This window comes from Dreissena polymorpha, chromosome 5 (assembly GCF_020536995.1).
Source record: "Dreissena polymorpha isolate Duluth1 chromosome 5, UMN_Dpol_1.0, whole genome shotgun sequence".
In the NCBI taxonomy this organism is placed as follows: Eukaryota; Metazoa; Mollusca; class Bivalvia; order Myida; family Dreissenidae; genus Dreissena; species Dreissena polymorpha.
The window spans coordinates 77,828,723-77,900,811 of NC_068359.1; the positions used below are offsets into that span (position 1 = coordinate 77,828,723).

The window sequence follows — 72,089 nt, forward strand, 5'->3', positions numbered from 1 at the left end:
TTATTGGCATTAATGTTAATTCCTTATAGTTTGTGTGTGGTTTTTGTGCTCTCCGCCCCAAGAGATGTTAGTGGGGGTTCGAGCGGGATACAGAGGGCGCCCCGATTCCAGAGGCGCCCCTGGTTCTTTTAAGTGCCCGGTGTACAGCACCGATACACTGCACCCCCGTTTAACGTCCCTCACGGAGGACTTGTTAGTACATAAACATAGATTAGTACAGATATTACTCTATTGCCCTCTGTCTTGGTGTAAATTCACATGGGCTCTCTCTGTTGTGCTGTTGGATATTGTCAGGTGTTTAATGGTGTTGCAAGGGTCAGAATAGTTTTGAAGTTTAATATAGTAGAAAAGGGGCTGCGTTTGTGTGGTTGGACCGAGATGACTGGTTGGTTGTTGGTGGTACAGGGAGGACAATATCTGGTTCTACACTTTCTTTCTTTGGGAGACAATTTTCACGCGCCTTTATTTGTTTTTGAGAGAGAGAGAGAGAGAGAGAGCGCACGTTCTTCTTCCTGTTTATATTGCTAGTGGTTACACAGATGGTAATTATATGTATTAGTGCATTTTGTTCAGGAGGGAATAGATCTGGGATGTTAATGCTGACCATCCCTCTAATTCGATCTGATCCTCATAGTGACAATGGTAATTCGTGCAGGTTAGCAATACAAGGTTTACAATTCAACGTCAAACGTAACAAGGCACAGGCATGCAAGGAAAAAACTTACACTACTCTACAAGAAAACATCACCTACGCTACAGTAGGGGAAACAACAACAACAAATACCGTCACCATTCTCTTTTTATTTTTGTCATGTTGGGTATGTCATGTCAACGGGGCCAGAGTGCACGGATGTCATGTCAACGGAGCCAGAGTGCACGGGCGAGAGATATCTCTTCAGGCGCGCCCTCTGGCCCAGCCGACACGCTCTACTCAACATGTTTAAGTCTTGTACATATGGGAAAAAATGTTAACTAATCACATTAAATTACAACAATATTTACACCTATAGGGGTTGCACTGTGGGTAAATTTGCCCACGTGCGCACTTACTGCGTCTTCCGATCCTGCGTGGAAGTATGTTGTCTGTGTGCTTTTCCCCTACCTTCGTCGTTGTTGCTGATTACAGCTTAAGAGAAGGAAAGCGAGGGTCTCGCGGAACCCTGGGTTTTGTTACCTAGAGCGCTATTTGGTTGTAAAAGAAGGCTTAGAGCTTATCCATAGTGGTCGAAAGGGGCCAAGTGACATATGTATTGGGGGGGGGGGGGGGGGGGACGTACCCTTCCGTCGTTTTAGTATTATTAGTCTATTTATTTATTGGTGTAATTTTCCTATATATCATAAAGCGCAGACGAGGAAACCGCGAACGTTCGTTATAGACAGCTCCCTCATCTTTACCTTGTTTATAGTATTGTTTATTTATGTATTGACGTCAACAAGGTGTTATTGGACACTGCATTGTAATGTACTACCAATCCAAAGTACATTTGGACCCCAAATACAAATATAGGTTCTCGGCGTGCACATTACATGCAGTGTTTCTATATCTATTTATTTGTTGATGCAATTTTCCTCTTGTCATAAGTACATAAGATAGTCATTATTAATTGGAATCTTTAAAATTACATATATCATGGATTGTTTTACGGTACAGTTTTAGAACCAAATTAATTATTAATAGTATATAAGTTCGAGCCGGGCCCAGACGAGTGGCCATATGGACAACACCGGAGTGACCATCGTCCGAGACCCACCCGTCATTAGTACATAAAGTTGCCATTATTGATCTGAGTTTTTATTTATTTATTTATTTATTTATTTTAATTTTCCTATAGGGCCGGGATAATATGGTTAGGTTCAGTTCGGGCCCAGACGAGTGGCCATATGGTGCACACCGAAGTGACCATCGTCCGAGTCCCGCCCGTCATTAGTACATAAGATTGCTATTATTAATTTGAATAAATGAAGCAGTATATAACTGACGGTATGTGTTGTTATTTCTATCTACCGCTAATAGTCCAACGGAATATTATATTTTATCTAAGTAGCCCGTGTCGCGCAAAAATTTAAACACGTGCAGTCGCACAACAGGAGCGATTCCGCTTGGAGGCATCAACAGTGAGTCGCGATTAATGATAAGTGGGTTTTTGTAGGCCGCTATTACCCCTGCACTTAGTTCTAGTCTCTGTTCAGCGTGTTTAGGGCATATAAAGAAAAGATATTCAAACGTGTTATGAATGTTGCACTGGGGGGCAGAGGACAGTTTTGTAATAGTCGCCGTGCAATCTAGTCACCCTTAGGCGCATGCGCGAGTAAGCCCTGTCCTCGCTTTTAATGGGACTATAGATGTTAATCTTATGGCTAGGGTTGGTTAATATCGGTAAATTATGATCGGCGCAGTAAATTGACCATTTGTGATCCTGTTCATTATACCCTTTTTGGTTAATGATTGCAATTAGTTCGCGCGCGCTAGGCTTTAAATCAGAGGGTAGACCTTCATGGGAACCTGTTCTGGCAAGTTGGTCAGCGTGTTCGTTACCCGGAATGCCTACGTGACTCGGGATCCATACGAATTGGAGAGTGATATTGTTGTTTGCTAGTTTTGTGATTCCCTTTAATGTTGCACATATAAGGTCGGGACGCGTTTTCGATGATCCTGCATAAAGTGCTTGTAAGGCGCTGAGAGAATCGGTTAATATCGCGTAGTTTGAGCGTTCGTGGGTTTCAAGTTCATTAAGCCACTTTATGGCGCTGTTTATTATAGCTAGTTTGCAAGCAAATATAGACAGTTCTTTATTGTATTTTACCTTGCACTGATGTATAATGACATTTTTGGGTTGATACACTATAAAAGCCGCGCCTGCTATTTCAAGTTCCTCATTTTTGCTACCGTCAGTGAAAATCTGGGTGTAATCCCCATATTTATCTGTTACATAGTTTTGAGCTATAGAGCCACTGTTTGGGTCGTTGTCGGATTTTTTAATTAATGTTGTTAGATGTAAGTCAATATTTGGTTTTGATAGATTTCTTAAGCTAAAGTATGTAGGTTCCTGAGTTTTAATGTCAATAGTCTCATAATAATTGCCTAGCTCGAGCACGTTCTGCGCGTACGGGAGACCACTCTTCTTTTTCCTTTTTTGTAGGCCGGGTCTTCAGTAACACTAAGGTTAATTGGGAGGTGTGGTCCCATAGATAGCGTGCGCGCGCGGTATTTTAGTTGGTTAATTTGCCTTTGTTGACCCAGTTCTATCATTCCACATTCAGCGTGCAGCAGAAAGGTGCTTGTAGATTTACGTGTACCAGTTATAATTTTAAGTGCCGTATTTTGGATTACTTGTAATTTATTGAGTTATGTTTCACTGGCTGAATTGTACGCAATGCTTCCGTAGTTTATTTTTGCCCAGATAGTGGCTTTATAGATACGCATAAGGGCTTTTTTATCCGTACCCCAGTTGTTTCTTTGGATGCATTTAAGAATGTTGAGGTCCTTTTGGCAGCGTACAACTAGTTTAAGTATGCAGGGGTGGCGAAATCTCATAAAACTATACTTGTCCACGGACAACCATTTAGGAAATTTAACTTGTCCGTTGCTATACTACACTTGTCCCTTAATGTTTATATAAATTATAAACGCATTTATTGATTAATGTAAAACAATGTGGAATATACCAAAATGAGTATGATTTGCTAGTTTTGTTTATAATTGTATTTTAATAGTACATTCATTATAGCAGTATATTATAAACAATATAAAGACTTTCTAAAACTTTTAATTTTGCCAGCTAGTGTTATTAAAACATGTGTTGAACATAAGTACATCGTAATCTTAACAAATTAAACTAGTCCAATATGTCGACCTCATCAGACTGAGGCTCTGCGCCGCTACTGGTAGCAATTCGATTATCATCAACTGGTAACCATTGAAAATCTGTGAGCCAAGTTTCTTGAAAAGTTCTGGTGCGTTTACTTAGATCATATTTTTTATCATAATCTTTCTTAGTTTTTTTGGGAGGTGGACTGCTCAAAGCTTCGGGTTTCTGCTCCGTTTTTGAAGATAAAAAAAATAAAATATGTTCCATTTTTACCATTAAAGTCGTCTTAAATAACAAGGTAGACCGTGTTTTGATAATCTTACTTTGATACTTTTTATTTCCGTCTGATTGACAAAAATAAAGAAACCAGTCTGAACACTGTCTAACAGTCGGGCCGAATGTTTAAAATGCGGCATGCTCCTGGTCTCTTATAGAATAAGGGAGATCACTGCGCATGAGAGTGCCCATATTTTAGCTTGATTGCTCCGCAAATAGCGTTGACAATAATTGCATGTTAACATCCGGTTTTGTAAAACTTAATTACGGCTTTAATACAATGTATTTTTTTGTATACCTGGACCCGACTTTTAAAAAACTTTTTGTCCACGGACAACTTAATTGAAAAAAATCAGTTGCCCAGACAAGCAAATGTACGACTCGGGCAACTCGGACATTTGATTTCGCCACCCCTGGTATGTGGTCTTTCCATGTTAAATATTTGTCAAATGTCATACCCAAAAAAGTAATGTTGTCAAGAAGCGGAAGAGGAGCACCACATAGAGTAAGTTGTGGGGGGTTAGGGGTTTTCTTAGATCGAGTTGCTTTACGTGCATTGGCCGCTACTTTTTGTGCACTGGCAGGGAATAAGATTGCTTGGGTTTTTGTGGGATTTATTTGGAAGCCATACGATGCGCTCCAGTTTTCTATTGCAGTTAGGGCTTTTTGGATTTTAGTAATTGCTAGATTCGGTGATTTAGATGTGGTCCATATTGCACAATCGTCTACAAAAAGTGATAAATTGATTAGATCAGTGTTATTTTGTGAATTATGTGCCTTAATTTCTCTGTCTAGGGTGTACATAGTCACGGAAAATAATATTGGAGATAGGACACTACCTTGGGGACAGCCGTTTATAGTCTCTACTGATTCTGATGTCGCGTCATGCAGTCTCACTTTTATTTTACGCGTTGTAAGAAAAGCTGCAAGCCAGTTGAGCATTTTACCCTCTATTCCTAACGTATTAAGTGTTTAAATGGCGTTTTCGTGCCATAGTTTATCGAATGCGGCTGTGAGGTCTAAAAATACGGCTGCTACGGTTTGACCGAGATTTTGGGCTCTTTAAATATCAGCTTCAAGGCGTACTAAATGATCTTCGCAAGAGTGGTTAGATCTACAGCCCGATTGGACTTCTGAGATTTTGTTATGTTTTTCTAGATACGCGCAGAGTCTCGGTTTAATCATTTTGTGCATTAGTTTGGTGAACGTAGAGGTTAAAGAGATCAGCCGATATGAGGCTGGAGAGTCTTTAGGCTTATTGATTTTAAGGATCGGAATTATTGTGGCCTCGTGCCATTCATCAGGAAGAGTACCTTCAGACCATGATTTATTATAAAGGGCAAGTAATTCTTGTTTCCCCGAGAGTGGAAGTTGTTTAAGTATCTTATAATGGATGTAATCGTCGCCCGGCGCGCCGTTTTTGCATGTAAGGAGAGCTGACTCGAGCTCGAACAGGCTAAAAGGAGCATTGTACTTGTGAGTTTTTTCCTCGGTAAAAGATTGTAACCAGACAGGAAATTCATTTTTTGTTTTTATTTTCTTTGCAATAAACGTTTCAGAGTATCCTTCGTCACTGCTTACTTTTTGATAATGTTGTACCAGGGCAGAAGCTTTATCAGCGTTAGATACAAGAACTTCGTTGTTAACCCGAAAGATAGGTGTATTAGTAGGGGGTCTGCCTTGCATGCGCTTAACTTGATCCCATAGTTCTTTGCTAGTTGTTTTATGTGAGAGATTATTACAGAATTCGTTCCAGCTTTCTAATTTTGCCTTTTTTAATACTTGTTTAGCACTTTTGCGGGCTTCCCTATATTTGTCATACTTAGGTCCGGTTCTGATTCGGATACATTTTCTCCTACATTTTTCACGATATTTAATGGCGTCTGTGCATTCTTGATTCCACCATGGTACAGACCGTTTGAGTTTTTTAGGTGTTTTGCTTACAGGGATTGAGTTATCAAGCGCAGTTTTAAGTTCTGTTATATAGGATTTAAAGTAAGAGTTGGTGTCAGTATTATCTACATTAGGAAGGAACTCATTATTACACTGAGTTTTAAAGTTGTTCCATTGTTCAGGTGTGGCTTTGTGTATTTTCCATTTGTGTTGTGTGGACGGAAGGGTATTCTCTATTCTTGTCTTAATGTTTATTATGATTTGAAGATGGTCACTTCCAAACGAGTCGTCAATGACATTGAAATCGCTTATAGCTTGAAGATGGGCTGAGGTAAGAGCTAGATCGATCGCGCTGTCGGGTTGATCTTCGCGATCAGACAATCTCGTTATTTGACCATCGTTAAGGAAGTTTATGCTGTTATTGTTAATTAATTTTAGGAGATTTTCAGAGTTATCGTCGCATCGTGGATCACCCTCGGGGTTCCAGCAGGGGTGTTTTAGATTGAAATCGCCAACAATAATATTATTCTTTCTATGTTCAACTGAATGGAAAATTTTTGCATAATTTTTACACGTATTATCTTTAGTTTGAGCATATACGCATTGAATGCGGAATGATTGGTGCTTAGTCAAGTACAGTGTGAGGGCACACGATTCAATAGGGCAATCTTGATCAATGTTTATTTTAGTAAATGAAATGCCCGATTTTACATATATTGCTACCCCAGTGCCTATAAGTTTTTCTCTTTGTTCACCTCTCACAGGTTCTTGATATCATTTTAAATGAACTTGTCTGTGATTACTTTTGTAGTTCGTTTCCTGGAGACATACTACATGCACTTCGTTGTTATTAACATAATTTTGAAGCTCGTACATTTTTGCATTTGAGTTATGAGTAACCCCTCGGGCGTTCCACGACATAATTGTAAGACTGTTTATATTATGAGTATAAAATGTCGCAGACATTTGGGGTTTGGTGTGTTAAATTGACCTAACGTACGGGCTTAAGGCTACTGGATTAACTGTATGCATAAGCCAATTGACATGACGCCTTATCTATGATCGCTCCGCGCACTAGAATTGAACCACCAATCAGCGATCGATTAATCGGGCGCACTCGTTAGCAACGACCTGTACGTCATTTTCTAGACAAGCTACATGTTTAGGTTCACTTTTATTCCAACGAGTTTCTTTTGTTTTCCTCTTTAAAAAAACGATTAAAAATGGTTAAACGGTGTCAATGGGGATTATGTAACTCGGACAATCGATATTCTGACAGATTAGTTGGTGACATTGAATTTATTTCGTTTCCAAAGCCGAAAAAAGATCTTGAGAAGTGTAAGAGATGGATATATTACTCTGATAGTAATGCACTTAATTGACATCATACATGTTATTTGAAGGTTACATGTGATATATTATCTTATTAATGGTATCTACACATTTGCAGTCATGTGGTGTCACCAATAAACGCTTTTAATCCACACTAGGAGCTCGAATGCCTAGATCTCATTTTTAAACGAGTTTCGTTTATTTTGTTCGGATTAAAAAACGGAAATGAAATATGGCAAAACGGTGTAAAAAGTGTTAATGCAACTCTGACATTTGGTATCCAGAAAGATAAATTAGATAAATTAAATTTATACCATTTCCAACGCGGCAATGCGGTCTTGACAAGAGCGAATGGAAGCTTCAAGAATTACCAAGATCCCCTTTATAGAACATTAATTTATTTCACAAACTTGAAATGTCATATAAGCAATAACTAAGCATTATTAAGTATGTATTATGTCACGTGTGCATGTAAAATAATTGAGAATTTTGGTACCCAATTCGTGTAACTTAACGAAATCCCCGTTAAAAATCGCGTTTCAGAAACAAGTGAAAACCATTTTGTTATTATTTTAATAAAGACGTATCGATAAATGCTATTGTAAAAGAGTTATTATTACTGATATTAGTAAACCAATAAATGCGGTAACTTCGGGGAAGTCGGTACCTGTGCGAGCGTCTGATATTGGTAGCCTTATTAATTTATAATAGAATTTTAAAAACTGCTTAAAATCATGGCATCACCGTAAACTTACACTTATCGGAAAAAACACAGTATTGAAAACGTTTGCACTTCCTAAATTAATTTATGTATTAACAGTCCTCCCAAATCCACCAAATGATATTATTAACGATATAAAATCAGCAATATTTAATTTCATATGGGACGGTAAGCCTGATAAAATAAAACGAACTCAGTTAATTCAATCTGTAGAAAATGGAGGTATCCAATTAACGAACATTGACTCATTCTTGAATGCAATCAAATGCAGCTGGGTTAAAAGATACCTAGATAATGCCAATACGAGTAAATGGAAATTATTCTATCAGAAAATCCTAAAAAAATATGGTGACTCCTTACTCTTTGAATGCAACATCAGCAATACTATCTTACATGAAATTGCAAACGAAAACATATTTCTGTCTGATGTTCTATCAGCATGGAGTGATGTCACTCATAACCTAGAAACCCAAAGCAGCAGTAAAACTATTCTATGGAACAATAAAGACATAACTTCAAACAATAAGACGTTTTTCTATAAAGATTGGTTTGAACGAAGCATTAAATATGTCGACCAATTATATGACTACATAATGAAGGATTTCTACTCTTTTAATGATATATGCTACATATACGGAATACCTTCAAATAATTTTCTGAAGTACTACACATTAATCAAAAGCATACCCATACATATTAAATCTGAAATCAATACAAATAATACAGCATGTACTCAAACAACATTCGTAGAAAATATACTTGGAAGAAAAAACAAAACAAATAAAATATTTTACACACTACAAATTAAAAACCCTACAGAAAACTCAAAACCCAAAATAAATGGCAAGTCCTTTTCGGAGTACATGAACTTAATTGGAAACACATATTTACCATGCCATATAAAGCAACTATTGAAAGCACTCTGAGAAATGTTCAATATAAATACATCCATAGAATTATAGCTACAAATAAATATCTCTTTAAATGCAAATTATCTAACTCAAATCTGTGTGACTTCTGCAGTGAAAACATCGAAACTATAGAACACCTGTTTTGGGAGTGCAAACACATCCAGCCTATTTGGAATCAATTAACATCTTTTCTTGAACAACAGCAACTAAACGTTAAACTATCTTTCTTAAATGTAAGTTTCGGAATTTACTCAATAAAATCAAAAGACTGTAATAATATTGTGAATTTTATTCTTATAATGATGAAATTGTTCATCTTTAACATGAAGTTCAAAAAACAAGTACCAAATTTTAATTGTTTTATCCATAGTCTTAAACTAAAAATCCAGATTGAGAAAGAAATAGCCCTCAGTAATGACACATTACAAAACTTTGAACAAAAATGGAATCGGATTAAATTCTCATGATGTTTGTCCACTTATATACATTTCACTCTAATGTAAGTTTATCTTTCTAAAATATTTTTGTATGTTTTTTTTCAATCTTATAAGATCATTGTGAATATACAACAAAACACACAAGTCCAGTATGCTTTCTTCCGACTTTATACAACTCATCATTTTTCATAACTATTCTTCTGTTATTCTTTTCTTTTCTCTTTAAAAAAAATACATATTAGCATATCTTGTATAACATGTCTGAACTTTATTGCTTTGTACAATCACTATGTTGTATATATACATGTATACGTTGTATGTATTATATTGAATAAAAAAAATTAATTTATAATAGCCTGACCGTATTACATTTCGTACAACGCTAATTTATATCAGACAATGTCCAAACTTACTGTGTTGTTTTTGCGCTTTAAATTATAGTGATTGATAAATGTCCCATAAGCAATGTTTAATATGATTAATATCACTTTTATACACAATAACATGTGGGATTGAGGTACCCACCCGGCGTCAGAAAGCGCGTAAAACTTCACCGAATTCCCAGTTATAAAGCGCTATTTTGTGTCAAATACACGGGTAGGGGAGAATGTTTCGGTAATCATTTTGTTAATAACACTGGTAAATACCGGTGAAGTGTTAATTTATTGCAAATACCACAATTACACGTAATAACGGGTTCGATTTCGGTAAGCGCGCAAGCGTTTGAGAGCGTGTTTAATGTACCGATTTACCCGTTATAAATAGCTGATGTTCTCTTTAATCGTATATTGTTTTGCATTTGCAGAATAACTAAATGGCATCAATCCCTTTACAAGTGTAATATGGTGTTAAACAAGTCCATAAAATCATTCGGAATATCGCGTAAATCTATATGCAGTCTATAGGCAAAGAAGCCATTTTGGTGTTAGCTTGTCTAGGTTTTCTTCCCGCTGAGCCACGTGATTAAGTGGGCGGAGCGATCACTGATAAGGCGTCATGTCAATTGAACAGCAACAGCAAAAACAACAACGAAAACGGTTAAACGGTTGTTTACCTACAAGACAAAAGAACACTATAATTAGCATAATTATGTTGGTGAACTAGCAGTGCAGAATGTAGTAATAACAAGCAAAACCTTAATTCAGTTACAAACACGTAAGGATACACATTTATGAAGCTTGTTTAATTTATTTGAAATTGTTCATGTTTTTGTGCATAATATTCAGTATGTATATAATTGGTGGATTTAAAGCGAGTATATACGATTTTGTCAAATATTCGTGAATTTATATAAAATGTGTAAAAAAACTTATTAAATATATATTTCAATATAAAAAATAAAAGGTCAGAAGAACATGTGTCGAAAAATGCGAAATAAGCCAGATATTTTATTCTCAAATCGAAAACGGCTGTACATTCGAATTCGCCAGCATGTATATCATGCATGTACGATGTGAATCTAAACTTAGATTAACGGTTCATTCTCAATTGCTGGAACGATATATATTAATACGACACACGAACACTAACTCTGGTCCTAATAAAAAGACGAATGCTTCGGTTATTGCAGGAAAATATGTTCGTCACAATCGACTCGGGGCGCTAATTTGTCTTTGCTGCATTTTATGAAATTCGTATAATTTTTCTTGCCTATTTTGTGTTATTGTAATATATTTTATCAATTTATTACAATTTAACACATATAAAAAATCGTATAATCCCGCTTTAACAAACAGTTATAAACAACTAATAACACTTGAAGCAAAAAACAAACCGGTTAAACTGTCATGTTTTTTTATATTATATATTATGTAAATAATTGGTTGATTTAAGAAACAGTTATTCACAACTAATAGTAACAAAGGTAAAAAACAAGCCAGTTACGGTTATACACCTTTAAGACAAGAGAGCACTATAATTATTATAAATATGTTAATGAGCTAATAATGCAGAACCATAACCATACATATACACCCGTTCTCAGATAATGTACGCACACGCCCACAGACGCATGCATTCGCATATATACATTTATACATAATTTTTATAAAGCTATACATGTGTAGATTTAAATTTCCATATATGATGAGTTATATATTATTATCAGTTATCTTACTTAACAAGATATCTGGCCTCGATTTAAACCTGCATTTGACTCTGATCAAGTGTAGTTTACAGTGTACAGTGGTAATTATTACGTGAATTGTCAACAATATTTAAATGTAGTCACCAACCTAAGGAATGTTTGGCTACTGATCATTTGCCTGATATTTTTGGTTTTGTTTTCTTTGTTTTGTGTATGTGAAATGTGTTGTGTTTTACATTGGGATTTGTATATGAATGGATTTTATTTTAATTATCCAGCTTATCCGTTGTAGGGCAAACAGTTGAATAACGATTGCATCATGGTGGATAAAGGCCGATGTGATACCTCAGGTGATTAACAGTCTCACATAAATAAAGGATGCAGTGAACATCAAAATTAAAGAGGTTGCACTACGGAATCCGGATAGTTCCATCTATAATCTTGCCCTTCTTTCATCAAGGGCGACACACGACACGCGAAGCGATACATGATATTTTGCGCGACAGTCGCGAAGTGACTCGCGAGAATGTACCACAAAATATCGCCCTTGTGTAGGTAGCCTAAAAGGCGATATATTGTGTTAAATATATCGTGCGTCGCCGCGACTGTCGCGCAAAATTTCGTGCATAGCCGCGACTGGCGCGCAAAATATCGTGCGTCTCACGTTCAAAGGGCGACGCATGAAACACGAAGCGACGAACGATATTTTGCGCGACACACGAAGCGATACACGATTTTTTATTTTTCAAATATCGCCCAAATTACCCGAATCTCGTGTATCGCGGTCTATTTTCAGACCGCGACACACGACACACGAAGCGATACTCGATATTTTGCGCGACAGTCGCGGCGTTGCACGATGTTTGTATTGTGCAAATATCGCTGTAATAATATCGCATGTCGACTGTCGCTTTTTATGAACGGTGTTACAGTAATTGTTAACCATTTATTATCAATATGGCTGTCCTCGACACACTTATAAAAGATTATTCTAGCATTAGTAAACCAAGTACAAATTAAACAATTTGCATAATAATTTTAATATATATTGACAAGGATATAATTATGTTTAAAACTATTCGGAAATTTGAACAATGGAGTCAAATTTCTATCAATTTTAAGATAATATATCATTTTAATCTGTATAACATCCAATAGGATTGCAGATTTGTAGATAGCGTTTATCTTCCAGTAAGACATCAATATGAAACCAGAAGATTTCTTTTCAGCACATGTGTTATCATCATTTATAGGTTATCCAGATAATTGACGAGCAGCATTAATGTCCTATCTATTGATACATTAATTAGAAGGTATGTTTGTTGCTGGTATTGCTTTACCTTTAAATACCTTTTATTATGCTTTATCATATAAAATATCGGCATAAATAAAACTGCATACAGTGCAAGCAACACATTTATGATATCTATATCGGCAAAAACGCGTTTGAAGGGCGCAAAACGTTTGTTTCATATTGCTTAACACGGTTCCAGATATAATATAAATGACTACATGCATTATATAATTATATTCAGATTGTGCATGTCTAATAAACAGTAAGCACGTAATGCACGTTGATCCTTTGATTAGACAACTGACAATGCCCTAGGGAACTCAATGTTATATTCAAAATCGTTATTCCAAGCGATTTTCCTATCATAAAAAATACGTTGACATAAAATATCTATTTAATATTAAATATTTATTTATGGCCAGATATGAAGCATAAGAAGCGAATCGCTTGCTATATCAATAATATACATTTTTATTGCTGATCAGACATAAATATTATTATAAAATAATACTATATCAAAAGATATATATATATATATATATATATATATATATATATATATATATATATATATATATATATATATATATATATATATATATATATATATATACGACATGATGCACCTGCTTGATGACGTAAAAATATCCTATTTTTGTCTCCCCTGATTTTTGAAAATGCGACAGTCGACAGGCGATATTATTACAGCGATATTTGAACAGTACAATTATCGCGTCAAAATATCGAGTATCGCTTCGAGTGTCGTGTGTCGCGGTCTGAACTTAGACCGCAATACACGAGATTCGGATAATATGGGCAATATTTGAATAATAAAATATCGTGTATCGCTTCGTGTGTCCTGCAAAATATCGTGCATCGCTTCGTGTTTTGTTCATCGCCCTTTGAACGCGAGACACGCCACACGAATATTTTGCGCGACGGTCGCATCGGCGCACGATATTTTGCGCGACAGTCGCGGCGATGCACGATATTTTGCGCGACAGTCGTGGCGACGCACGATTTATTTAACTCGATAGATCGCCTATTTGGCTACTTACACAAGGGAGATATGTCGTGGTACATTCTCGCGCGTCGCTTCGTGTATTGCGCGTCGCCGCGACTGTCGCGCAAAATATCGTGCGTCGCCGCGACGGTCGCGCAAAATATCGTGTATCGCTTCGTGTGTCGTATGTCACCCTTGATGAAAGAAAGGCGAGATTATAGATGGCACTATCGGGACTCTGTAGTGCACAGAAATAAAGTGTAACTATTCACTATTAGGTTGTTTTGAACCAGTTGCCTTGTTTTATGAAATAAGAGACTGCACACCCGACAGTAGTTAGCTGTTTTGATGTAGCAGTAGTTATGGATATTAGTGTAACTGTACATTTTTAGATCTTTGTTGACTGTCTGCCCAGAATATACAGTTTGATGAACAATTAGTGATGGCGTCTAACGGCAATGCTGAGACGAGTCGCCTGGTGAATGTAGAGAGTGCAGAGGTGTATGGTTGCGAGGAGCGGCTGTCTGACCTAAGTGGGAGTCTCGCTAATGCAAGTGAGAGCCAAGGGACTGGGGACAGTGTTCCCCTAATCCAATCCCCCATGGTGTGGAGACTGCCTCGGGGCATGAGCTATAACCCCAAACACACAAGCTCGGGGGACATGATTCGCACCCTGGGAACGTTTGCTGGGGTCTTCTGTCCGGTGGCCCTGGCCCAGTTTAGCACCATGCTCTTCCTGCGAACAGGTTAGTATACACAAGTCATGTTTATTATGTATATTGCACTTGACTTAACTGCGCATGTAGCTGAATTATTGAATCAATTAATTAAATCTTAGGTTTGTAATTGTTGTAAAAATCTATGTAATACTCATACATGCTATAGCATGCATTAAACAGTGAAGATACTATGTACAGTGTTCTGCTGAAGCCGAAAAATAGTGATATTATTGCGTAATATTGCAAATAAATGGTCTAGTTGCAAATTTATTTTGCATACACAATTTGTGAAACAAATGGTCAAAAATAAAGAACATAATCTGGACAAATATCAAATAAGTTTCCAGAGTACTAATCAAAATTGGTTTTAAAGTCTGCTTATTGAAGGTATTCACTCTGTTTTCTAAGATGGCGTTATCCGCTGCAGGAAAGCTTCAAAACAGTTTGGATCACAAATTTATGGTTATACCTCGAAAACAAACAAAATTTGAAAAAGTCCACTGGGGATTTTTATTTAAAAATGGTTACAAAATGGCTCTTAATTTATTTTAGGGATGATTGTGGGTCAGTCTGGTATCCTGCTCACCACGGTGATGATGGTGCTGGCCTACCTGATCCTGCTGCTCACAGTGTTCAGTATCTGTGCCATCTCAACCAACGGGGCTGTTGAGGGAGGCGGAGCATATTGTATCCTTTCATGTGCATGTAGGACACTCGAACATCACTTTCAAGTTGTCAGCAGAAATGACATTCTCAAATTTTAAGAGTAGTGCAAATTTTAGAGGAACATCTTTTTAAGCTCAACTTAGCGAAATGGGCTCATGGTGATCTTTGTGATCCCCTTTTGTATGTTGTGTGTCTTTGTAATCCGTTATGCATCGTCAACATTTACCTTGTTAATACTTTAAGAAGCCACATTTGTTGTCCAATTTTCATGACAATTGGTCAAAACATGTACACTAATGATATCTTTAACATGTTTAAACAATTGTTCTGGTTGGTTTAGTTGCCGGGGGCGTGGTAGTTTTCCTTATATGGCTATAGTAAAACCTTGCAAACACTCTGCCTGAAATCACTTTTATTGTCTGATCTGCATATGAAACTTATAAAATTAGTTCTAATGTTATTTTTGATGAGTTTTAAAATGGTTCCAGGCTGTTGGAAAACATGACCCCCCCCATTTGGCAGGGCATTTTACCTATTATTGCTGTAGGAAAATCTTGTTAACACTTTAGATGTCAAATTTTATGTTCAGCTTCATGAAACTTTGTCAGCAAATATGTCCCAATTATATCTTGGACGAGTTAAAAAATGGTTCTGGTTGGTTGAAAAACATGGCAGCCAGCAGGCTGTGAAGTTTTCCCATATTGTCCGATTTTCATGTAACTTAAAACATTTGTTCTAATGATTTCGTTAAGGTTTCCGTGGCGTAACGGATATGGTGCTTGCCTAGAAGCACCATAGAAGCACCGGGAGGTCACGAGTTCAAGCACTGTGGTAGCGTTCTTTACAACTCCACATATACACCAAGTAATGGTTCTATGCCCAGGAAACATAATCGAGAGCTTTTCAATAAGCCTGAAATATTTTGTGCAGCTAGAATGTACTTTTCAAAGTTAAATGTAAACATGATTTTGTGCAGCAAGAATGTACTTTTAAAATAATTCCTTGACTTGTTTAAGATATGATCAGTCGAGCCCTGGGCCCAGAGTTTGGGGGCAGCATAGGGCTCCTAATCTATGTTGCCAACATTTTTTCCTGTGCCCTGTATGTGGCTGGCTTCACTGAGGCCATTCTGGACAATTTCTCTACTGGAGGTAAGACGATATAAACAATATGTATGGGCATTCAAATTGTTTGGATTTCTGTAGTAAGATCACGTTTTTTGGTTCTCTAATGTAAACTTTCTTACTTGTTGATTGACTTGTTTCTTTGTTTATTTTGACTTTCTGGCACCATCACCAATATTTCAGTAATATCATGGCAATCAGTTCACTTACTGACACCTTCGCTGGTGAGCTGGTTTACTGAATCTAAGTGCATTAACTAAGGCCAAAGAAAAATTATTGCAAGGCCAATTCTTATATGGCGCTACAAACTATACAAAATGTGTCCCAGCCAAACACACTTGAATTTTTAATGGGTCTTCATTGTGTAATTTGCTTGTTATTCTAGGCTTAGGGACCACAAGGAAAGGTCAAAATTGCTTGTTACTAGATATTCAAGGCTTAGAGACCACATGAAAAGGTCTAGATTGCTTGTAAGTTGTTACAATATATTCCAGGCTTAAGGACAACATGGAAAGGTCTAGATTGCTTGTTACTAGATATTCTAAGCTTAATTACCTATATGCAGGTCTACATTGTGTATGTTACTTGTTAGTCACCTAACGGTGAAACCGGAGGGGACTAATGGTTTGCGCTCTGTCTGTCAGTCTATCAGTCAGCCTGTCATACTTTTCTGGGTCCTGCGATAACTTTAAAAGTTCATCATATTTTTTCATGAAACTTGAAACATAGACAGATGGCTATATCAAGATTATGAGCGTCATTTCATTTTGTTCTTACGTCAAGAATTATGTTTCTATGTCAACAAATAGACAAGAAATTTTGCTGCAAATGGTGGATTCTGCGATAACTTTTAAAGTTCTTCATACATTGGCCTAAATTAAAATTAAGTTTGTTTGCCCTTTACCGACGGTCCCACTTTCTACCCCCCGACCTAAAACTTGTTATTGCGATTTCTGAAAACGTATTTTTTTATTTTCGTTTTTTCGCCGATCATAAAAGAGCCGACTGCAATATTTATTCGTGCGCGTGTTTATATCCCTGTCCATTATTATCGCCCCTGACCGATCTAGGTCGCTCCGATGGTTGGAATTTCATATGCCCCAGAACAGACAGTAATGCAAGCGTCTATAACCAGCATCGCGATCGGCGGTGTTCCGTGAAAATGGCCGAACGACATCATACTTAACTATTGGTTCGCGAAAGTAGTCGGACATATACAAGTTTACGTTCGTTGCACACATGTTGTTAACGTGATCCAAGATGACGGACAATTAAAAGAAATAACGATGCTCAGCGAGGACAAATGACTATCGAATTAACGACGGACATCATATAATTAGTATGGATTAATGAAAATGTCACAGAACAAGTGTTTGAAAATTGGATTGCAGTCTACTTGCAAAGAAAAATACATCTAACAGTTACAGGATTATCGTTCGAAAATGCAAAATAAAAAAAATATGATTTGATTTATATGCAAGTGGATCTGTGTTTAATCATATTCATGTGCATATTCTGCTTTATTATGTTTGCCACTCTAAACAGTTTACTGTAACGGCATGTTAGTGAAATGGATATGTGAAGGTAAACTTATTTAATATATTGATGTCTCTTAGCTAATTACATCGACAACACTCAAGTATATATGTTTAAAGCGTTAATATATCCACAAACTGAAACTAACACCCTTAATTTATTTCCCCAAATCAAGTTTTCATGCTTATGTTAGTTGCAATAATACAACTCCCAGCTATTGACCCTCTGAGCTTTACGTATGTACTCATAAAAGTACTCAGAGCATTCAAGAAGAACTAATGCTTATGTTCAGTTTGCCTTTTTATGAATTTACTTTGCCATGCCGAGACTATGCACTAACCGGTCAAACACTTAAAATTGAGGCCTGTAAACATTTCAACTGGCCTGTGAATTGTTTCTCCTGGTAGGCAAGTCTGGCCTGTAAAATGTGACGGTCTTTCGCCATTTCTGAATTTTTCCATTAAAGGCTTTGGACTGTCTTTCTACACTCCTTCAATGCTTGTTGCATGCGTATTAAGCCCAATTTAAGGGAAAGGTTTAAGTTAAAAATAAAATAAACAGCTGTCTGGCTGTTAAATAATGACACATGCATTTGAGCAATTAACATCATATAATGAACACATATTTGACGTAATAACACACAAGCATGCATTTGATATTAATATATGCAAGAAACAGCAAACAAGATGATGTAAAGCTACATAGGGCTTCGTACACTGCAACAGTGCTTTAATAACAGTGTTTTAAATATTCATAGACTATTCATAGACTATTAGTGTATTAAAATTATAATTTCTCAAATAAAATAAAATAATTATTATTAATTATATAATTAACTACCTACCCACCTGTAAACTTTAGGGTCGGTGAAGGGAAAACCAACAATATTTTAATTGTGGCCTAATATAAACTTTATGAATCTTGAAACATAGAAAGATGGCAATATGGAGATTATGCACGTCATTTCATTGTGTTCCTACGTCAAGAATTTTGGTTGCTATGGCAAAAAAATAGACAAGAGATATTGCTGAAAATGGCAGAGTTTTACTTGGAGGGGAACTTATTGCTTGGCAATGGTCTTGTAATTCCAGGATCAGTGACCATTGGACAAGGTCTGCATTTTATAACGTTCTTGTTATGTCATGTTCAGTGACTACATAATTAGGTCGTAACTGTTACTTGTTATTCCAGACTCAATGACTACATAGTTAAGTTTAAATTGTGTATGTTACTTGTTATTTCAGTCTTAGAACAATAGGACAACGTCTGCATTTTGATTTATTCCATGCTCAGTTACAACTAGCATTTCAATATGTAGTATCGGCCCTCTTAATAAATACATACGAATTTTGGATGTGAGCGATTCCAAAAACACGCCTGTGTTATGTGTCAATCTATAGTTAAAGATGTATTCTTAGACATAACAACAAAAAATGCATTTAAATCGGAACTGATTTGACAAAATACTGGCTTGATTTAGCTCCCTGTAGTAATCAGTATCATGTAAAATGGTTCTTATAATATAGGCCCTTCTGATTGGTTGCTGACATGTGTTATGATCTTAGTATCTTAATTGAAAAATGAAACTCTTGCTCATGTTGTTCTTAAAATAGCTTTACATTTTATTAAAAAAATAAGCGGCATATAAAACATTTGATAAAGCTACTATTAGTCCATGTACAAACTAACATAATTTTGTGTTACGTAATTTAAAAATCATAGCATCACTCTGGAATAAACATGACCTACTTTCCAATTAATATTGGAAATCGTGAGAATGATTGTCGTAATAATCATGAATAACCATCAAATAAATAACAATTCTGAAAATTGAAAAACAAACATCAACTTTCCAGCCGTTCTTGATGTTAAAGTCATGATACTATGAGGCGGGCTGATACTATGAGAATAAAGGATCGGTCTTCATTGTGATTGTCTTTTTATTCCAGGCTCAGTAACCACAGGGTTAGGTCTTTATTGTATGTTACTGGTCTACATCGTTAATGTTTCTTGTTATTCCTTGCTCAGTGACAACTAGATCTGCTTCGTGATTTACTTGTTATTTCATGCTCAGTGACAACTAGGTCTGCTTCGTGATTTGCTTTTTTATTCAATGCTCAGTGGCAACAAGTTCTGCTTCGTGATTAACTTATTATTCCATGCTCAGTGACAACTATATATGCTTTTGATATACGTGTTATTTCATGCTCACTGACAACAAGATCTGCTATGTGATTTACTTGTTTTTCCATGCTCAATGACAACTAGATATGCTTTGCGATATACTTGTTATTCCATGCTCAATGACAACTAGATATGCTTTGTTATTTACTTGTTATTCCATGCTCAGTGAGAATTAGGTCTGCATTGCAATTTACTTGTTATTCCATGTTCAGTTACACCACGTATACATGGTGATTGACTTGTTATTCCATGCTCAGTGACAACTGGGTATACATGGTGATTGACTTGTTAATCCATGCTCAGTGACCACTAGGTTTTCATTGTGTTTGAGTTGTTAATCCAGTGAACACTATGTCTACAGTGTGTATGTTACTTTTTATTCTAGGCTCCGTTACCATGGGGACAGGTCTGCCTGCAGACTGCGCAGGCTGCTGGTGGAGGTACCTGTATTCGTCTGTAGTCCTCCTCCTTTGCCTGCTGGTTTGCATTGTTGGTGGATCTCTATTTGGCAAAACACAGGTTGTGATTGTCCTGGTAAGTGAGAAGTATATACATGTAACTATGTGCTACATCTTCCATGTAGCAGAATTGTGGTTTCACTGGTTACATAATAAATTGAAAACCTTAATTATGATTGTTCAGTAAGGTGAATGTAACTTGATGTGTGAGTAGAGGGAGTATTCAGATTATTTCATTTGACATGGTTCCCAGCATTGCTACTATGCATATTGCAATGTGCCGTTCCTTCTGGCTGTTTATTCTTTTGTTCATTAGTTTGAGGTCAACCCAAAATGACATGTTTTGTATCACATCAATAATGCTTACTACAAATCTTTGACACTTGCATGAATGTTGTCTGTGAACACTTTACACATTTACAAACTCTGGTCTCTTTTTTATCCTCGAATTGATCTACATTTTGACTTGGACTAATTCAGAGGGGCCACATTCCTGGTTTATCCAAAAATGATATGTTTCATCTGAAACCAATATTGCTTCCAACAAAGCTTTTATACAGATCCAGAAGCTCTAACGTTTAGTTTTTTGTGACTCCTCCATATAACCAAGCCCTTACCTTTTAAAGGAATTTCATGAAACAAGCTTGGCTTAAATGTTGAGATCATTAAAAAGATGTTCAAAGGTGTGAGTCAGTCATGATGGCTCAAATTTGAGGTCACACTTGAAGATTGAATACTATGGAATCACTTATTTTAGGGGATGTATAATATTTGCTCTTTTTGCACTACTGCCATACTGGGAAAATAGCCTAAGAGGACCACTGACTAAAGAACCAGTAAAATGCAGTATAATGCAATAAAAACTTTCCAATCTTACCAAGTGAGAATGAAATTCTTTTCAAAAGACATGCCAGTGAGTTCTGTTAATTCCAAACTTTTTCCAATAAATATTTTTAAAACATAAAGCACTTCAATCGCCTTTGTGTTACATGTGGGATGTCATACTTGGCTCGTTATTACTGTTTACAAATATGCATGTGCAGACATTCACAATTCGGTAGGCTTGTTATAGATTCAGCATTTTTTTGTTAGCAACAAAACATATTATCATAATTGCTTATTATAATTATCCGTCTCCAGAGTAGACCATGGTCATGGGGAGCTTTTGTGATTACCTTTGTGTATGTCCATTTTAAACATTTACCTCTATAACACCCTGGAGGCCACATTTATTGTACCATCTTCATAAAACAAGGTTACAAGGTCAATTAGGGAAAAAGCTTGTTAATCTCTAGAAGTCACATTTATAATCCAATGGTCATATACTTGCTCAGAACATTTATTCATATGATATCTGGGCTGAGTCGGAAAAATGATCTGGTCCATTGAAAAACATTTATTCTTGGTGGGGAGTTTTTCCTATATTAAAAACTTCTTTATTACTCTAGAAGTCACTTTGTTATTTAATCTGTATCAAACATGGTCAGAATATTAATTGTTATGAATTCTCGGTTTAGTAATAAAATTGTTCCCTTTGGTTGCAAGACAATGCCATAAGTTGGCGGGACAGCTTCCTTATATGGCTATAGTTAAACCTTAAACACACTCTAGAAGTCACATTTTCGGTCAAATTTTTATTACAATTGGTCACTTGCTCAGAAACTTGATAATAATGTTCTAATGACATTTCTTCAAGTTTGAAAATAGCTGCAGTACATTTAAAAACATGGTTTTCATGATGTGGTACAGTTTTCCTTATATGACTTTAATTAAACCGCTATTGGCAACTTCTATTCTTGTTGCCATTCTTCATGGAACCTTGTCTAAAGATTGGTCCCAATGAAATTTCAGCAGAACTTGAAACTGTGTCTACTAAGCTCTCAGGTGAGCACCTTATGGCCCATGACTCTCTTGTTTCATTTAGAGATGGGCTAAAGGCCTTTCTTAAACGCAGAACAAAAGCCCTGAGTCAAAGTTTTAAGTCAGTGTCCAATGTTTCTAAACACTATGGTCCAAGGGCAAAATCTGAAAAATAATTGTTACCACTCTTGGGCAAAATATATGACTCAGTCTAGTTGAAACGTGTTCATAATGCTTATCTTAACACTAATTTATCTTGTTTAAATTGGTTGCAAAATTAATTATTAAAATGATGTGATGTAAATTATGTGTCTTCGTCTGATTATGTGGACCCATGCCTTATAATCCTAATGTAAAACGACTGTTGCACATTAATTAAATAACCTGTTATAATGGGAATGTCCTATTGTTTTGGCAATACATGTTGGATTTGATTATATTTCCAAATTTACATAGCACAAATTAAAGACCATGTTTCTATGTTCACGACTTAAACTTCCCTAAAAAAATCCTCAAGTGTTACACACAAAGTGATAATATGACAGGAATACTGTGAAAATACACTGTTGAAATTGCAGCAAGATGTTACTATTGCCACTAAGTAACTAAAAGTAGATGTGGTAGTCTGTATTGAAAAACAAACTCTTTGACAAATGAGGCTACGGGGTACAGAACTCTCAAATGTAAAAGCTTAACTGGGGTCCTGCTTTAAGATTAAAAGGATCCTGACAAGAGATACAGCTTCCGTTTGGACTTCTTTGTTTTGTTCACCTGTGAACTACATTTAAGGACCCTCTTGTTTCTACTGTTCTCGATAATCTTTACTTAATACTGATGGTACTGTGCTAAAAACCAGTATGAGTATATTTATTCGTGTCTTTTATTAAAATGTTGACGAAATGACTTTTAAGACAGAATGATAATATCTTTATATTTTCAATTTCTTTCAGATAACAATTGTATGCACATTATCTGCGTACATCAGTGTGTTTGCCAAGAGCAAGGTGATTAATATTGGCATTCCAAAAGACAACCATCGGTTTCCCAATAACACCAATCTGACGTTTCAGTATACTGGACTGTCAGCACATACATTCCATGAAAATACTTTGGGTATGTTGAGTGCTCCATTAGTTACACATTTCATTTAGCTGTTAACTTTTAAAACATGCACATCATTGGTTTGGACTTCTGTTATATCCTCTATCCATCATGCCTGTTTGCGTGTCTTTCCATCCGTCATTTCCCATTTCCCTTTGAACACTATAGAGATCATATTAATTATCCAATCTTCATAAAACTAAAGATGTCTCAGTCTTGTTCAAACCTGTGTCACTTTAGTTTTAAAGCTGGCTCACTTATTGAAATAAAGGAAAAATATAATGAGCACTCATGAGACGAAATTTGTATTGCCCCATCTTCATGAAACTTGGTCCAAACATTATCTCAATACTATCTCAGCCAACTTAAAAACTGGCTCACATGGGATAAAAAATAGGTAACTCGGTCAAACAAACCAAACATTGTGCGACAATTATCTTTGGGAACAATTATTGCCTAATCTTCATTCATATTTGTCACAATATTTGTTCCAATTATGTTATGATGAATTTGAAAAGTGGTCAAAAGGGTTCAAAAACAAGGTCACTAGGTCTAATTAAAGAAAAAGCTTCCGAACACGAAGAGAGGCCAAATTTATTTCCCCATCTTCATAAAAGATGTGAAATTATGTTAACTCATGATTTCTTGGACAAGTGGGAAGCTGCTTCAAAAACTTGGACACTAAGTCTAATTAATGATTAGGCTCGTGAACATTATAGAAGTCACATTTGTATGGGAAATCGTCATGAATGTTGCTCTGAACATTCCATCTAATGTTTTTCTCAGACAATTGAGATATGGTTACTTTGAATTTTTTTATTTATGAACAACACGTCAATTTAACATTGGCTTCTTACATATTTGTTTACGCACAATATCTAGAGAGAGCTTCAACACAGGTTTATTCAATTGTATATACTTTATAAACTGTGTTGTGTAAAAAAGGGCCACAGGTTTTTGTTACATAAAATTCTTATCTCCATAAATAACATCAATCACATGATCTACTATCATCACATTAGTATGGTGGCTCTTTTGATGGAAGGTTAACCGGGAAAGGAAAGGGTTCTAAATTCTAAGGTTATTCAGAAAAGGAAAGGGTTCTCAATTCTGAGGTCAATCAGTAAAGGAAAGGGTTCTCAATTCTGAGGTAAATCGGGAAAGGAAATAGTTCTCAATTCTGAGGTCAATCAGGAAAGGAAAGGTTTCTCAATTTTGAGGTCAATCAGAAAAGGAAAGGGTTCTCAATTCTGAGGTTAATCAGGAAAGGAAAGGGTTCTCAATTCTGAGGTTAATCGGGAAAGGAAAGGGTTCTAAATTCTGAGGTCAATCAGGAAAGGAAAGGGTTCTCAATTCTGAGGTCAATCAGGAAAGGAAAAGGTTCTCAATTCTGAGGTCAATCAGGAAAGGAAAGGGTTCTCAATTCTGAGGTTAATCGGGAAAGGAAAGGGTTCTAAATTATGAGGTTAATCAGGAAAGGAAAGGGTTCTCAATTCTGAGGTCAATCAGGAAAGGAAAGGGTTCTCAATTCTGAGGTCAATCAGGAAAGGAAAGGGTTCTCAATTCTGAGGTCAATCGGGAAAGGAAAGGGTTCTCAATTCTGAGGTCAATCAGGAAAAGAAAGGGTTCTCAATTCTGAGGTCAATCAGGAAAGGAAAGGGTTCTCAATTCTGAGGTTAATCAGGAAAGGAAAGGGTTCTCAATCTTGAAGTCAACCAATCAGATGTTAAGATAATGTGGTTTGCAAAATATTTACCATTTCCACTCAATATCTTAAGAATTATTTAACCTAGTATCATAACTTGATTCATAAGTGTGCTTGTTATACTCCCACAAACCAAGTTTGGAAAGGGGTATATGGTAATCACTATCAGTCATTGAGTTTGTCTAAATATAATATGCTAAGTTTGTAGAGAAAACTTATTTCTCAATTCTCAATAAAAATTAACTCAGAACATGGTTTGTACATGTGCTAGACACTTTTTAGTTCGATATGATAAACACATTCTTAAATTGTGTCCTTGAACCTAGCTATTTTTCTGACAAGAGCATAAACTGTTCTAAGTTTGTACATGCAATTATCCATTTATTCCTGACTTAATCTGCCCTGGAACTTTGTCATGTTGGAAGTTTCTCAATTTTTTTATTGAAACTTGAAGTATGTCGTTCCATAAAGTCTAGATTTATAAGACATGTTTTTCACTTGAAAGGTTCAACTTCTTTCTTAATTATAGGCCCTTTTCTAGGTCATAGGCAGGTGGGCTTTGCCAATGACCAAGTGATGATTGGGTATAAATATCCCTCGCCAAAGGAAGAGAAATAAAGTTTTGGAGTTGTTCGTCAGTCCATCTGTCCGTCTGTCCTTCTGTCTGTATACCTGTCAGAAACAAACTGTGTATGGCTATATCTCAGACACTATATAAGATTTCAACATGAAAGTTCATGGGTGTATAGATATCAATGCTGAGAAGTGCAAACCACAAGAACCATCACCCTTCACTTTACTTAATATAAGTTATTACCTTTTGTTGTTACAGTACGAGGTAAATTTTTATTCAGGGCTATATCACAGATACAATACAAATTTTAACATAAAACTTCATGGGTTTATAGATATCAATTAGGAGATGTGCCATGCACAAGAACTATAAAACCTCACTTTTTCAAATACAATTTATATTTCCTTTGTTGTTGTCGTATGATGTAATTTGTCAGGGATACTATTCAAGATTTCAATGGAAACTTCGTGAGTGTGTAGATAACAGTGAAAAGAATTGAAATGCTAAGTGCTTTTCTGAGAAAAGGCGAAACACTTTTCATTTTCTTTTAGTTCTGCACCCATCAATAAACACAATTATTATTCATATGTGAGGTATCAATTAAATGAATTTGCATGTTCACTTTGTAACTTTGCTCTAGACACATATTGATTTAGAGATTAAAATCAAATTCAAGATTACAGATGTGTGCAGTATTAAAACATTTCACATATTGATGACAAGTTGTGCATGAGGAAAGATGTATTCAAATATTCCCCTTCTGGTTTGTTCATTTTATGTACTAGTTAGCAATAGTTGTAACAGTTGATGTCCTCTTATCTTTTCAGTTTCTATTTTTTATGTTGTAACTCTTGTTAAACAATACAATACTTTGTTTTGATCATTAACATTGCTACACAACTGTGCCTTAAACCTGTAAACAGAAGAAAAAACGTGTTCATGTTGATTTTCAGATTCATACACAAATTATGAGGGCAAGAAAGTGCCATCATTTCAAGAGGATTATTCCACTAACAATCAGATGAACTTTACTGCCATGTTTGCCATCCTCTTCAGTAGCGTTACTGGCATCATGAATGGGGCAAATATGTCTGGTTGGTAACATGCTGCGAATATACATATCTATCAGTTGTAAAAGGCAAACCTTTTCTGTAAGGTTACAGGCGTTATGACAATGCACACGTTTATGTTGTTAATGTGTCCTGTAAGGATATGGCTTTTTGAAAATGCACATGTTCATTATCTGGGTGGCACAAACTTTTTTGTTTGGAACAGGTTATTTACATGTACATTTCGTCAATGCAATAAAAATATCTCTTAGAAAACAGGCTTTGTGAAAATAGACATATACTGTTTGTGGGTTGGACATAGATGTCTTGATTGTTTTAGGCTTAATGAAACTGTGCAAGTCATATTGTGGATGGGGAACATGTTTAGTAAGTAACATGCTTTTTGAAAATGTGCATGTGCATCATGTGGATGGAACAAAGTTTCTTGTAAGTAACACGCTTTTTCAAAATGTGCATCGAATGGGTGGAGAAGCAGACTTAGTAACAATTTACATGTACATCATGTTCAATGGGCTGGATTGTAGCAGGATTAAAGGGGCCTTTCACGTTTTGCTTAATTGACAAAATAAAAAACAGTTGCTTCAGATTCTCAAATTTTCGTTTTAGTTATGATATTTGTGAGGAAACAGTAATATTGAACATTTACTATGCCCTAAAATAGCCATTATATGCATCTTTTGACAATTTTAAAACCTGAAAATTATATAGCGTTGCAACGCGAAACGATTTAATAATTTGGAGAGCTTTGTTGTAGGCGTTATATTTTGTGAAACTATAAGGATTGCTTATATAAAGTATACAATACATGTATCATTGTATGAGCACGGATGGCCGAGAGGTCTAAGTGGTAGACTTTTACTTCAGGAGTCAGTAGTTCAAGCCCTGTTGGGGGTTACTTTTTTTGGGGGGGGGTATTCTAGATTTGTTACTGGAGATTTTTTTATCCAATGTTTTTACATTTATCAATATCAAGCATTTAATGACAAGCTTCAATACATGCCAAAATCTGTGAAAAGGCCCCTTTAATAAACATGTACAATTTGTTGTTGGAACAGACTTGTATAGTAAGTAGTAAGCTATGAAAAATTGTGTGCACATCATGTGTCTGGTTGGATCACAAATGTACATCTTTTGGGTGGGGCAAACATGCATGAAAGCTCATTGGCCCTCTGAAATGTACATCACGTGGGTTGAGAAAATAGTCTTATACATAACAGACTTTACAAAAAATAGACAGTACATCATGTTGTATTGGGAAACATGTTTGGTAGGTAACAGACACTGTGATCTTGTACACTTACATCTTGTGAATGAGGCAAGTATGCCTGGTAGGTAATAGGCTGAGTGAAAATAAACTCTTTGATCTAGTGTATTAGGAGAACATGTCTAGTAGGTGGCAGACTAAGAAAATGTACATGTTAGTCTTGTGGGTAAGAAAAGCATGATTGGTTGGTAGCAGACTGTTAAAATATACATGTACATTGTGTTTAAGGAGCCAGCATGACTGGAAAGAGGCAGACTGTACAACTATACTGGTACATTGTGTTTGTGAGGCAAACATTACTTGTAGGTCGCAGACTGGTAGGTGAAAACTGTGAAACTTGTACAATGTGTATCTTGGGCAAACATGACTTGTAGGCGGCATACTTTGAATGTGTATGTGTACATCCTGTGGGTTTGGCAAACTATGTCGAGTAGCTAAAAACTCAATGGTAATAGCAAACACCTTTGCTGTACTAGTTGCTCTCCCTTTCATATTGCAGGGGAGCTTAAGGACCCCAGCAAGTCAATCCCTAAAGGGACACTTGGTGCTATCTTCTTCACCTTCACCACATACATGATCTTGTTCATCCTGATAGGGGGCTCCTGCTCAAGGTCAGTGCCACACAAGTCTGCTGTTTGTAGGTTACACTTTCTCAATTTGTATTAAGGTTGTATGTATATCAGTAAAAAAAACAGTTTTATTAGCTTACCTTTGCACAACGTTCTCAAAGGTGAGATTTTGTGATCACCTTTTGTCTTTCGTCAAACGTCAATATTTGCATGGTTAACACTCTAGAGGCCAGATAGTACAGTCCCTGTGCATCTCCCGTGTGCAAAAAAAAGAGTGTAAGCTGATATTTATATCATGTTTTAGGCATTCTATACATAGATGGTGACGTCACTACGTTATTAAAAGAAGTGTTACCCACAATTCCTTTCGCGTTAGTACACAGGTCAGTAAGACCGGTGTGTACACAATGATGTTTTAGGTAAATTCCTGAAGTGTCAGAAAATTTTGGCTGGACGTGCCGCGTGATGGTACGTTTTTGTAATCCAAGATGGCGTTTAAGATGGCCGCCAAAAATGATAAAAAATTCAATTATCTGTTTTTCAGTCTGAATTTTCTGAAATTGAAGTAGATTCTTATTTTTCTTGAATAAACAAAGAGAAACATGTTTTTTTCGCAAAATATGTCACTTTCTGCCAAAAATTTTCACAAATATTTAAATACAAATAAAAAAAAAGAATCAAAAAATGGCGAAAAAAGGCATAAAAATTGAAAGTGAGTGCAAACTTTTATTTCTGTTGATTTTAATTTTGTAAATTATTTCAACTTTATAGCTGTATAGTGAACGGTCATCAATATTCCTTAAATTGGTGCTATTTTCATCTTAAACGGACACGGCGTTGTTGTTTTATTCCCATTAAAAGGTGGGTGGTGTAAATCAGAATTCAACAAAAAATTACATAACTGTAGTAGGGTCAAACTATAAAAAAAATATCTTCAACCACCAAAAAGTTGCTACAAAAGGTATTTTAACTGATACTGGTAGGGTAGAAGGTCCTAAAACACATATCAAAAGTTTACCACAATCGGACTTCCGGAAATATGTTTTTTACAAGATGGCCGCAAAAATGGCCGCCAAGACCTAACTATGAAACTATACGATCAAATTTGATGCATTTGGTGTCTATACATAGGTTTCAAGGGACAAAGAACACATTAATATCATCAGATATTGTTAAAGTTTACAATAGTACACGCAAATCCAACATGGCGTCCAAAATGGCCGCCAAGATGGCCGCCAAAACCTTAATGATCAAAACTATGTAAATATCCACTCATATTTGATTATTTTGGTAGATATGCGTAGGTTTCAAGGGTCAAAGAACACATAAAGATCATCAGATTCTTCTTCATTGTTTTTTATCGAGTGCACCGGGATTGTCTCCCATATGGTCATCGCCCCCAGAAAAAAGTGTTAGTTGGTTACGGGGGATAGTGCAAGATACAGAAGACACCCCGTTCCAGAGGTGACCCTGGGTCTTTTTGTGCCAAGTGTATAGCACCTAGTACACTGCACCTCGGTTTAACGTCTCATGCGAAAGACGAGTTAGTAGGATAGGTGCAGCGGGGGATCGAACCAGCGATCTCTGGATTGTGAAGCCAGTGTGTTACCACTATACCACGGATCCGCTACTAGATCATCAGACATTGTATAAGTTTATTATATTACACCCAAATCTAAAATGGCGTCCAAAATTGCCGCCAAGATGGCCACCAAAACCTATAAATGATCATAACTATGTAACTATCCACTCAAATTTGATGAATTTGGTGTCTACACATAGGTTTCAAGGGGCAAAGAACACAATAAGATCATCAGACATTGTTTAAGATTACATAAGTGCACACAAATCCAAAACGGTGTCTAAAATGGCCACCAAGATGGCCGCAAAAACCTATAAATGATCATAACTATGTAAATATCCACTCAAATTTTACTATTTTGGTGTCTATAAAGAGGTTTCAAGGGGCATCACGACTGTTAGACATAGTTTAAGTTTATTATGTTACACTGAAATCTCACATTGTGTCAAACGACACAATACGAAGGACCGCAAGTCCATTAGTTTGGACTTGCCCGATTTCTTGATTTTGATATGAGAATCGATATTTTTCAGCTTCAGTCAACACTGAATTGGCAGGGAATGATGCGTATCTTGCATCAGCAACCCCAGTACCATGGGATGTTGTCATTCAAATTCTTGCATATGATTTATACGTAAAATTGGGAGAAAGCGTGCATCCTGTCAACATTAGCCTTAGTTTGCAACCTTGCCATAATCTTCACACCATTGTAACGTTTGAACAACACTGGTATTTGAAGGCTGCCAAAATCATGATTGATGCGCCACAAATTAGTTAAAAAATGTTGTTCGGAATTTGGGATGTTTCATAAACGTATGAAATTGCGGGGGGAGAGGGAGGATCCTTAATCGAAGAAATTGCTCTCAAAACATACTTGAGATTGTCTATGGAAAAAATGGAATCTTGCACATTGTGACATCGTCTTGTTGCAAAGTGCATACACAGCCAGCTTGCAGCCGAAATGACCCAGGAAGATCCAGACATTCAGACACTGCTGGATAATGCCAGGGGCGTAGATAACCTCCAAACATTGGGGCGGTGGTCCAGTTTCTGTACTGGGAACATTAAAGGGGTTCGTTTGAGAGGGTTGTCTCCCGTGGTTCCAAAAAAATTAACCATTGCAATTAATATGGTGCATTTAGGAGGATATTTTATATTGATATAAACGCTGGATTTTTGTCTCACTCACAGTTTGTCATGAAATCAGTTTGTCCGATGCCGCCGACGACGACCCAGAAATCTCAACAAGTTTCCCTCATCGTCCTTATGCCCACGTAGCGCGATGCCCAGGCGTGCGAGGAACCGTATGTTGCGTAGAATTGGAAGCAGCTGCTTCCGGTTGTCGGCCTTCTCCTTAGCTTGCCCCGCTGAGAGCGTCTCTCTCACGTCACACGTAGTGGAGAGAAGCGTCTCCAGTCGCTCGACCGCCTTCTTGTGGCACTCGCTACCGTCGTGCTTCCGGAACTTCACGGGACCCTCTTTTAAGTTGGAGAAGCCGTCACTTTTGAAGCTGCCGTCCACCTTCGTAATACTATTATACATTCCCCATTGTATTTGAGCCATGTGAACGAATCAAACCAACTAGATTTTAATGAACGCTGTTTTGGATTTTTTGAATGTACGCTAAGGAAAAGCAAAATGTCGAGGCTGATAATGATTACTCATTTTGAACATTAAGCAATTACATTATATGATATTGTTTTAATGATTTCTAATAAAAACATAACTGTGATACTTAGAGAACAAACATATTTTCAATCAAATTAATGTTTTTCGCGCGTATATTTACTCAAAATTGTTTTAAGTAGCAGTTACCTTTAAATTAAAGCGATCAATTAAAATTAAAACAATAGCCTGTCCTTAATCAAAATACCGACAGTGCAATCACGGAAAAGAACAATAAAACAATTAACGCAATTACATTTATCCGGGCCTTTGGTTTTTGACACCTAACAAGGGATATTGGCACATCACTATTGGCAACCTCGAAGCAGACGGAGAGGGGACACATGGATTTTGCACTGACGACGCGTGATTACAAAAATACTGGTTTTGGGGCGGCGAATTTTGGAGATTTTACATTTTATTTATATAACGACGACTAGCCGGAATATTAGGGCGGCGGCAGCCGCCCCTGCCACCCCTGCCGCAACCATTACCAACGCCCCTTACCTTGCATGCCAAGGATTTGTACTCTTCCCTTCTTAGGGGCAAAACGACGCCAGCAGATGATAAATGTTATGCGATTTTGATCAAACTCGAGTGCTGGGCTGGGCTAGGACGTGATTTTGTCATTGAACAAACATTGATGATTTTTTTATAGAGCACATGTGGTCTAACTCGAAGCAGTGGAATGGCCGAGCAAATGCAATCCCCTTGGACCCTATCTGCAACATCCGAGCACAGCAGTGCAATGCAGGATTTCACAAACCTGACCTGTACTAAAAGTCCACAACACAAAGACTCAACTGATGCGCGCATCAAAGGGGATTCTTCTGATCTAGAGAAAATGCAGACACAGATTACAACCTTCTCACCATACACAGCTTACCCTTCTCTGAGAAACATGGTCAGTGAGATAGTGGCTGGGTCACATGTGAATGTTCATGCAATTAAGGTGGTTAGAAAAACGACCATACGATTTTTTTCCGATCTTCATGAAACTTGGTCAGGAGATTTGTCCCTATGACACCTTGGACGAGTTCGAAAATCGTTCTGGTTTAAAGAAAAACATGACTACCAGGGGACAGGGCATTTGTTCCTTATATGGCTATTGTAAAACCTTGTTAACACTCTAGAGGCCACATTTATTGTCCGATCTTTACGAAACTTGGTCAGAAGATTTGTCTTAATGATATCTTGGACGATTTAAAAAAATGTTTCAAGTTGGTTGTAAAAAATTGGCTTCGAGGGGGCGGGGTAATTTTCCGTATCTGGCTATATCTGGCTTTAGTAAAACATTGTTAACACTCTAGAGGCTACATTTATTGTCGGATTTTTATTAAACTTGGTCAGAGGATTTGTCCCAATGATATATTTTACGAATTCGAAAATAAAATGGTTCCGATTGGTTGAAAAACAGGGCAGCCAGGGGGTGGGTCATTTTTCCTTATATGGCTTTTATAAAACCAGGCTAACACTCTTAAGTAACATTTATAGTTAAATCTACATGAAACTCCATCAGAACATTTGTTCTAACGATATCTTGGATGAGTTCGAAAATTGTTCCAGTCTGTTAAAACATGGCGACCAGGGGTAGGTTCATTTTTCCTTATATGGCTATAGCAAAACCTTCTTAACACTCTAAAGGCCACATTTATTGTTCGAACTTCATGCAACTTGATCAGAATATTTATCCTAATGATATCTTTTCCGAGTTTGAAAATGGTTCTGGTTGGTTGAAAAACATGGCCGCCAGGGAGGCTGGGCTTTTTTTCCTTATATGGCTATAGAAAACCGTGTAAACACTCTAGAAGACACATTTATTTTCCAATCTTCATCAAACTATTCAGATCATTTGTTTTAATTATATCTTGGATGATTTCGAAACTAGATACGTTTTGTTGAAAAATATGGCCGCCAGGGGGCGGGGCATTTATCCTAATATGGCTATGGTTAATCCGTGTTAAAACTCAAAAAGTCACATCTATAGTTGGTCAGTACATTTGTTCTAATGATATCTTGAGGTGCACAGAACAAGTCAGTTCCTTTGTATCTCAGATTAGCGACTTTTGGCCTTTGAGGTGTTCTTGTTTAAATCTTTATTAAATGTTTGCGTAACTGCAGTCAAAAAGAGTGCTATATAATAATTGAAGGTTTCTTGTTCCATGTCCACTTACCCATACTCAGAATCTACAATAAAACATTGATTAAGACTCACATTCCAAAAAAGTCTGACTAAATTTGGAATAATTCCATTGATGTACCCCTTGATACAAATATACTGACTGTCTGTTTTACGTACATGTAGACACACATTTGTTCTTGTAATACCGATTTGCTTGGACAAGTGAATTTATTTATTTCATATAGTGGTCAAAACCAGTTGATGTTTTCTATGCTTGTAAAACAAGTTAATGTATTGGTCACTACCACATCCACGCAAAAAATACGCAATATAGCAACAACAGCAACAATGCTTTAAACAAAATATTTGTTTAAAACAATCAATGACAAAAATTAAACGTACTTAATTGATAAGTTGGAACCAAAAAAAACAACATTTTGTCTAAAATTTCCTTACTTGCACAGAATACCTATATGTCATTTTATTGGCCAGGTCACATGCTGTAAAATTATTATTTTTTCATTGTATACACACCGGTCTTACTGACCTGTGTACTAACGCGAAAGGAATTGTGGGTAGCACTTCTTTTACGAGTGAAAAGTGAAAGCTAAAGAAGGTCAGGTAATTGTGCTTCTGTTAATCACTATCAGTCTTAATGGAGATTCAAAATCACATTTAAACATCATTAAATAACATCTCTTTAAACAACATTCCGTTTTAAACACACAACAAAAGACGATTTTTCTTTCATCATTAACATTTTCATTCCTACGCGTCTATGTATAGAATGATTATTTCTTTGACGCTGTTGAAAGAATTGTATTCGGTAAGATAAACTCGTTCCATGGCTCTGTACTGACACTGTGGAGTATTATAAATTGCAGAGGAGTAAAGATCCACTATATCGCATTCCATGATGTCGAAATATCCTATATATAGCGAGTCATCCATTGAACCCATATGTTGTACTTTAATTTCTGTATAATCCGACATTCATAACTAAATCCAGATTTGTATCCTTGATTGAACATCACATTCACACTTATGTAGTGGCAATGACATCACTTGATTAACTGTTTCACATGATTGCGCGTGTCACTTTTGACAACATTCCTAAATGCGTTTGTTTTACCAATCAAGCAGAATTCACGCCGTCAATATAAAAGTGTATACACCAACTCTTCATTTAACAAATCAAAACTGATCAATACAGAATAATACAACAACTATATTATTTCTTTTTGGGCATACTCATTTAATTTTTTTATTATACCAAGGTATAACATATGGATATAACACAAAATGAGATAACATACATGTAGGTAAATAAAATGTTTTGAGATTGCCAAACTAAGCTTATGCCCACAAATATATAAATGAATGACCTTTAACGTTACGCGATCGCAATCAGTGAATCACGCGGATCGCAATATAACATAACAGCAGTGCTCAGGATAGTAAATTAATATAGGTCTCAAGCTAGGCTCCTACTGAATATTAATTTTCTGACCCTTATTACAGTAAGAAGCAGTGTAACTATCAGTGTTAACTTGTTGCTGAGAGAGTGCTGTGTGTCAGGGACCTGTATATCATGAAGAGAGTGCTATGTGTCACCGACATGTTGATCAATGAGAGAGTGCCGTGTTTCAAGGAAATGTTGATAAATGAGAGAGTGCTGTGTTTCACGGTCCTGTTGATGAATGAGAGAGTGCTGTGTTTCAGGGACCTGTTGATCATTGAGAGAGTGCTGTGTTTCATGGAAATGTTGATCAATGAGAGAGTGCTGTGTTTCAAGGACATGTTGATCAATGAGAGAGTGCTGTGTCTCAGGGAAATGTTGATCAATGAGAGAGTGTTGTGTGTCAGGGACCTGTTGATCATTGAGAGAGTGCTGTATTTCAGGGACCTGTTGATCATTGAGAGAGTGATGTGTCTCAGGGAAATGTTAATGAGAGAGTGTTGAGTTTCAGTGTCTTGTTGATCAATGAGAAGGTGCTATGTGTCAGGGACCTGTTTATCAATGAGAGAGTGCTGTGTGGCAAGGACTGTTTATTAATGATTAATGAGAGAGCTGTGTTTCAGGGCCCTGTTGATCAATGAAAGAGTGTTGTGTATCAGGGGCCTGTTGATCGATGAAAGAGTGTTGTGTTTCAGGGACCTGTTAATCAATGAAAGAAAGCTGTTTTCAGGGCCCTGTAGATCAATAAAAGAGTGCTGTGTGTTAGGGACCTGTTGATCAATGAAAGAGCGCTGTGTTTCAGGGACCTGTTGATCAATGAAAGAGTGCTGTGTGTCAGGGACCTGCTGATCAATGAGAGAATGCTGTGTTTCATCGACCTGTTGATCATTGAGAGAGTGCTGTGTGTCAGAGACCTGTTGATCAATGAGAGAGTGCTGTGTTTCATCGACCTGTTGATCAATGAGAGAGTGCTGTGTGGCAGAGACCTGTTGATCAATGAGATATTGCAGTGGTTCATCGACCTGTTGATCATTGAGGGAGTGCTGTGTTTCAGGGACCTGTTGATTAATGAGAGAGTACTGTGTGTCAAGGACCTGTTTACCAATGAGAGACTGCTATGTTTCAGGGACCTGCTGATCAATAACTACCTTTTCCTGCAGGACATCAACCTCTGGAATGGCATGGTACTCATTGGCATATTTGCAACCACCCTCTCTGCTGCCCTGGGCAACCTGATTGGAGGCTCTCGCATCCTAGAGGCACTGGCCAATGACCAGCTCTTTGGTATGTTCTGTTCATGAAGTTCATCTAGTTCACATACCCTTCCACAATCGGAATTGGTGCTTATGGTAATTGCTCTGTATGTATTGATTTGTTGGGTAGAGGATAGTTTTGTCTATCATGATTTGATTAAAATATAAGTGTTAAGCAACAGTGTGTCAGACTAAGTTATAATGTCGATCGTAAGGGAATAGAGGACATCAATGTTTAGGTTATTACATGAAAAAATTGAGGTAAAAGTTAAAACCCATATATATATATATATATATATATATATATATATATATCATCCCTGAAGTAGAATTTCAAGAACACTATCGGAATATTGGACACTGTATTCTTTTATGATTGGAAACAATATGGCTTATACATGATGCTTACAATAAAAAATAAGGCATTCAATTCTCTGACATGGTGTGCAAAACAAACCAGTTGCAGCAAGGGTAATTTCCCATTTATTGATGCTTCCAATATATACATTAAAGCATACAGTTTTCTTACATGAGGTTACAAAAATCAGTTGGAGCAAGGGTCATTACCCAATTATTTCTTACTGGGGGCAAATACAATGATTTAACATTAATTGAAGGAGGCATACACATATCTTTTTTAAGTTTTTGTGGAAACTTAACTTACTTCAAAGAATGATAGTAGTTATGAGCAGGATATTATGATAGTACCTATCGCAAACTTTGATTTAGACTTAATCTTGATAGTTGTCTGTTCTCTGTTTCCAGGGCGTATCTTGAATCCAGCTACCAAAACTACTAAGGGAGGTAATCCTTACATGGCAGTGCTGATCACATGGTTTTTGGTGCAGGTATGGTATTATTATATAAACATTTAACGCTTATCATATGTATTGCAACATTTATAGGGATAGAAACTAAAGTTGTCAGGTTGGTTGTCAGGATGGTCAAGGACAGCCAATGTTTTTTTAACTGCCTGTATTGGCAAGGACAAGCTATGTAATGGAACGTATTGGCAAGGACTGGTTATGGTATTTCCATGGAACATATTGGCAATAACAGGATATAGTATTTTAATGGAACATATTGGCAAGGGTAGGTTATGGTATTTCAATAGAACATATTGGCAAAGACAGATTATGGCATTTAAATGGAACATATTGGCAAGGACTTGTTATGGTATTGCAATTAAACATATTGGCAAGGACTGGTTCATATAGTGTTTAGAACTTGATAAGCAAAGTATTTCATGTACAGCTACTTGATTGGTACATGCTACTTGATTGGTACATAAATATAATGGTGGTACATTCAACATAAATTCATATACAAATCTTACAACGAAAAACAAACGTGTACCATAAATACTAAATTTATGTTGAATATAAGTTTGTATTATCATTTATCAGAATTGAATGTTAAATGTGCATTAGTTTCCTGTCTCACATGCTTGTTTACCCTGACAGCTGGTGATGCTGGTTGGTTCACTGAATATCATAGCCCAGCCCACCACTGTTTTCTTCCTGCTGGCTTATGCCTCTGTGAATCTTGCCTGTGCAGCACTAGACTTGGCGTCAGCACCAAATTTCAGGTACAATAAGATGTTATCAACAAATAAAATATTGTATGCCCGTGTAAATGTAATTATTTTGTAAACCAGGAACTGTTCCATAAGTATCTATGCTAAAGCTGGTTTTATCCAGCTACTTGTGAGATGTTTGTTGTTACTTCTGAAGGATGTGCAACTAAAAACTGTTATGGTGTTGTGTTGTGGTGCAGGCCCACATTCCGTTTCTACAGCTGGCACTTGTCACTGGTGGGCCTGGTTGGCTGCCTGATTATGTGCTTCTTGATCAGCGTGGTCTACTCATCCGTGACAATCATCTTCATGCTGATAATGATAATCGGGTTGCACTTCCGTGCCCTGCCATTCCAGTGGGGCTCCATCAGCCAGGCCCTTATCTTCCACCAGGTATGTAGGACTCCATCGGTCAGAGCCTAAACTTCCAACAGGTATGTAGGGTTCTATCAGCAATTCCCTTATCTTCCACCAGGTATGTAAGGCTCCATCAGCCAGGCCCTTATCTTCCACAAGGTATGTAGGGCTCCATCAGTCGTGCCCTTATTTTCCACCGGGTAATTAGGGCTCCATCAGCCAGGCCCTTATCCATCAGGTATGTAGGGCTACATCAGCCAGGCACTTATCTTTCATCAGGTAAGTAGAGCTCCATCAGTCAGGCCCTTATCTGCCACCAGGTATGAAGGGCTCTATCAGAAAGACCCTTATTTTCCACCAGGTATATAGGGTTGCATCGGCCAGGCCTTTATCTTCCATCAGATATGTAGGGCTCCATCAGTCAGGCCCTTATCTTCCATCAGGTATGTAGGGCTCCCTCAGTCAGACCCTTATCTTCCACCATGTATATAAGGATCAATCAGTCAGGCCCTTATTTTCAATCCTGTATGAAGGAATCTATCAGCTCGGCCCTTATCTTCCATCAAGTATGTAGGGCTCTGTCAGTCCGGCCCTTAACTTGCACCAGGTATGTGGGGCTTCATCAGTTAGGCCCTTATCTTCCACCAGGTATGTGGGGCTCAATCAGCCAGGCCCTTATTTTCCACCAGGTATGTGGGGCTCAATCAGCCAGGCCCCTATCCTCCACCAGGTATGTTGGGCTCAATCAGCCAGGCCCTTATTCTCCACTGGGTGTGTAGTGCTCAATCAGCCAGCCACTTATCTTCCACTAGGTATGCGGGGTTCCATCAGCCAAGCCCTTATCTTCCATCAGGCATGTAGGGCTCCATCAGTCAGACCCTTATGTTCCATCAGTTATGTAGGGCTCCATCAGACAGGCCCTTATCTTCCACCGGGTAATTAGGGCTCCATCAACCAGGACCTTATCTTCGATCAGGTATGTAGGGCTACATCAGCCAGGCTCTTATATTCCATCAGGTTTTTGAGGTTCCATCAGCTAAGCCCTTATCTTTTATCAGGTGTATAGGGCTCTATTAGCCAGGCCCTTATCTGCAATCAGGTATGTAAGGCTCGCTCAGTCAGGCCCTTATCTTCCATCAGGAATGTGGTGCCCCATCAGTCAGGACCTTATCTGCCATCAAGTATGTAGGGCTCCATCAGCCAGGCCTTTATCTTCCACCATGTATGTAGGGAACCATCAGTTGGGTCCTTGTTTTCCACCCCGTATGTAGGGCTCCATCAGTCAGGCCCTTATCTGCCCCCAGGTATGAGGGAACTCAATCAGTAAAACCCTTACTTTCCACCAGGTATGTGGGTTTCATCAGTCAGGCTCTTATCTTCCACCAGGTTTGTAGGGTTCCATCAGTCAGGCCCTTATCTTCCATCAGGTATGTGGAGTTTCATCAGCCAAGCCCTTATCTTCCATCAGGTATTTGTGGCTCAATAAGCTAAAACCTAATCATCCATCAGGTATGTGAGGCTCCATCAGCCAATCCCTTATCTTCCATCAGATATGTAGGTCTCTATCAGTCAGGCCCTTATCTTCCACGAGGTATGATTAGCTCTATCAGTCAGACCCTAAACTTCATTCAGGGATGTTAGGATCCATCTGCCAGGCCCTTATCTTCCACCAGGTATGAAGGGCTCCATCAGTCAGGTCCTTATCTTCCACCAGGTAAGAAGGGCTCCCTCAGTCAGGCCTTTATCTTCCATCAGGCATGGAGGGCTCTATCATTCAGGCCCTTATCTTACACCAGGTATGTAAGGCTCCATCAGCTAGGCCCTTATCTTCAAACAGGTATGCAGGGGTCCATCAGTCAGGTACTTATCTTTAACCTGGTATGAAGGGCCCCAGGGTCAGGCCCGTATCTTTCAACAGGTATAATGGGCTCCATTATTCAGGCCCTTATCTTACATCAGGTATGTAAGGCTCCATCAGCTAGGCCCTTATCTGCCATCAGGTTTGTAGGACTCCATCAGTCAGGCCCTTATCTTCCACCAGGTATGAAGGACTATATCAGTCAGGCCCTTATCTTCAACTAGGTTTGTAGGGTTCCATCAGTCAGACGCTTATTTTTCACCAGGTATGTAGGGCTTCATCAGTCGGGCCCTTATCTACCACCAGGTATGTGAGGCTCCATCAGCCAGGCCTTATTTTCCACCAGAAGTGTATGATTCCATCAGCCAGGCCCATATCTTCCACCAAGTATGTGGGGTTCCATCAGCCAGGTCCTTATCGTCCATCAGGTATGTTGGGCTTCATCAATCAGGCCCTTATCTTTCACCGGGTATGTGGGGTTCCATCAGCCAGGCCCTTATCTCCCATCAGGTGTGTAGGGCTCCATCAGTCAGGCCGTTATTTTTCACCAGGTATGTAGGTCTCCATCAGCCAGGTCCTAATCTGCCATCAGGTTTGTAGGACTCCATCAGTCAGACCCTTATTTTTCTACCAGGTATGTAGGGCACCATCAGTTAAGCCCTTTTCTTCCACCAGGTATGAAGGGCTCCATCAGTCAAGCCGTTATTTTCTACCAGGTATATAAGGCTCCATCAGCAAGGTCCTCATCTTCCATCAGGTATGTAGGGCTCCATCAGTGAGGCCGTTATTTTTCACTAGAAATGTAGGGCTGCATCAGCCAGGGCCTTATCTGTCATCAGGTTTGTAGGGCTCCATCAGTCAGGCCCTTATTTTCCACCAGGTATGTAGCGCTCCATTAGCTAAGCCCTTATTTCCACCAGGTATGTGGGGCCCCATCAGCCAAGCCCTTTTCTTCCACCAGATATGTAGGGCTCCATCAGTCAGACCCTTATGTTCCATCAGTTATGTAGGGCTCCATCAGTCAGGCCCTTATCTTCCACCGGGTAATTAGGGCTTAATCGGCTAGGCCCTTATCGTCCATCAGGTGTGTGGATCTCCATCACTAGACCCTTATCTTCAACCAAGTATATAGAGCTCCATCAGTCAGACCCAACAGTCAGACCATTATCTTCAACCAGATATATTGAGCTTCATAAGTAAGACTCTTGTCTTCCATCAGGTATGTAGGGCTCCATCAGTCAGACCCTTATTATGCCCCCCTTCGAAGAAGAGGGGGTATATTGTTTTGCACATATCGGTCCGTTGGTCGGTCGGTCCGTCGGTCGGTCGGTTGGTCGGTCGGTCGGTCCGTCCGTCCACCAAATGGTTTCCGGATGATAACTGAAGAACGCTTAGGCCAAGGATCATAAAATTTCATAGGTACATTGATCATGACTGGCAGATGACCCCTATTGATTTTCAGGTCATAAGATCAAAGGTCAAGGTCACGGTCAAGGCCACGTTTCGGGGGGTGGGCATATGTCTCCGACCGCGGAACACTTGTCTTCCATCAGTATGTGGAGCTCCATCAGTCAGACCCTTATCTTCCACCAGGTATGTGGGGCTCCATCAGTCAGATCCTTATTTTCCAACAGGTATGTGGGTCTCCATCAGTCAGACCCTTATCTTTTACCAGGTATGTGGGTCTCCATCAGTCAGACCCTTATCGTCCAACAGGTATATGGGTCTGCATCAGTCAGACCCTTATCTTCCACCAGTTATGTGGGGCTACATCAGTCGGACCCTTATCTTTTACCAGGTATGTGGGGCTACATCAGTCAGACCCTTATCTTCCACCAGGTATGTGGGTCTCCATCAGTCAGACCCTTATCTTTCACCAGGTATGTGGGGCTACATCAGTCAGACCCTTATCTTCCACCAGATTTGTGGGGCTTCATCAGCCAGATCCTTATCTTTCAACAGGTATGTGGGGTTACATCAGTCAGACCCTTATCTTCCACCAGGTATGTGGGGCTACATCAGTCAGACCCTTATCTTTCACCAGGTATGTGAGGCTACATCAGCCAAACCCTTATCTTTCACCAGGTATGTGGGGCTACATCAGTCAGACCCTTATCTTCCACCAGGTATGTGGGTCTCCATCAGTCAGACCCTTATCTTCCACCAGGTATGTGGGTCTCCATCAGTCAGACCCTTATCTTCCACCAGGTATGTGGGGCTACATCAGTCAGACCCTTATCTTCCACCAGGTATGTGGGGCTACATCAGCCAGTCCCTTATCTTCCACCAGGTATGTGGGTCTCCATCAGTCAGACCCTTATCTTCCACCAGGTATGTGGGGCTACATCAGTCAGACCCTTATCTTCCACCAGGTATGTGGGGCTACATCAGCCAGACCCTTATCTTTCACCAGGTATGTGGGGCTTCATCAGCTAGACCCTTATCTTCCACTAAGCTTGTGAGACTCCATCAATCAGACCAGGCCACCTTTTTAATTCAATGAAATTGACATTTTGAAATACCTATTCAACATAACTATTTATATCTACATTTTCAACAGTTTTACATTTTAATATTGCATACATACATTTAATCATTTTATTGACAAGAAAACATCAGCATTTCTATTTGCTGATCCTGACCTTACTTTATCTAAGCCTTTACCATATTTTTTATGTTTATTAAATTAAATTGTATGCAACGTTTCTGCTGTGGTTAATTCAAACCATGGTTGTCATAGTTGTTATGCCCGGTGGGAAATCCATTAGCAGCCCAAACAAATTGTGTATGAAATCCACAGCAAATATTCGTTTAAATCCCACATGGTGCTGGAATAAGAGTTTCTTCCTATATACAATTGAGGAAATAGTAAGACGTCTTACGGTTTTCTAATATTAAACGAATAATCATGAGCACTGAAAAAATTGCTTTCCTGTTCATATTATCTTACTTTTATCTCACTACATTTTTCACTCTCATTAGTTCCTGTGACATGGTTATATTATTATTTTACTGGAAATATATTGCATGGTATCACCCTGAAGCAAACAAATACATGTATCCTCTATATGTTTTGGTTTATAAATGTTCATGTAACATGTAGGTTCGCAAGTACCTGCTGATGTTGGATATTCGCAAAGCTCATGTGAAGTACTGGCGGCCACATATTTTGCTCATGGTGTCCCGCCCTCGACAGTCTTCTGAACTCATTGACTTCATCAACGATATAAAGAAAGGTATCATGTCAACTCCTCTGCAATACTGATATCAAAAAGGTGACATGTCCTTTGCTCTGCAAAACTGATACAAAAAGATTATGTAACCCCTCCACTGTAATACTGATATCTACAACATGTCTTGTCCACTGCAATACTGTTTACAGGCGGTAAATATGTAATGGGTCATGTATTCTCAGATTGAGTATCTGTTTTCACGAAGTATGCATGTGCTGGACCATGTAGTGTTTTCATGAGGTCTGTATGTGCTGGGCCATGTTTTGTTTTCAGGAGGTCTGTATATGATGGGCCATGATTTGTTTTCAGGAGGTCTGTATGTGCTGGGCGATGTTTTGTTTTCAGGAGGTCTGTGTGTGATGTGCCATGTTTTATTTTCAGGAGGTCTGTTTGTGCTGGGACATGTTCTGTGTTCATGAGGTCTGTATGTGCTCGGCAATTTTTTTACAGGAGGTCTGTACGTGCTGGGCCATGTACTGTTTTCAAAAGGTCTATATCTGCTGGGCCATGTTCTGTTTTGAGGATGCCTATATATGCTAAGCCATGTTCTGTTTTGAGGATGTCTGTATGTGCTGGGCCAAGTTCTGTTTAAGAAGGTCTTTATGTGCTGGGTCATGTATTGTTTTCAGGAAGTTTGTATGTGTTGGACCATGTTATGTTTTCAGAAGGTCTGTATGTGCTTGGCAATGTTCTGTTTCCAGGAAGTTTGTATGTGTTGAGCCATGTTTGTTTTGGAAGAGGCTTATATGTGCTAGTTCATGTATTTTCACATTGAGTACCTGTTTTCAGGAGGTCTGTATGTTCTTGGCCATGTGCGTGTTGGTCACCTAGACGACCACCCAGACAAGGACCCTATACACGAGGAGTTCCCCAAGTGGTTGAAGCTGGTTGATACCATGCAGATCAAGGCGTTTGTGGAGCTGTCACTGGCAAGGACCGTCTGTGATGGACTTCATCAACTCATCAGGTCCACAGGCCTCGGGGGCATGAAGATCAACACAGTGTGCCTGGGATTCTATGATAATTCTCAAGCCGTTGATGTCTTGAGCAAGCGCCAGGTCTCTAAAAGAGGTTTATTTGGAAAGAGTGAAAGTAGGAAGCTTGAAATAGGAGAGCATTTCCGTGGAATACGGCTGCAAGGTGGCATGAAGGACCTGACAGCCAGGGAGTATGTTAAAATGGTTGCAGACTCTTTAAAAATGCACAAAAATGTTCTTTTGTGCAGACATTTCAATATGTTGGATAAAAATTACATTAAGAGCAGCAAAGGAAACTTGTTCATCGATGTTTGGCCTGTTAATTTCTTTCGTCCTGAGACTGCAAGCTATTTTGACAACACATGTCTGTTTTTGCTGCAACTATCTTGTATTATCAACATGGTGCCTGGATGGAAGTCAAAAACCACTCTAAGAGTGTTCCTGTTTGTGAATGCCAACACTGACAATGCACTGAAAAAGGAACAAAAGCTTGAAACATATTTACGACAGCTACGCATTCTTGCCAAAATCCAAACAGTACCATGGAAATCCATTGAAAAGGGCAGCGACTTGAATGAGTTTGACATCAGCGTCAACTACCCTGACTGCCAGATGCAGGAGTACAACCGGGTATCGGATGCGTTCCTCACTGCAGTGAACGCCACCATTAAGTCAGCCTCCCAGCGCACGGCCTTGACCTTCCTCTACCTGCCCCGACCCCCCAAGGACAGCAGTCAGCTGGAGACCTACTTGGAGCAGCTGACCAGCCTCTCAGTTGACCTGCCCCCAACTGTGTTTGTACATGGGCTGCACCCAGTGACCTCCACCACCCTGTGAGGGGGCTGGCCTTCGTTACCAGGCAACCCGCTGTACTGGCATAGCTCTATAGAAAATACCAGCTAGAGGCTTTTTCTACCAAAAATTTATAGCGTCCTGCTGCAAATACTTGTTATACCCTATTTACACAATTTATTTATTCGTAGTTACAAGGCGGCGTATTCATTTCACTGGTAATATTCCCCAAGATACTGGCTTCGTACATTCATAACATGAAAATAGTATTTGTAAACAAGATAATATTTTCTTAAAGCGGGTATATACGATTTTTATATGTGCTGAATTGTAAAATATTGATACAAATATGTTATAATAACACACAATATGCAAGAAAAATGATACATTTAAGACGAATTTCATAAAATACAGCAAATACAAATTAGCGCCCCGAGCCGATTGTGACGAAGATAATTCGTATTTATTTTCCTACAATAACCGATGCATTCGTCTTTTTAGTAAGTGTTCGTGTGTTGTATGAATCGATATCGCTGCAGGAATTTCAAATGAACCGTTAAACTAAATTTAGATTCACATCGTACATGCATGATATACATGCTGGCGAATTCGGCTGTACAGCCTTTTTCGATTTCAGAATTAAATATCTGGCTTATTTAGCATTTTTCGACACATGTTCTTCTTAACTTTTATTTTAGTTTATATTGAAAAATATGTATAATAAGTTTTTACAAATTTTATATTAATAAATAAATATTTGACAAGATCGTATATACCCGCTTTAACATCTTTAAAAGCAATTATGCTGTTTCTGAAATGCATTAATTCTACTCTTTTTATTATTGCTTTTTTGTTATCATTTAGAAAATGGCTGTCCATCAATCTTCATCCTTGGACTGTGTCCCAAGATACTTTTGTATATATATATATGTGTGTGTGTGTGTGTGTGTGTGTGTGTGTGTGTGTGTGTGTGTGTGTGTGTGTGTGTGTGTGTGTGTGTTTGTGTTGCCTCCCAAGAGAGTGATTGGACCACAATTGGTCTTTGTTAAGAAATCTGCCTACATTTAATAATTCATAATTCTACTTCAATGCATATGGTGAGCATTTTTTTATTTGTCTGTATGATCAAAATTTATTTCACAAGAAATGGAAAATATTATTTCATGGGTAAAATATCCTTGTGTATGACTGCTTGTGAAATAAATATTTAGTCATTTATTTTATGTTGTAGTGAAATATATGAATAGAATTATGTATGAGATATTCATGCTTTATTGTAGATAAATTAATGATTGTTATGATATTTTTATTTTATGCATGGAATTTTGCTTAACTTTTGTCAGTGGTTATCTAGCAACTTCCTGACCACTTGTCAAGACAAGAAAATTAAAATGTTCGACAATATTGTAGATGGAAAAATATCAAGATTTTTCATGTATTTTTCATGTATTTTTTCTACAGTGAAAAAATATCAATTATATCATTTTCACTGATACCATACTTTCAATCACCTAAAAATTATTTTGTTATCCTTCGCTAAATGTGGAGGAATATAGAATCCGTAAGTCTGTCTGTCACAAAACCGTTAAGGGCTTTATCTCAGAAACTATGAAAGATGTCAACAACTATGAAACGTCATGGGTGTATTGATATCAACGAGTAGAGTTGCTATGCACAAGAACGATAACCATATACTTTCTTTATAAGAGTTATTGCCATTTTTGTGTATTATGGTTTTTTCAGGGCTTTATCTCAGATACCATGCAAGATTTCAACATGAAACTTCGAGGGTGTATTGATAGTAATGAGGAGAAGTGCCATGCTAAAGATCCATAACCCTTCACTTTCTTAAATAAGAGTTATTGCCCGTTGCTGTTTGTATGATTGATTATTTCAGGGCTATATCTTAGAAATGATGCAACATTTAAACATTTAACTTAATGGGTGTGTAGAAATCAATAGGAAGAAGTACCAAGAACCATAACACTGCACTTTCTTAACTAATTGTTATTGCTCTTTCTTGTTTGTGTATTGTGTATTTTTAAAGCTATATATCAGATACGCTATAACAGTTCAACATGAAACTTGTTGGGTCTAACAATTCAAGTTTAGGGGCCAAATGTTTAGTATAAGTTATTCTTTTTATATACAAGCTATGTTGCATGTGATAAAGTGTAAAATAGAGCATCTATGTGTTATTAACTTATTCGTCTTTGTGTGCCTTATAAGATGAAATGTGTGTAAGCTAATGTCTACACCATTCAACTAAATATTTATCTTATTTTGATCAATTGTTGTGTATTTAGTATACCCTTATTTCTTGGTTGTGTAAAAACATCTCATAATATTTTTGGAGGTTACATCTTTTTTTTTTAATGAAACAGCAAAAGAAGCAAGTTGTCAAATACTTAAAGCGAGACTATACGATTTTTATATGTGTTCAATTGTAATATATTGATAAAAATATGTAAAAATAACACAAAATAGGCAAGAAAAATTATACATTTAAGACGAATTTCATAAAATGCAGCAAATACAAATAAGCGCTCCGAGCCGATTGTGACAAAGATATTTCGTACATATTTTCCTACAATAACAGATGCATTCGTCTTTTTTAAGTAAGTGTTCATGTGTCGTATAAATAGATATCGTTGCAGGAATTTAAAATAAACCGTTAAACTAAATTTAGGTTCACATCGTACATGCCTGATATACATGCTGGCAAATTCGACTGTACAGACATTTTCGATTTCAGAATTTAATATCTGGCCTATTTCGCATTTTTCGACACATGTTCTTCTTAACTGTTATTTATATCGATTTATCTAATGTAAATGAAGGTCACACATACCACCACATAGTAGCAGATAACCACGTGAAATACCTAGCAGGTAAAAAAATGAAGTTTCAAACTTGGCTAAAATATCATTATAACAAATGTTCTTACCAAGTTTGAGGAAGATTATAACAAAACAGTTAGGTTCTAGATTGTTTAACTGTTTTTAAATTTGACCTAGTTATTAACCTCACCTGAACTCGATGGAGATTCCTTAGGGACAATAGTTCTGACTATGGTTCATAAAGATTTGATAATTAATGTGGTCACCACAGTGTAAACAAGGTTTCACAATAAGGAAAACTACCCTGTTTCCTGACCGAATGTTTTTCAATGGAAAACTGGGTAGAGGTGTCATTAGAATGAATGTTCTGACCAAGTTTATTCTAGATTGCAATTAAGGTCTCAAAATAACCATGTGTGGAAAATTTCCCCGCCTCTTGGTAACCATGTTTTTCAACGTACTTAAGCCATTCACGAACTTGGCCAAGAAACCATAACAAATTTTCTGAAGATTCATGAAGATTGGAAAATGTATCTTTTAGAGGCTTAACAAGATTAAGGTTCACAAAACACTGTCGAATTGTTCAAAAAGCAAAATGGCGCTCACAAAAGCTCCTCCCCATGAGCACCATGTGCTCAGATTACTTAAAAATACAGAACATATGTGGTGTGGTAGAGAATTAACTTTTGCTTATAGAGGTCATGGGTGCCAATCACAGGACAGGCACATTTTCTCATTCTTAAAACAAATCTTTTTCCTTAAAATAGTATTTAAACAACTGGAAATAAACAGCTTTGTTAGTAAATTCATGTTATGACATTTTTTCACAAATATGTAAATCTGTAAACTATGGAAGGGGAAGCCCGCCAATAATATTTATCACCAAAAATGTTGCACGTGTTGAATATTCAGCTCATTTGTTTAACAGAGCATTTTTTAAATGCTTGAATACAAAATTTTAATATCTTTTTGTGTACAATCGTAAAGTGTAAAACGTTTTATGGTCCGATTCCATTAAATCGATATGCAAATAAATCAATTATGAATAAAGACATATTTTTATTTTTATTCGATCGATGGCAATAGTACACATGTGTAGACTTACATTAACATGTTTAAATGTTGAAATCGCACATCGCGAAAATTGGAGACATAACGATATACACATTATAAATAAAGCAAGTAGATTGATAATTATATATATATAATATTTACAATTCACGACGCATGCGCAATTTGCATTCCTGGGTTTACCACGTGACGATAATGATCAATCTACTTGCGTCATTTCTGGTTAACTGGTAGTTTCCAGGTAGACATACTCAGTAAAAATATTATTACCGAATATACTGAAAATATGAAAACTTTACAACATTTTTCAAGTAATGTCATATACCAGTCGTGATATTTTAATAAAAAATACGGTATTTTAGAACTTTTCCTTTTTTGTCAATCTGGTTGACCGCCCCTTTAAACATTTCTAAAAGTCTTTATAATCACTCAAATGATATAAAATTATATGTACAACTTGAGTATTGTTTCTTTGTTAAATTCATGTGCTTATTTGTTTCTTTGAACAAAAATATTAATAGACAATAACCGGCTAACATACCTGATGAGATTAGTGGGGGTAGTGCACCTGCTGTTCATAGTCCCATGAATACCCCCATCATCCCCTCCAGCGAACCATGGGCAATTCCTGAAGCAAGCATATATGTCTGTATGCATAAATATGTACTGATTACATGAACATGTAAATTGTATTCTCAATTATTTAAATGCACTAGTTATTAATTAATGTTATATCACAGATATTTTGAATTATCTGAAAATGGTTTAATCAACGTTTTTTTATGAACCCAGTACTTGCTAAAAATTACAATATATTAACCTTGTATTAAAGATGTGCTTTAACATATAACCTTGCTTATTTATGTAGTTTTCTCTATAGAAATCTCTATCTCTCTCTCTTTTAGCACATTCCAAATGTAATTCGTTTTCTTGGAGCAAGCATTTCTTAGCACCTTCATCAATATTTACACCATCTGACAGTTTGCTTACAAATGTCTGACAAACATGGCACAAGTCCGTTTGGGGCCTAGCTAATACAATATTGGGACACAACTCTTTTCCATATGCAAGATAATGTTGACAAACTAAAACTCCTCATCCCTGACGGTTCTGCAGACTTTTCAGAGATTGCATGAATGTCCGCTTGTCTTTTATCTGAAGGCAACAACAGAACTTGGGCCTTCTTGACATAGGGGAGCCTACCAGGAAGTGTAAAAGCATTTTCAGAAGCGTACATATGCAGAAATTGTACAACATTCTATCGGTCAGTAAATGTTAAGCTGTTATGTGAAAGCTTATATTTATTCCCATGCACTCTTGCCTTCAGTCCATCTTGATCTAATGATCTTCCAATTGCCTGTAACTTGTGCTTTCCCACATCATGAAAAAAACAAAACATTACCTGACACACTTGCTTCCCTTTAAAAAAATACTTTTGTGATGACTTTACGAGCTCACTAGATTGTTTTCCTCTTTTTACAGTAATACTAATGCCACGCTGCGCAAACAACTCAGTTTCTATGACAAGATCAAGCTATTCTTTGAACAATACTTGGCAATATGACCTGAACTCAATAAAGTCTTGCCAGTTCAACCTAGCGGAACATTTTCTATCGCAGCCACATGAGTCAACCTTAAATTTGTTTTGTTTATCAGCGTCTGCCAAATCAAGATCAGACTTTTCAATAAACACATTGTCTGATGTTGTTTCTATTACAGCTTCTACATCAATATCCTTATCAGACTCATCATGATTTGACTCAAGGTCACTTTCATAATCATCTTAAACATCAAACAAATCCTGAGTAATCGGGAGAGAAGTTTCAAAATAAAGTTTATTTACATTAGATAAATAATTTAAAAACGAAGTGAAATTTTGTGAAATCTTGTGAATTTTCATTTGGAATAGTGCAAGTGTTACTAAATTGAGATATTTTAAAGTCAAATTTAAATGTACCATCATTTAATGTAAACAATTAAGTTGCTATCGTACAATTTACTTCCGGTTAAAACTTGCGAGTCGCGAAAATAATAACAACGCAAGAATACACATAAATCTTTTACTTACCTATTTTATTCTTATGGAAATATCATTTTTGAACCTTCTTCGATTAAAAACATCCAACAGTACACGATGTCACGTTGATTTAAAGAGTGAAATAACCATTGAAAATCTACACTACGAGACAGGTGGCGCTACCTGTCAACTGCTCCAACGAAACTGTGTCATTCAAGGGGTTTAATTTGAAACAAAAAAATGAATAACAAACCACCAATTGTGCCAGTGCTTAAAGGACATATTCATGCTTTATTTTGGAAATTTTCAAAACATGACATAAATTATGAAAGAAATTGAAAGTCGAGAAATTGTATAAAAAAGACGAAATATCCAGCGCATTTTCGTACCAGATTTTAATCTCGCGATTTCCCGACATTAGGGTAAAGTGATCGAGATCTAGAGTCGGACATTCTAACGTCGATTTATTTCCCATAAAAAGTAACGGAAATATGCAAAGAAAGACAATCATGCACAGAAAGATCATTAATCTATCACTAGTTGTCGTTCCTATGCCCCTGACGCGTGTCCGCTCTTTTTGAAAGACAAGGCTAAAAACCACCCGAGGCGCGAAAGTCTTTTTAAAAAAAAGTTTGTTATCTCTCACTTTTGTGTGGCTTATTTTTTATGTTGAAACGAAAGTAAATATCCAAGGTATTTCTTCCGATAGAATAAACATATTCATTTTATACCGTTTATTTGACACAGTTTTGATTTTTAGTTTTTATTTTCCCATCCCAAGCGAAGGACCTATATTCGAGTTTAGCCGGACAGACACAATTGCCGATTTGCTTAGGAGTCGGACAGTCCGACTGAAAGTTAACTGTCAAAAAAATATTTCATATTATTTTTTTTGAGTCAGTGTACACATGACTGATTTTCGCTGACGACGTCACATATATGGATGTCTGTGCCGTATTGATGAAAAAAATAGTAAAAGACAATCAAAATGAATTATTTGAATAAGATACGATTTTACCAACCAATGTACGATTTGATAAGAAAAAGACGGTGTTACGAAGATATACGATGAAAACAGTATAAAATTAATAGTTAAATTTAAACAAGCCAACAGTTAGACGTTTTTATCATCGTAACTCACCTTCGTCACAATGATACTATGGGACGTTTTGACTGTGGTACGTTTAACGAGTAAATGAAAACAAGATTACGTCCATTAAATAGACCTCAATCAAAAACCAAATGACAAATCAGCGTTCGAAATGGGGATTACATTCGTATGCAATTTACCTAACAAACAAGTAAAATAAACAAGTACACTTTACCTGAGTTAGGACAGTGTAAAATGCGTTGGAAACGACGCGGTAGAGTAATTTATCTGGTAAATATATAATACAACACCGTTCTCAATGTTAACCTTTTACGACAACTACCGAAAAATACAGAAAACTCTAGTTCTCCGTCGTATATGAATTCGGTATTACTTATGCATTCGTCTTAATGCATTCGGCCTTCGACTTACTTCATGTGAGTTGCTGCCTTGTGCTTATTCATTTCTCTTAGTAGAACTTACAATCAATATGCCATTTCTAGCATTACTAAGTAGGCCTAACATACATCAAGTAAACATTAAAACGAAGTATGCAAGCAATATTTCACTAACTAATGGAAACAAGCATAAAGACGCAAGGAACACGCAGTTATGTTATAACAAATACAATAAAGCAAAATGCTATTGTCATTTAGCAAAATGCAATTTCATGTGGCAGCATTAATTGACTGGCGGATTTTCCCTTCCATAATATCAAGGCTATAATTTTTTACGTTTCATTCAATCTATACTTTATTCTAACCCACTTTGTAGATTTTAATGAACTTTCAAACGAATGATCGTTGATTGATTTTATTTCTACGTTGTTTAAATCGATTAGGTCGATGGAATATGTAAGTCACCAGAGTACAAACTAGTTGATGACCACTGACATGTATTTCGCTATATGCAGATACTAAATATGCAAAAACTTAACGTGTCTGATGGGGACGTGACCATGAGATCAGTGACATGGTAATTGAAATAACACGTCAACTTGATACCGTGAACCTATGTACAAATGCATGTCGAAATTCGGTAACGACACGCCAGCTTTTGGACAGAAAAAAGGGGCAAATGTCTTAGGGGTTAATGTCCTAGGAGCTAACGTCCTAGATGGCTAATGTCCGTACCCTACTCATATTAGTGATTTGTAAACAGTCTGTTGATATCAAATGTTCTAAATCTGTTTTAGTAAACAGAAAACAAAGTTTCATATACGAGATAACAGCCGCGTTATAAAACACGATATTAATAGTAATGTGGTAATTTTAATTTGGCGTCGTATGATATTAATACGAATAATTAAATAAGGTAAATAACTATTTTTATTCAACACATTTTCTACTAAGTTATTTTATGTTTAACAACGTTAAATGTTTTACCATTGAAGAGCAGTATGATATTTATAGCACCTTCTCGAACATACATAACTTGCTGTGAGTGACTTCTATGTGAGCATGTTCTAATACCCTATATTAGTCCTATTAAAAGGGACCATTTTTAGCTTGATTATGTTTCTTTGCACATATTTTGCAATACATTTATGTTTGCAGAAAAACACGTTCGTGTGTAAAACTAAACATTCTATAAATACAAAGATTTTGCTTTCCAGAAAAGAAACAAAACTAATTTTCAAAAAAACTATATGCTACAATATAATATAGGTAAAACAATTGAGGGATTAAATAGAGACAAGTGACATAAGCGTGTTTCCTATCTTTGGAAAAGTATATAGTCTACTTACCCGGGAAACCTTTGATATCAAGAAGAACTTTTCAATTAATAATATATAATATGATATATGTATTTTTAAGTGAGCGTCATTCAAGATTGCGTCCGTCGAATTCACTGATCTTTCGATAAACGACTACGCAAAGGCCAAGACAGACCGAGACGAGCAGGCAATGACCGAGACGAGCAGGCAATGACCGAGACGAGCAGGCAATGACCGAGACGAGCAGGCAATGGCAATAGTACGCGTCCTAGAAAGCGTTGGATTTGCATTCATTGATAATGTACAAGGCATATATAACAAGGGTTTATAGGATTGCTGACAATCGTTGTTCGCCAAACTAATCGATTTCAAAAGGAAGATAATGCGAAAGCATTGGAATTCAGACAACTCAAACATTTACCGAGGGTACTTTCCGGTAGTTCCGGGACAACCGAGTAGACAATAGGCTTTTGAATTGCTCGAGATGTGAAGGATGATGGTCCAACTATTTAAAAAACAAACTGGTTTTATGACTGGTTTTATGAGAAGTCAATTTGGCCTGAGGAAGATGGGGTTTTACCATGTAAAGAATTTCAACAGGGGCAGTACGAGGTCATGCACGAAACCTGTATGGAATTGCTTCGACTCCGCGCAATTGGACTTGGTATTTCCGAGGAATCTTTTACTGATCTTTTCATTCCAAACCCTTGCTGGACCTTGAGAATAATGTACAACCCACCATGGGAGGGAGAGCCGCCGGAATATGCCAATCTAGAAGATAATAAATTGATCGCCATTCCGGAACATACGGATTCCGACTTCATGAACCTTCTCACACCATTCCATTTCGGTGGTCTGGAGATCATGCAGGCGAACGGAACGTGGGCAGCAGTTTAGACAAGACCGGGTAGTTTGGTGATGAACATTGGCGACACGTTCTCACGAATGCTTGGCGGGCATTTCAAGGCAACCCGTCATCGTGTCATTGTATCTCAAATTTCACGGAGACATTGAGGTTAATTTCCTGTCTCAGTACGCGCAAAAGGGTCCTATGCACCTTCCCGAGAGATTTAGTCCCTTGGTCCTAAACACTATGAAACACAATAAGAAATACTTTTAATAAATATTTCTTAATGGGAACGAGAACGGCGATGAATCATTTTTAAAGATGTATAGGGTAATCAATATGTATGTTTAATATACATCTGAATGGGTGAGTCTCGGCTTGTATTGTGTTCTTAGACTATTCGGGTAAATTTAAATTCTAACAGACACTTATAAAATAGTATCTATGAATGTTGCGTGTTTATATTATAAGGGTATTTCATTTATCTTCCAACAGTGTTATTTACATTGGCGTATCATGTTGGTGACCGCATTCTTAGTTTATTCCATAATCAACAACATTACTATATTAAAAATGATATCATTTATGGGAAGTGAAGCGTACATACCTTTAATTATGTTTTGATGTTTTCGTTATGTTATATATAGCATCGGAATTGTATACATTAGTGTGTGTTTATTTCTACATCTTCATTTATGTATGTACACATTCTGATAAGATTACGTTATCATATTGAATGAAATATTGTGTTGTTGTCTCTTTAGTGTATTGTATTTCCTTTTTATTATTTCTTCTATATATACTGGTATGAGTGTACACAAAAAGTGTATACAGTATTCAATTATAATCGATTACAAAATCAGTTTGAGTGTTTGAAATAACGTTGAACTTTTAGGAACAAAGCCGATTTTGAATTATGTCAATCCTGTCACCGATTAATGGTCTATTTGCACTAAGGGGATGAAATGGACGCGTTTTAATAAAAAGATGCTTTGAAAAAAACGTACTTATGCAGAAATAAAGATCACTATCTTCAACTGGGCTATAACCCGCGTATTTTGGATTATCGCGTCGGTGATTAGTAAGCATGCATTTTGTATGCTGTTTATGTTCACCAATAAGCAATACTGAGTAACTATTGCATACATGCATATTTGATTGCTAGTTGTTTAAGCCATACATCGACATTGCGTATCAAGTAAGGACTGTCCATTGACGATACTAGGATAAAATTGTTAAAGTAACAAGCCTTAATAGGGTTTATTTGGCAATACAAGTGTTTGGATTTTTCGTTAATCGTTAAGAGGAACTAAACCTTTTTCATGAAGAGAAGAAAAGGTTTAACAGATATTTAATCGGTGGCAAATGCGCGCTGCACACAGTTGAATTTTAATATAAACATTATATTTATTATTAAGAGAAAACGTTTTAGACTATAGACGCACATTCTTAAACAGGGCTTAAATATGAAAAGTATATGTAATTGATGGAGTTGTTCGCGATAAATCTGGCATTTAAGCAGTCGCCGAGATCCAAAATCTTTCGGAGCGGATCTGCAAATAGTATCAATGTGTTTTTGCCAAATTAGCCGTCATTGCTAAGAGTAAATCTGAGATGATTACGGACTCGGAAGTTTACTGCTATTCAAAAAACAGTGATTTAATTTTCATCTTTATTTACAGCAAAAATGTAAGTTCTTACCGAAGTTATTTTCGTGTCATTGTTGTTGAGCTCTTTAGTTATTATGATTAATTCTTTAAATTCAAAGCATTTTATGAAACACTTTTCAAAAATTAAACACAAAGTAAACACAATTGAAACTACAACGTCTGATCTCAATCGGAAATGAACTACCAGAATACAAATCCATAGATCTCAACGCTAGATATTATTGAAATTTTATTTTGAAAGTGGTATCCCTGATGAAATAGACGAAAACTTTTAATTTAAATTTCTTTAGAGATTAGCTCGAAATCGATCTCTGTACCTAATATACCTCAATCACACGCTCTTAAAAATTATGGTTCGGCTACACAAAACAGATAATAATATACTGTTTAGACTTCCGTGACACTGAGCACAGCTTTTTTTATGCTAGAAAGCTCCGTGTGACACATGTTCAAACAAAAACTATCCGCGATACGTTTTATGCATGATAGCAACTGTGGGAACGGCGGGAACGGCCCAACAACCTTTTTCATCACAGCATCCACCGGCGAAACCCGAAATTAAATTATACATGTATTCGCTTACTTCCATTGTCAATTTCAACACGATAAAACCATCTCCCCATATGACTTAGGATTATTAAAGTACCCCATTCGGTCGGTTTCAATACAACCATGTATGCAAATATCAAGCCGTATTGTGAACTAGTAAAAGTGTTGAAAATAAATATTTTCAAACAGAAATGTATATAAGAATATCCTGTAATAAATAAGTCCGAATGAATAAAAATCGCGCATTTAGAAGGATTAATGATAATTTGCTAGTATGTTTTTCTATCCATTTTTTATTCATTTGATTTCTAAAAACAAACTGCATGAGAGTTTTGTTATTGTTGTTATTGTTGTTATTGTTGATTGAAGAACGGAATGAAAATTGAGCCTGGCAACAAGTGGATTTGAGAGCATGAACAAAGTCAAAATTGGGATAAAAGTACTGGGAAGTACTTGTTTCTTCCCCATTGTGCAACGTTTCTATTTAGCAAAAACGGTGGTGTAGCCAATAATTTTGTGCAAGCCGTGGTACGGCTTCAGTCAAAGTAACGCACTAAAGTATTGTGTATTCTTTCATTGCGACTTTGAGATGCTTAAAAAATTAGATCATATTATGTTTTGAAGGCTGATAAGCTTGGTAAAACAGTTTCACTGACACAAAATATAACTCATAGAGTGTGGTATTCAGAGTTTTTACCCTGATAAATTCTAAGGTTTTATCTCTAAGTCATAATTTTAAGAGCTCTTATACTTGTCGAATGCAATCGAGCTTATACAATGGTAGTTCTTCCATCCAGCGAGTGTGCTTTTGTCAGTTAATGCATTTGTATGGTTGTGTTATCAATTTTACGACATGCCTTGGGAAATCGAAAGGCCCTTTAAAATAATGATATAAACGAATATTTGTTCCCTTATGACACGAAGTTAAACCCAAATCGTGTTGATCCTTTTGATACAATACGTATGGAGTTGTTGTTTGGGGGAGTGGGGGGATTATGTCCTCTGTCAAATTTGAAATCACCCATAAATGTGATGCACTTTTTGCTATGATCAATCATTATAATTACTCATTATTCAATAGAACTGTTTAATTTCAATGAAATTACTGACCTTTCTTGCATTTGCGAAGGCCCTCTAGTGGACGCAAGCCCATTACTGTGGTCGACATGTATTCCAACCTGAAGAGTTGTTAAACTGTTTTCATTTATTTAAAATTGTGTATTATTAGCCTGGGGCGTAGCCCCAAGGCCATAGTAATGATACAAATTTATGAGACAGGCAGAATTGGCTGGTTGTCAAAACCCAAATTACCAAAACTCCGATTTACCCGTTAATTCATTCGCAATAAAAGAAGTTCTTCGCAGATCTCAATAATCCGTATTGTAAATACACTATATAACATGACCGTGTCATAAACGTTATAAAAAAACATTACTGAAGCAAAATTGCTAAGCATTGGCTACGACATAGTTTTTATTAATTGCATATTCATGCGAGAATAAGTTTCTCACTTGAAGGTCTAGGTCGAAAAGATACGACTGTCTACGGAGATAGTTTAAGAAAAAAAAAATCTGATACATTTTTTGAAGACATTATTTTCGGTATTTATAAACATAATTTAAGATATTGTTATGTTATTAAACAACAACAAATATTCATGATCATTCTCGGAAATATACGAAGTGACCGGATATGATATTTCACTGCGCAGATCGAGCGCGCAAATCGAGCGCGAAAAGTTCTACGTAAGACAACGTACACAATCTGTACACCGCTCTTTATCAGGGTAAAGGCCCAGTCTCACTAAGATGCCGGCGGAGCCCCTGTGCGTGATCCGAGATCTACCGGGATGAGCCGTGGCTCCTCCGGGGACGACCGGGATGAACCGGGGGAAACCGGGGCTCCACCGGGAAAGTATTAAAATGTTTAATACCTCCGGGATGAACCGTGAGTCATCGGGAAGGACCGGGAACGACCGGCGCGGCACCGTGAACAACCGGGACGGCAACATGAACAACCGGGACGGTAACGTAGCTCTACCGTGGCCCACACATACCTCAGCTATGGCAACGCCCCGGTGGAGCCCCGGTGAATGCCGTTAGAGTCCCGGTATAGCTACGGTACATAGGTAAATCGGCGCTCTGCCGGGTCGCAAACGGCATTCACCGGGGCTCCGCCGGGGCATTACCGGCGACGACCGGGTGAAACCGGGGCGTTGCCGTAGCTCTTCCGGGGTCAGATGCCGGTATAGCCCCGGTGAGTGCCGGCCGTGTTACGGTTTACCGGGGCTCTGCAAGGACGCTGCCGGCTTTCATCGGGGCTCAACCGGGGCACTTCCGGCGACAACCGGGTCTATGCCGGTACGCTGCCGCCTTTCACCGGGGCTCAACCGGGGCACTACCAGCGACAATCGGGGCTCTGCCGGGGTTTTACCGGGATAAACCGTAGCCCGTCCAGTTTGACAGGGACTCTACCGGGCTGTTGACCGGCTTTAACCGAGGCGGCATCGGGAAATAGTGTAACTGCGTTTAAAAAATTAAAAGAATCATCCTGATCGTCGCCGGTCGACCGGCGTTAGCAAACCGGGATGAACTGGGGCTCTACAGGCAATAGTGAGACTTGGGCTGAAGTAGATTTACCTTTGTTTATAAATGACAAAGGAAGAATGAGTGTTTTCCTGATCTGTGAATTATGTAATAGAAAGCTATTTAAGGCTATTGAAAATGATCTATTTAACGCCAACAATAACCGTATTTTGCGGCCATGTTGTTGTTGTTGAATATCTTTACCGCCTATGTAGACGAACCTCTACCAGATCTGTAGAGTTGAACAAAAAGTTATCGTTCCCACAACCAGTATCGTGTTGTCCTCCACCGTCTAGGTACACTGTAGTATATACACATATATTGTATTTCCTTACAGTTTCTGAGTTTATGCACTCAACCGCTAGGGTCAATCCGTATAAATTCGGACAAAGGGAGAAATTCGGACAAAACATCCTAAATGCATTTTACGTCACACTAAATGCATTTACGTCACACTAAATCTAGCCCCAGGCCTTCAGCGCCTACAGCGCTTTGATTGTATTATAAAATGTGTGCGAATAAATGTCACCTACAATTAATTTCTTTATTTCATATTTAAACATTCTTTTAATAGGTCTCTCCGCTGTATATATATATATATATATATATATATATATATATATATATATATATTAATGAATAGTCTATCGTGAAGACTATGTACGTCATGAAGTTGACGTAGGACATATGTTATTGATATGTTTCGCTGCCATTGTGCGAGCTACTATAAATGGTATGGCTATAATTAAACACTGCGAGCATCTTCGAGATTATTTTGCTTCTATGTTCCTAGGAGAGAAGTTTACAAAAGCTGCTTAAATTACTTATACTTAAATTAAAGGTAAGACTGTTCGTGAAATGATTTTTCTCTAAATTACTATTCTGCCCTTTTACATCATAAGGGGACATCCAACTATTAGTTACTTAAAAATACAGATTAAATGATAAATGGAATGTGAATATTAAAAACATGTATTAAGTGAAAATTAAGGCATGTTAATATAATTCACATTACAGTATACACGTAAAACAGTCTGCAAAAAATAAATGTACACGACTGCAACGAGTAAAAAACTAACGTATTTACACTTTAATGATACATTTTGGACTACATAAACACACGTATTTGTATTGCGTAATTACTTTAATGTGTGAATATGCAAGTAGCACCTTATGCTATCCTTTGATTAATGATTACACATTTTGATGAGGTACAATTGGCTATAGATAGCAATTTTTCACATATCTAAACGATCTGACGTTTGCTCTCTCATTAGACTAGATGAATCAACAAAAAAGGTCCACGGGGAAACACAATTACGGATCAAATTTCGCACCCTCATGTAACTATTTTTCAAATTGACATTTTCTTTAAGCATAGTTTGCGATGGAATACGTCTTTGTGATGAAGATTTGATTCTTAACACATACATATGATTTTTTTTCAACTTATAGTAATGGTAAAATGCTTTCTTTTGTGATGCTTTGTAACTTCTTCTGGGTTAATTCTACGGATTAATTCACATTTTGACAGAAGAAAAGCATGATGGTGCTAATTGTTCACCTAGTTTCCACATTGTTCTAACAAATTAGTAAACAAATTGAACGATTTAATTATCGTGTTCTGAGAAAACTGGGCATAATGCATGTGCGTAAAGTGCCGTCCCAGCATAATTAGGCTAATCAGGGACGACACTTTACGCCTAAATTTGATTTTTGCTAAGAAGACACTTCAGTTAAACGAAAAATGTCATAAAAGCGGAAAGTGTCGTCCCTGATTAGCCTGTGCGGACTGCATAGGCTAATTTTGGACGACACTTTACGCACGTGCATTATGCCCAGGTTTCTCAGAACACGACTCACATTATCACTTTATTTAAACAGTTCGTGAGTTGCGTGTATGCATTTTTTTTATTTTACTAGTAAAATGAATACTGCAGTATGTTTTTTTATTTGATCATATTTTGTTATATAACTAACTTGTTTTTTATGCTTTCTTTAACTAACAAGCATGTGATGTATATATGATGCGTATCAATGCGTAACAATGACCGGTTCAATCAATGGCCGAATACTTTGTTGTTTACGCAGTTCAATATTTTTCTCTGAATTTATGATTATAAATGTAATGTTCCTTTTCACTTATTAAAAACATTACCTAATTAGCTCAGATATATTTATCACGGCACAGTTGAGTCAGCACATTGATTCCTTATGCGCAGGATATATCTCATTTGAGGTGAAGGAACTAGTTGCGGAATATAAGTAACTAATCGGCCCATGGACGACCTGTATTAGGTAAGTGAACTTAAGGTCATACATCCATTTGAGTAGATAACATCCTAACCTTATGAAATAACATATCACAATTCTTATCGGTATGATAGCTGTGGAATTGACCCTACTCGAGGCCAAATATTAGCGGTGTTTAAATGAGTGCAATTAATTGCTTGGGTATTACAATAATTATGCAGAAAGAATAATACTTAGTTAATAACATGAATTATGAGCACCATTTCCCGGAATATGACAATGCATACTAACAAATAAACATTCCATAGAATTTGCGAAATACTACGCCAGTTTAATATAGTCATTACATGTCTGTTTCTTTTACATAATTTTGACACATACAATGGAAATAGCACGATGGTAAATTTTCATACAATATAAGTATGAATTTGATTACATGTAAACGGACTGAATGTCTGCCCGGTAAAGTTAAGGAAACACATCAAACGAATTCGCATGTAATTGCTAATTACAGCTAAAATGGCTAAAAAGTAACACAATTTATTTGCATACGTCATATTACTGGCAATAAATTGTATATCTCGAAATGGGGTTATTTACTGATACAATTTTACACTTAATGAAGAAAATTCTCAGCGATAAAGGTTCATAAATAAAGTATTTTCCATATGTACAGGATTGAATATGTAATAATGTATATATAAATGTTCAGATGCGGTCATGTATATATGTATACAGTGTCCGTTTCTACAGATTTCAACGCTTATGCATGTAAAGGAGTATAAACATGAACATAAGCGGCCTAGTTTACATGTGTTTGAGTGTCACGTGAACAAACGTGAAAGTGTGTACAGAGTCCACACGTGCATTATTCAACGTTTCAACATGTTTGTATTTGATTTGTAGATGGAGAAAAAATATTGGTGAATATGTATTCCAGATTTCCTATTTCGCTGCTCTTTTTAAAGTGTTTAGGTAGTTTTTAGTAGCAAACCAAGCTTAAATCGTTATTATGCTGAGTTTTGAAAAGCACTTATAAGTATTTGATATTTCCATAAGCCAAAGTTATACCCGCAAATGTAATTTTTAACCCATCGATAACTCATTCCGGAATAATTAATTTATTTTCATATCCACCGACGTATTCTGAGCAAGTCACTTTGCAGACGACAGCTTCTATTGTAATCAAAGTACTGACAGTACTGGTGTGACGATGCTTTTGAAGAGGATGGATATAAAACATCAATTTAAGTCTATATCACCACAATTGTGTATGTTGATACGAACATTTGGGTACGATAAAAAATTTGGGTACGAAAATTTTGGGTACGAAAAAAAATTGGTACGAAAAAAATTTGCGTACGAAACATTTTTAGTACGAAAAAAAGTTTAGGGGTACGGGGAAGTAGTACCCGTGGGTAACTTGACCCATTGAGGGAAACTGGGAGGCGGGTCACATTCTTGTTAATTAAGTATGGCAATACCTTCATGATGATTCTCGAAAGTAGGTATGAGCACATAGCCGGACCATGTGAGCTCAATCGTATGAGCACTTGACTATCCGAGTTCGCCCACGAACATATGGATAAGTTAACTAATAGCGAAATGACCTTATACATGTATATGCTGAAATCTAACAATCGAACGAAATATCAAACAGGGTATGTACACTTAGGTGGTTGTGTAATTTCTGTTAGAATATCGTATTCAATATGTAAATTTTAAATGATTGTGCCCGCACTTGAGTTTGTTGCCTTGTTTGAGTCTATACGCGCCTAGGCTGCACCCAGTCTGTGTATTTGTGTTTTCCAAGGTAATGAGTTACCTCCGCGCTGAGGCTGCATAATGTTGGGACCCGGAGTGTGTCCAGCACTCCTACCTAATAAGATTAGATTGACGACAGTTGGGACGAATTTTGAATGATAGCTGCAATTTCCAGCTATTTGTTTTGTACTGAAATACTTTTTAATTTTTTATATGGTCAAATGCTGCGGGGGGGGATGAGATTATCCGGAAAAAAACACCTGTCCGGAATGGTGACCACAAAACAGACAAAATATAAAATTGCGCCGGGAGCGGGAATCGAACCGGTGTCGTAAAGGTGAAAAAGCTAACGTCCTTACCACTGCGCTAGCGGGACGCACAATTACGCTAAGAAATGTTGTTATATCTATATATATCATAGCAGTGCAGCGTTTACAATTTGCAGGTTCGAGATTGTTCGCATTCTTTAGTTTTGTGATCACGTAAAAAAATAATATTACATGTTTTATTCGCAATTTATTTACTAAATCGAGAACAAATATCAAACAAAATAGAGAAAATATATAGTTGTTTCATTGGTCCATAAAAATAAAATGGATGTAAAATTACTAATTTTAAATTAACGTTCTGATACACTTATTGAATCTGTTTCCCCAGGATATGCTGTTCTATTAATATTTACCTTTATCAACACGAACGACAACTCTGCTAGGAGAATGTTATCAATGAAAATCAACGAGCAATCTCCTACGCAGTGGCGAATGCCAAGGGAAGTAACTGAAAAATCGAGTTATCTCAATCGGACTGGCTCGGTCTTTTACATAGGTTCCCATTGTGAAGAATTTTTTTACTAGTTATCAAACCTTAGACGACGCTGATCCAGCATCGTCAAAAATGATAATTTTAGAGAAGCGGTCGGAGCATAAGTTCACGTCTATTATCCGCGCTTTAGCCGCTCCACGTGAAAACTTGATCTTGCGCGACCCATTTTCCAACGCGACCTTTTGTCCAACGCGACCAATTGTCCAATGTTCTAAGCTAGGAGTGTTGGAATTCTTCATCGCCATGTGTCTTGAGGGTTAAAGTCCACGAGTTATTAATTAAATCCCGCATATACTGTGCCATATTTCAGTGCTCACGCTGCTGCCAGACATTATCGCCAATGGCGATTATTATATCAAACTGACTATTATTTCTTAAAATTATAACAAATAAATATTAGTTATACATATAAACACATTTTCAATGAAGATATGTCATCTAATAAAGGTTTACACGTTAAAAATGATTGAAATCATATACTACTTCTTTACAAATATAAATAACGTTATAGACGTGGCTATACAACAATATATTCACGATATCGACTTAAAAAGTGATAAATCGATGTCGGCGCTTCATTATATGTTTCGCTTGCGGTTAAAATGTACGCCGGACCTATGAATGTTAAGTTATACAGCGGTTTAGTGTTCATCGAAAACAGTTAAGGCTAGTCTAATGCTTACATCATAATAAAGTGACAGATGTGAGCTACTTTATTAAGGCTATCATTTTAACTTTAACGTTTTATTCAATCTAGACTATATTCTAACCCACTTACATATTTTAATGAAATTTCAAAGCAATAATCGTTGATAGATCTTCTTTTCAAGTTGTTTAAATTGATTCGGTCGATTGAATATGTAATTCACCAGAACTTTATAGTACAAACTAGTTGATGACGACTTATATGTATTTTGCTATATGCAGATACTAAGTATGCGAAAACTTAAAGAGTCTGATGTGAACGTGACCATGAGTTCAGCGACCTTGTTACTTCAAACCACGTCAACTTGAGGTCATGAACCTATATGCAAATGTATTACGAAATTCAGTAACGACACAGTTTTTAGACAGAAACTGTGGTTATATACGGGATGCGTAAACAGCCCGTTGACGTCAAAAGTTGTAAATCTGTTTTTGTAAACAGTAAACAAAGTTTAAAGTATGAGAAAACAGCCCAGGTATAAAAACACGATATTACTAGTACTAGGTAGTTTTATTTTGGCTGCGGTGTAAACGCGTGATAGTAATACGAACAGTTAAACAAGGTAAATAATGTTTATGTTTATTCTACTGTTTTCTTTTAAGTTATTATATTGTTAATAAAATTTATAATTTTTACGATTGAATTTCAGTAGGATCTTATAGCACCTTCATTACTCGAATATATATGACATGCCGTGAGTGACCTCTATGTTTGCATGTTCTAATATTGTACAGTGTATATTAGTCCTTTTAAAAGTTTCCCAGTTTGTTCATGTTATTGTGTACATATTTTTCAAAAATTAAAGGTTTGGAAAAAAACAAGTTATTGTGTAAAACGAGCATTCTTTATATCCAAATGTGTTGCTATTTAAAAAGAAACCAAACACAAGTATCACAATAACTATATGCTACATAATTAATTGTTAAAAAACTCAGGGGACAAACTGATACATAGGACAGATCGTGTTTACTTTTTTTTAGAAAAGAATGTATATTCTCAATGCCAAATGGTTTAGAGCAGGATAGCGGAAACATCAACTGATGGTGATAAAAGTTCAATGTTATGTATGGGGTATATTTCTACATCAATCGATAATATATGAGTCGCGTTCTGCGAAAACTGGGCATAATGCATGTGCGTAAAGTGTCGTCCCAGATTGGCATGTGCAGTCCGCACAGGCTAATCAGGGACGACACTTTCCGCCTAAATTGGATTTTTGCTAAGGAGAGACTTCATTTAAAAAAATGTAATAAAAGCGGAAAGATTCGTCCCTGATTAGCCTGTGTGGACTGCACAGGCTAATCTGGGACGATACTTTACGCACATCATTATGCCCAGTTTTCTCAGAACGCGACTTATATAATATAATTTATGTATTCTTTTAAGTAAGCGTCATTCGAGATGGCGTCTGTCGAATTCACTGATCTTCCGATCATCGACTTTGCTAAGGCCAAGACAGACAGAGACGAGCAGGCAAAGAAAATAGTGAGCGTTCTAGAAAGCGTTGGATTTGCATTCATTGATAATGTACAAGGCATAGATTACAAGGGTTTATGGGATTGCTGCCAATGGTTGTTTGCCAAACCAATCGATTTCAAAAGGAAGATCATGCGAAAGCATTGGAATTCAGAAAACTCAAACATTTACCGAGGGTACTTTCCGGTAGTTCCGGGACAACCGAGTAGACAAGAGGCTTTTGAATTTGCTCGAGACGTGAAGGATGATGATCCAACTATTTCAAAAACAAACTGGTTTTATGAGAAGTCAATTTGGCCTGAGGAAGATGGGGCGTTACCATTTAAAGAATTTATGCAGGGGCAGTACGAAATCATGCATGAAACCTGTATGGAATTGCTTCGACTCTGCGCAATTGGACTTGGTATTCCAGAGGAATCTTTTACTGATCTTTTCAATCCAAACCCTTGTTCGACCTTTAGAATTATGCACTACCCACCATGGGAGGGACAGCCGCCGGAATATGCCAAGCTAGAAGATGATAAATTGATCGCAATCCCGGAACATACGGACTCCGACTTCATGACCCTTCTGACAGCCTTCCATTACGGTGGTCTGGAAATCATGCAGGCGAACGGAAAGTGGGCAGCAGTTAAGACGAGACCGGGTAGTTTGGTGATGAACATTGGCGACACCTTCTCACGAATGCTTGGCGGGCGTTTCAAGGCAACCCGTCATCGTGTCATTGATATCGGAGAGGACAGGTATTCGGTTCCGTTTTTTCTGAGTCCCAAATTTCACGGAGACATCGGGGTTAATTTCCTGTCTCAGTACACGCAAGAGGGGCATTCGCACGTTCCCGAGAGATTTGGCCCCTGGGTCCTTCACACTATGAAACACAAGAAGAAATACTTTGAGTACACAGATCTTCCTGAGATCGAGAACTAAGACGCAGAATCCTTTTTATTAAGATGTATATGGTAATAAATATGTATGTTTAACATACATCTGCATAGATGAGCCTCGGCATGTATTGTTTTCCTAGACTCTACTGGTAAATTCAAGAATTAATAGACACTTATCAAATATAATCTTTAAGTATGTTACGTGTTAATATTATATGTTTATCTCATTTATCTTCCAACAGTGTTATTTACATTTGCGTTTCATGTTGGTAAACGCATTTTTAGTTTATTCCATAATTTACAACATTACTGTTATGAAAATGATATCATTTATGGGATTGTAGTACTAAGCGTACATACCTTTTATTTATGTGTTGATGTATTTGTTATGTTATATAATAGACTTGGAATCGTTTACATTAGTGTTTGTTTATTTCTGCATGTTTATTTTCGAATGCATACATTTTGATAAGAATACGTTTTCATATAAAATGAAATATTTTGTTGTTGTCTTTTCAGTGTCTTGTTTTTTCCTTTTTATTTTGTCTTCTATATATATATTGGTTTGAGTTTACACACAAAGTGAATACATGTTTTAATTATTATTGATCACAAAACCAGTTTGAGTGTTTGAAATAACGCTGAACTTCAATGAATAGTGCCGATTTTTAATAATATCAATCCTGCCACCGATTAATGGTCTATTTTCACTAAAGGAGTAAAATGGACGCGTTTTAGTAAAACAATCAAGAATTAGATTTGAATAGCACGGGCTTATGCAAAAATAATGATCAGAATCTTCAACTGGACTATAACTATTTTGGATTATTGCGTCGGTGATTAGTAAGCATGCATGTTATATGTTGTTTATGTTCACCAATTAGCAATACTGAGTAACTATTGGATAAATGCTTATTTGTTTGCTTGTTTTTGAAGAAATATATGGTAGTTATACATAGAAAATCACATCTAAAGCACTGCAAAGATTAACCGATGCAAGAATGATAGATATTGAATAGTTTGATAGGTTGTGGATAAATGTTGCGTAGTCGGCACAATTGCGTATCCGGTAAGAACTGTCATTTGAAGATACTAGGATAAAACTGTTAAAGTAAGAAACCTATCTTGGGTTTATATGACAAAACCAGTGTTTGAGTTTTTCGTTAATCATTAAGAGTAACTGAACCTATTTCATGAAAAGAACATGCGGAAAATGCGTGCAAAAGTATATTCGATGAAGTTGTTCGCGATTTATCTTGCATTTAAGCAGTCGCCGAGATAAAAAATTCTTTGAGAGCGGATCTGCAAATAGTATCAATGTGTTTGTGCCAAATGAGCCGTCATTGCTAAGAGTAAACCCGAGATGCTTGTGGACTTTCGCAAATGATAATTTTGTTCATAATTTTAACTCAAAAAAGCTCCAGATTTACTTATTTTATTTACAGCAAACAAAACTATTGTATTTTAGCACAGCCTTCTTTTCCGTATAATTAAAATATATCCTATAGCCATAAAAAGTTACTGTGTTAAACGCATTGGAACCCGAACACTTGCCATAAATGAAGCAGCTTTTTCTGAATTATGGTTTCTCTGGCGATGTTAAAGAAAGGTTCAATATGTATTCTGATTGAAAAAAAATCTGTACGCAGCTATCAAATGATGCGATAATCCATGTACTTAAAAAAACATAGTGTTCACCAGAAGCGTTTATGCGCAAAGGCAGTCGTAAATGCTTGTGACCAACTAACGAGACTAAAGATTAGCAGATTGTTAATATTCTAATCTCTGCTTGCATTTGCATATATCAGTAAAATTAACGCTCATCGAACATCACTGATGTGTTTATGACTTATGCGTTATAGAGTTATTTTTGATTAATGCATCAATGTTTTAATGATTAAATTATGAAGGGGTGACAATGCATACAATCAAACCTTTGTAGATTAAGCAATATAATTGCTATCTGTGTTGCATGCCTTCTACATAGTACACTTGAGGAATTACACAAAATGTGGATGTTTTTGGTGGTGATTGTCATGCATAACAATCCTTTTAAATGTAAATCTTCGTCCTTTTATCTATCACTCATCTATTTATCCGATGATGTTTGCATAAGAACATACACATACGTGTTCATAATTGTGAGCATTACGATCTTTGGTGTTCTAATAAGGCAGGTACTGATTGTATTTCATCTGTGCCTACGACATCATTTGTAATATAAATTGAGAGTTGTTTCAAACGTATCTAACAACAGTAAAGTAATTGTAAAAAATACTTGAATATATAAAGGAATAGTAACATTTAAAAAAACATCGTCAGAAGATAAATACTTGTTATCATGCGCATGTGACTAATAACCGATACAATACAGGACAAAACACTAATCTAATAACTATACAGTTATATATTAATGCTTGGGTCAGCGCGGCAAAACAATACGGTATTGCATAAACAGTTGAGTTGGGCTATAGGCAGAATGATCACGTGTATATGACGCGGCTGTAGCGTTCATATCGCCATGATGAGTTAAAGGGCATTCGGGCTTCCATTAAAACCTTCGTAGCACACAGACGTAGAAATTAAATGTTAACCACTTCACTATCCTACGTTGTCATTATACGTAATAACTTTGGCGATAGTATTGCATTACTTTTCAACGGTCAATTCGAAGCATCGAAGGTTTAGCCTGGTTTCATTAAATTAAGTTTATGTGTTTGGTTTGTTCTCTCAATAACTTGTTTGGATTATACACGTGAGACTGTTACACGACACTTTTAGTATTCAAATAAAATGTTACAGATAGTTGTTTTAATGATTTGTTTTGCTGACAGACTGAACTTTATTTTAAAAGCATCGAAATTGAGAACTAAATCATATCATCAATAGTTTTTCTCTATTTACTGTTTAGTTTTTAGTCATAGCAATAATTGCTATATAAACAAGTTCTTAGAACACTCACGTTTATTTTAATAAGATGCGACTCTACAATATGCGTTTTATATACTTACATAAAATTAGAACGTACCGGTACACAGCGTTATATATAAAGACATGTTAAAATAGTAGTCAATTGTCAATATGCCTGCCTGTGGAGTTGCGAGTTCTTCATTACAAAAGTCAAATTTATACTGCTTAAAAGAGTATATTTATGTGCCTGTATGTAATCGACCACTGATGACTATTCTGTGTAATATGTATGTATAATCATCGGCACAAAGTATAATGTGTTCTGAAATAAAACATAACAGCTATCAAGGCTGATAAAGCCACATTCCGAAACGACATCTCTTTTACAACCCAGGTATGTCTTATCGTTATATACGCCATAACTTCAAGATGTTTCGTTCGATGAGCGTCGTGTTTGCTTTGTGTTTGTTCTTTGTCTGTGTGTCGAATGTCCATGCTGATTATGGATCAGATATTGATGAGCTTAAACATATTTTTGGAAGAAAAATCCAACAACTTGAAATTCAACTTGAAAAAGAAAGGGCAAAGACGTATAAAATAATTCGTGCGTTAGAATTAAAGTTAAGTGTACTGGAAAACGGGAGCAACGAAATAATCGGTCAAGTAAGTAAATTAATTAATTTATTGTTAATAAATGTTATTTATAATGTCAAAAGTTTTAATGATAAATATGTAATGCATGTTTTCATCACTAATTCAGAGCGCCAGGTGGTTGGAACTGTCGCATTCTCCGCTTACTTGAACCATGATGTCACCAATCTTGGTCCAGATCACACGATTCAGTTGCAAGGCGTAGTCATCAACGAAGGCAACGCCTACAACCCCCACACTGGCGTATTCACCGTACCACTGGATGGCGTATATTTCCTGACATTCACCGCTGAAGATTATCGCCCTCATCGTGAATTGTTAGATATAGTCGTGGATGGACAGATGATCTCGAGTACGGTTTTTGGACAAAACATCGATCATTATGTGGGAGGTAACACAGTATTGGCTGGACTCAGAAAAGGCCAATCTGTCTGGGTTGCGGTGGACTCAAGCGAGTCGACGGGTGGATCACTTCAAGGCGATACGGGCCGATATACAACGTTCTCGGGATTTTACCTGTTTGAGTAGACTTTCTGTGTAAGGATTTTTTTTTAATTCTTTTTGAAACAAAGTAAGTCGTATGATTGCATCTGATCAATCAATTATAGTAAATAATACAAACCAATGAAAAGGTATTAGTGTAGCTTTTGTGTTCGTTGTGGTAAGCAATGTCCGTCAATTCATTAATAAATGTTCTGTTGACACAGGCTTATTGAATTTAAGCCATAGTGCCGCAAAATAGCATGTCTAAAGAACCATCGTGGAACAATT

At 37.0% G+C, this 72,089-nt stretch overlaps 3 protein-coding genes across 12 annotated transcripts in view; all 3 read left to right on the top strand.

The window, feature by feature from the left end:
• Positions 1 to 11,504: 11,504 nt before the first annotated feature.
• On the top strand, positions 11,505 to 45,738 carry LOC127881752 (solute carrier family 12 member 9-like). 10 transcript variants are annotated; one of them, XM_052429842.1, is made up of 15 exons: positions 11,505 to 11,566; positions 11,744 to 11,815; positions 14,178 to 14,508; positions 15,034 to 15,168; positions 16,164 to 16,298; positions 20,377 to 20,525; positions 23,260 to 23,422; positions 26,643 to 26,783; positions 28,523 to 28,634; positions 36,547 to 36,704; positions 37,439 to 37,521; positions 38,137 to 38,261; positions 38,450 to 38,642; positions 43,568 to 43,700; positions 44,487 to 45,738. In XM_052429842.1, exons 3-15 carry the CDS (start codon positions 14,205 to 14,207, stop codon positions 45,509 to 45,511), a joined length of 2,856 nt encoding a protein of 951 aa, XP_052285802.1. In that variant the 5' UTR covers positions 11,505 to 11,566; positions 11,744 to 11,815; positions 14,178 to 14,204; the 3' UTR covers positions 45,512 to 45,738. The 10 variants fall into 10 exon arrangements, with proteins under 10 accessions (XP_052285802.1, XP_052285806.1, XP_052285805.1 ...); XM_052429846.1 differs by having other exon boundaries at positions 11,520 to 11,566; positions 11,758 to 11,815; XM_052429840.1 differs by lacking the exon at positions 11,505 to 11,566 and adding an exon at positions 12,719 to 12,778 and having other exon boundaries at positions 11,573 to 11,869.
• Positions 45,739 to 65,900: 20,162 nt separating this feature from the next.
• Positions 65,901 to 68,260, top strand: LOC127831030 (uncharacterized). The gene is made up of 2 exons (XM_052356006.1): positions 65,901 to 65,959; positions 66,784 to 68,260. Exon 2 carries the CDS (start codon positions 66,799 to 66,801, stop codon positions 67,798 to 67,800), a length of 1,002 nt encoding a protein of 333 aa, XP_052211966.1. The 5' UTR covers positions 65,901 to 65,959; positions 66,784 to 66,798; the 3' UTR covers positions 67,801 to 68,260.
• Positions 68,261 to 70,934: 2,674 nt separating this feature from the next.
• LOC127831364 (complement C1q-like protein 4) overlaps positions 70,935 to 72,089 on the top strand; it is a 6,759-nt gene continuing 5,604 nt past the window's right edge. Inside the window, exons 1-3 of the mRNA XM_052356334.1 lie at positions 70,935 to 70,954; positions 71,281 to 71,330; positions 71,428 to 71,448. Coding sequence (XP_052212294.1) covers positions 70,935 to 70,954; positions 71,281 to 71,330; positions 71,428 to 71,448 — 91 coding nt within the window. The remainder of the gene's footprint in view (positions 70,955 to 71,280; positions 71,331 to 71,427; positions 71,449 to 72,089) is intronic.

Excerpts from the sequence above, each read along its gene's own strand:
- LOC127881752 (XM_052429842.1), top strand. The coding sequence starts at position 14,205 with ATGGCGTCTAACGGCAATGCTGAGACGAGTCGCCTGGTGAATGTAGAG. Across the intron at positions 14,509-15,033 it reads CATGCTCTTCCTGCGAACAG|GGATGATTGTGGGTCAGTCT; the intron begins GTTAGTATACAC and ends AATTTATTTTAG. Across the intron at positions 20,526-23,259 it reads CACAGGTTGTGATTGTCCTG|ATAACAATTGTATGCACATT; the intron begins GTAAGTGAGAAG and ends AATTTCTTTCAG.
- LOC127831030 (XM_052356006.1), top strand. The coding sequence starts at position 66,799 with ATGGCGTCTGTCGAATTCACTGATCTTCCGATCATCGACTTTGCTAAG.